The sequence below is a fragment of the Xyrauchen texanus genome, chromosome 34, assembly GCF_025860055.1.
Source record: "Xyrauchen texanus isolate HMW12.3.18 chromosome 34, RBS_HiC_50CHRs, whole genome shotgun sequence".
In the NCBI taxonomy this organism is placed as follows: Eukaryota; Metazoa; Chordata; class Actinopteri; order Cypriniformes; family Catostomidae; genus Xyrauchen; species Xyrauchen texanus.
This window is the reverse complement of record NC_068309.1, coordinates 39,682,944-39,755,032: the sequence shown is the minus strand read 5'-3', so window position 1 is coordinate 39,755,032 and position 72,089 is coordinate 39,682,944. Positions and strand designations below refer to the sequence as shown.

The 72,089-nt window shown below is 44.5% G+C and overlaps 1 protein-coding gene across 1 annotated transcript; it reads right to left on the bottom strand.

The window, feature by feature from the left end:
• Positions 1-17,541: 17,541 nt before the first annotated feature.
• LOC127627592 (uncharacterized) lies at positions 17,542-48,952 on the bottom strand. The gene is made up of 5 exons (XM_052104028.1): positions 48,835-48,952; positions 46,362-46,625; positions 26,258-26,353; positions 26,068-26,166; positions 17,542-18,491 (listed from the first exon to the last, which is right to left on the bottom strand). Exons 1-5 carry the CDS (start codon positions 48,950-48,952, stop codon positions 18,403-18,405), a joined length of 666 nt encoding a protein of 221 aa, XP_051959988.1. The 3' UTR covers positions 17,542-18,402.
• Positions 48,953-72,089: the final 23,137 nt, after the last annotated feature.

Sequence of the window (72,089 nt, the reverse complement as noted above, 5' to 3'; positions counted from 1 at the left end):
CTGCTAAATATGACCCAAACCATGCTAATGCAACTCCACAAATGCCAAGATAATTCTAAGAGAGGTTCTAGCCTATTCAAGAGAATGTCGTGATCTATCGTGTCGAATGCAGCACTAAGATCTAAAAGCACTAGAAGAGAAATGCAGCCACGATCAGATGATATGAGCAAGTGCAGTCTCTGTACTGTGATGAAGCCTAAATCCTAACTGAAATTCTTTGTATATACTATTTCTTTGTGACATTGAAATAGGTCTATAATTAGCCAGTTCTCCAGGATCAAGTTGTGGCTTCTTAATAAGCAGTTTGATAATAGTTAATAATATTAAGAGAGGTTCTGAAATTACAGGAGATACCTCTTTTAAGAGCTTCGTTGGTATAGGATCTAACAAACATGTTTTGTTAGCTCTTCATGACCTATGATAGCGAAGGATTGGAGTTGCACATGAGGAAAATTATTAGACAAATTAGTTTTCTGAGGTGCTATGACAGATGATTGCATAATTCCAATATTATTTCTGATTATTTAAATTGTATCTGTAAAGAAATTCATGAAGTCATTACTCTTGTACTGCGACGTAGTATCTGCTTCTGTTGAGGCTTTATTCCTAACCAATTTAGCCACAGTACTGAATAAACACCTAGGATTGTTGTGGTTATTTTCTATGAGTTTACTAAAATATGCTGACCTGGCAGCTTTTAGTGTTGCTACAGACACTATCCTTCCATGCACCACGAAATACTTTTAATTTTGTATTTTTCCAAATGCACTCCATTTTCCAAGCTGCTTTCTTGAGAGCATGAATGTGATCATTGTACCATGGTGCAGGGGTTATGTCTTTAATTTTCTTTAATCGAATTGGGGCGACAATGTCAAGAGTGCTAGAGAAGACTGCATTTATATTTTTGTTATTTCATCAAGTTCTTCTGGGCTTTGGGGTTTATTGAGTGTATGAGATAGATCTGGAAGATTATTAGTGAAGCTATCTTTAGTGATCAAAAGAATAGTTCTACCTGACCAATAGTGTGGTGTAGATTGAGTAACATTTGCTCATTGTAGCATACAAGGTAATGATCCGAGATGTCATCGCTTAATAATGGCTACTAAACATTCAATCTCTTTCTACCAAAGCACTAATTGTTATAAAATTGGATACACTCTGTTTAACTGAAACCTGGCTTAAACCGGATGAATTTTTTATTCATCCGGATGAACCGGAGAGTGTCTGTAGCTGCCAGGTCAGCATATTTTAGTAAACTCATAGAAAATAACCACAACAATCCTAGATGTTTATTCAATACTGTGGCTAAATTGGTTAGGAATAAAGCCTCAACAGAACCAGATATTCCATCGCAGCACAAGAGTAATGACTTCATGAATTTCTTTACAGATAAAATTGAAATAATCAGAAATAAAATTGGAATTATGCAATCATCTGTCATAGCAACTCAGAAAACAATGTCTAATAATTTTCCTCATGTGCAACTTCAGTCCTTCTCTGTCATAGGTTATGAAGCGCTATCAAAACTTATCGAAACATCAAAAGCCACAACGTTTGTTAGATCCTATACCAACTAAGCTCTAAAAAGAGGTATCCCCTGTAATCTCAGAACCTTTTCTTAAAATGATTAACTCCTCGCTCGCCTTAGGACATGTCCCAAGAAACTTTAAAATGGCAGTTATCAAACTGCTTATTAAAAAGCCACAACTTGATCCTGGGGAATTGGCTAATTATAGACCGATTTCAAATCTCCCGTTTATGTAAAAAATACTAGAAAAAGTAGTAACCTCCCAAATATGTTCATTTCTACAGAGAAATAGTATATACAAAGAATTTCAATCAGGATTTAGGCCTCATCACAGTACAGAGACTGAACTTATCAGAGTTACAAATTACTTGCCTTATCAACTAATCGCGGCTGCATTTCTCTTCTAGTGCTTTTAGATCTTAGTGCTGCATTCGACACGATAGATCACGACATTCTCTTGAATAGGCTAGAGAATTATGTTGGCATTTGTGGACCCAGATAGCAATGAGTCGGCGGGCCGCTGGCGGTGCTCCGGAGGCAGTAGAAGCGACAGAATGGCGTTATCGCAAACACGTTTGACAGCAGCCGCCTTCCTGCCGCCTTCGTTCGGCGGCCGGCCCGCTGGCCATCTGCCATTATATCGAAGGTGACCTTCTGCGGGGCGTCGGAGGCAAATGCTATTTTCGAGCGATCTGCCGCCGCTTATTGTATATATATTTTTTTTTATTTATAGCATGTAGTTTATCAAGAATAATGATTGATTAAACCAGACAAATTTCCTTTTGGCGTTTTAATGCCACATTTCAAAGTACAGTAACTGTCATTGAAACAAGATGTCAGAACACACACACACACACACACACACACACACACACACACACACACACACACACACACACACACACACACACACTAATTGTTAATAATATAAAGAGGTCAGCTCTGGGATTAAAAGAATTACCAGTAAACATAAGCAATGAGGATATTTGGTACCAAATAACGTGCAGGATACCAAATAAATTGAGGTATAACATCAAATTTACAAGTAATTTCTAACAATAGGATAAGTGGTAATAATTTAGAGTAAAGCTCTGGAGTAGAATGTACCATTATAACTGCAATGCTGACCTGTGGCACAAGGATTTACAAGCTATATTTAACAATAGAATAACAGTTAAGCACTGTGACGGAATGAAAGTAGAATTTTTGGTACTAGTTAATGTGCAATATCAAGTATCAGAGGTATGAAATAGGATTTACAAGCTATATTTAAAAATAGAATAGTTAAGCTCTATAACAATGAAATAAGCAACAAATTGTATATGAAATAATTGAGATCTTTGGTATCAAAGAATGTGCAGGATAACAGGTATAATATACATTTTGACATTCAACTTACACATGACAACAAGTGGGAACAAATACAATTAACAGCAGAAAATCTGGCTGTAGAGAACAGCCAATTAGAATGTCTGGAGTGGTTGGGGTCTGCGTGGCATAGTGGGCTAAGTATCACTGGTTTTCCCCAACCTCCAGAATGAGGCAGTGCAAATCATCAGTGATTCCGTGTGTGCCTGTATAAAAGGACAAACCATCCCATATTCATCCGAGGAGCTGCCCTCAAAGCAGGGTCACGAAAGAAAAAAAACAAAAAAAAAAAAGAGCAATTTCCACAGTGAACAGTGTGGATTGGGTGAGTGTAGTCTGACACTTTTAGCAGGATTTTTTATGGGTCTTGATGTTACTGACTGCAGGATAAAAAAAGGGTTCCAGTTGTCAGTAATGCTGGGGTGTCAGTAGTCAGCCTAGGTTTAAGGGGTCGGCTGTGGGTCCCTCTAAGCTGTGCGGCGCCTTTTTCCACCTTCACGTTCAGATGCTCCTTTCAGGTAACGCGTAACGTTAACCTGGATCGCCTCATCAGTGGCATCCTGGGTTGCCTGGTTCTTCCAGATGGCTCCTGTAGAAAATAAAGATCTGTCATTCCATTTGAATGGCATAAGGTCATACACATCTATTTAAATATAAAAACAATATCCAACTTACTTTGAACAATGGTCTTCAGGAACATGTATCTAAAACATGCTTTATCCCCTACACCAGTCCAGGCTGTATTGATGGAAAGGGGATTAGAGAAGATACTCTGAAGCATTCGCCACATGGTTGTCTTTAGGTCCCTCCCACATTTGATTGCCAAAAACCGAAGCTGAAAATACAAAAAAAAAAACGTGTTACAAATTACATTTCTCTGAAGCTTCACATAAATTTAAAATGTGAAAGGCTGTGGATTCAGACTGTAGAATATGCAGTGTACAATCTTAATTTTACTTTTAGATTACCCTATGGCATTATAAACGAAATCGGCACACTTATAAATCGTTGCTGGAGCTCTTTATCCTGCCTCAAACTGTTGTCAAGCAACGCCAAATCTTCCTGGGTGTCTAGGGGGGAGTAACTGATCCCCTGGCAGGGATAACTCTCCAACAGACACATTTGCACTGAAACGTTGCAGCATAGCGTCCATTTTGTTTTCCATACTACGCACAACATCGCCAAACTCTCCAAGACGTCGAGGCATTAGGGTTTGATCTGCACCTACAGGGGTTCCCAGAATAAAAGAATAAAGTAGTCAGTCCTGGTCCTTCAACTACTAAACTATGACATTTATATCTAGGTCTACTACATGTACAAGTGGCCCCAGTGGGAATTAAACCAACAACCACAGGTGTTGTTTGCAAGTTGTACCTGATTGCCCAGTGCGAGCAAACGTCTTCAACATTGTCCCAACTTGCTTCACCTGCTCTATAAGTGAGCCGCTGTCACCTGGGAAGTAACAATATATTGATTAGCAATACACTAAATATAATAGTAATATAATATAACCACAATTATCATACCAGTAACTTTCCCTGTAATTTCTATCCACAGTATGTTATGCATGGCATACAAGTTCATAATGAAGAACCCTTATGATAACATCAATTTCATTTTTTTTTCTTTGAAGCAGTATATTTGTTTGTAAAAGGGGAGGGAAAAGAAAATAATGAAATATTGGTATACAGATTTGGGTTTATATATCATACTGTACAGTGAAATTTGCTATTGTTATATCCCTACTCACCTGAAGGACGGATAGATCATGCAAATCTCCAGTCAGGCCAGAGAGTGTGCTCCTTTGAATAACATAAAACTTTCATGAGTGGGAAGTTGCATATCCACAGGTATTTTAATTCAAACATGCAACATATTGTAATAAATCTACAATATTCAGCCTTTACCTTACACCCTCGGTTGTTGCTCTACACTTTTATTATGTTAAATACTTTTTTATATAGCTTGCTCACTGTATAATCATGATAGCCTAATACTTATAACACAAGATTGCATCTTAAACGAATGACTGAGTTGAAAACTTGAATAAGAACGCATTTTACCCGGAGGGGACCAGCTAGGGAAACTTACCTGCCTACAATAACTGTTTTCATTTGATTTACATTAAACATGAATAACCTTAGCCGAGTCCCCAGGAACATCGGGCTATTAAAGTAACAAGCCTATAACTGCGGTCTTATCAATTCTAGCTTCACTATACACTCAAACTGTGAGGTTTCTCTGTTTTCCTCATGGACCTGTAGCACAATGCCCTGACAGTGACTTCACCTGTGCCCTGATCTTTATTAGAAACTGAGAGGAGAGCAAGTTAATATAATTGTTATTACAATTATCACAAAAATTAACAAACAGTCTGCTTTAAAACTAAGAAAAAACAAGCTTCTATACTAACGTTACATTAAAAATGAACACGCGGCGAACTAGCTAAGCCGCTATCTGCCGGCACACCACATTAGATTAAAATACTTACCCTTGTAGTTGTGCAGATAACTCGATATGTAGAGTTTAAAGCCCTTGTCTTTCTTGCTTGTCGGAGCAGGGTGTTACGATGAGTAGGTGAAGGCAGACGAGGGTGAGGAACTAAATGCAGTTGGTTTTTATTAAACGTGAAAACAGACAAAACAGGAACAAACGAAACATCCACGATGGGCAAATAAAAATAAAAGCACGAAAACATCAAGGGACCACGAATGGTGAGAACAGGTTGAACAGGGCGAAGAACAAACATCCATACACATCAACAATCGACAGGGGAATGTAGAAACAGCAGGGTTTAAATACACAGGAGACATGATGATGACAAACGACGATCAGGTGAGCACAACGACACAGGGCTGGCAGAGATAAGGGCCGGGAATCATGGGAAGTGTAGTTTTTACAAAGGGAATAGGAGTTTGAGACAAAGACTAGTGAAAGACAGGGCAGACAACAAGGTAATCGTGACACTGGGGACCAGGCATCAACAATGCGCTGAACATCGCTGACGCTAATTTTCAGAAGATCCTGGAGAGTAAAAACAGACATTTTGGGCGACGCGCAAGTAAACCGTAAAAAGATATGCTGACTTCTGGCGACAGCGGAAGTTCATCACTACGCTTGTGCACGTAGGCTATTCAGTACTTCACAGTTCACAGTCTTTGTAATGTGTTTTAGCAATACATTTTTAACATTTATAATGTGTTTAGATTTTTTTTTATTGCCTTTACAGGGACTTTAACACTTTCTTAAACATTTGTACAGGTCATATGAATCCCTTACCTACAAAAGGTAAAATAACAAAAAAAAAGTTGGAAAAAATGTGAAGACATAAACGAAATTTCTGCGCAACTGTGAAACCAGAGGATAATTTAGCTTTTTCATTGAGTTTATCCTTCACGTCAAAACGGGATTTTCATGTTTATGATAGATATCACCATGGTTGCAAATTAATAAAAAAAATATAAAGTATACCCAAGATTTTATCCATGTTGCAGATGTCTTTCACTGTTCACTGATAGTCAGGCATTGGTGAAAAGTCTAACTTCATCAATTTATTCTGCTAAATTGTTCATGCCATGAATTAAATATCTATTTTAAAACCTAATCAGAATCAGAAAGATATTTATTGCCAAGTAAGTTTTACAAAAGGAATTATTTTTGGTTTATTGGTGCATGTCTCAAATTTGCATCAATCAAAGAAATGTAAACAATTTTCACCTAAGTGCATAAAATAATTCAATATATTTTACATATAATACTGTATAATCACTTCAGAGTTTCAAAGTAATTTAAATGTAATTTCCTAAACCTTACCTTATCATGGAATCAAGAGTCAAGTCTATGTTATAAACCCTAATGGCTTTGGAGCAAAAAATAATAATAGCCAACATGGCTGGTCGATTTTGAGAGTCTAAGCTGTCCTTGTATTTCAAAGCGGCTTGCCGCCAGCCGGCCGCGGCCCATTAGCCGGAGGCAACCGCCAGAGAAAATGAAGCAGTCGTCCCGCCGTCTGATCGCCGGCGGCATCTCGCAAGAAATGGGAGTGATGAATTCGGCGGCAAACTTTCATCCCCGCCAGTGGGACGCACCTATAGCCGACAGCTTAGGGTCGGTGGCAAAAAGAAGCCGTGCGGACATTTTTTGCTATCTGGGGAGTTGCATTAGCATGGTTTGGGTCATATTTAGCAGACCACTACCACTTTGTCTATGTAAATGAGGAATTGTCAAACCAAACAAAATAAAATATGGAGTGCCACAGGGATCAGATTTAGGGCCTCTGCTTTTCTCCATGTATATGCTTCCCCTGGGAGATATTATCAGGAATCGTGGAATAAGTGTCCACTCCTATGCCAACGATACACAACTTTATATTTGTCCAAAACCTGTTGAGATTTCACAATTCTCGAAATTAGCAGCGTGTATCAATGAAATAAAATATTGGATGGCCAGAAATTTCCTTCTACTCAATTCTGACAAAACAGAGGTACTAGTTATTGGACCAAAAAACAAAAAACTAAACTAAAACTAAAAATATGCCACTACAATATAATTTGACTCTCGATGGAAGAACTTAGGTGTTATATTTGAAACCAATCTGTCTTTGAAAATCAAATTACCAATGTTTGTAGTACAGCATTCTTCCACCTAAGAAATATTGCTAAATTACGGTACATGCTCTCTGTTGCTGATGCCGAAAAACGAATTAATGCGTTCATGACCTCAAGACTAGATTATTGTAATGCATTACTGGGTGGACGTCCAGCAAAATCAATAAATAAACTTCAATTGGTTCAAAATGCAGCAATATGATCATATTAACCTCATTTTATCATCGTTACATTGGCTACCTGTTAAATGCCGTATTAATTTAAAAATTCTGTTAACTACATACAAAGCTTTGAATGGTCTAGCTCCACAGTACTTAAGTGACCTTCTACCACGCTATATTCCATCACGTTCATTACGATCACAAAATTCTGACCTGTTAATAGTTCCTAGAATATCAAATTCCACAAAAGGAGGAAGATCCTTTTCATATTTGGCTCCTAAACTATGGAATAGTCTCCCTAACACTGTTTGGGACTCAGACACAGTCACTCAGTTTAAGTCTAGACTAAAGACTCATCTATTTAGCCAGGCATACACCTAATTTATCCTCCAACCCACAATTAGACTGCTTTAGTTTAGTCTGCCGGAACCAGAAACATTGATCATGACTTATATCTCTGCAAATTCTGTGTCTGAATGGCATCTATGCTTATATTATTTAATTTGTTTCCCTGTCTCAACCTCGGGACTCCTATCCTGAGGTCTCCAGAACCAGCTGGATCCAGCACCATTCCTGCTTCGTGTTGGACTCCACTGCTACGTGTCGCTGAATGATGATCACTAAATGCAGCCGGTGCCAGCCAAACATCACTTCAGTCTATTATGATGGGCTTCGGAGGATTAACTGTGCCAACTCTAACCATAAGACATGGGATACTTCATATGCCATTGTCTGAACCTTGGATTTAGGATGGACCACACCTAACCTCACTGAAATTACCGGCCAGGTTGAACTGCGTTTCACATCCCTGATCTCTGCCTGCATCACCTCGGTCTATTGATGGACTACGATCTTGAAATGGAATGCATAGACTAACAATGGCCAACAAAAGCCTTCATCAGCCAATTAACAAGGACAATTGCACCTATGTGAACTTCTGCAGTTAATCCAGGATGGACTTCAAAGACATTGGTCATTAATCTTACAGTTCAAACAAAATTGATGTTTAAACACTGACCCTTAACACTTACTTAGTTTAATAATTTTAAACCATGACTTTAACTATACATAAGTAATATTTACATTATATTCATGATGTTAGCCAGAGGGGAACTGGCCCCCACAGTGAGTCTGGTTTCTCCCAAGGTTATTTTTCTCCATTAATCTACATCTTATGGAGTTTTGTGTTCCTTGCCACAGTCGCTTTCAGCTTGCTCACTGGGGTTATTAATACAATTATTATTTAATTATTTTTAAACATGATTAAGAATCTTATTTTATCTAATTACACAATGATGATTCATCGACATTATAGACATTAGTTTTATCCTCTGTTAATGCTTGATCTTCTGTAAAGCTGCTTTGAAACGATGTGTGTTGTGAAAGGCGCTACACAAATATAATTGACTTGACTTGACTTGACCAGTGGTTCATTACGATTCACCTAAACTAAATGAAAACAAGATGCAGTGACAGTGAATGGTGACTGAGACTAATCATTTTGCTTAACATCTCCTTTTTGTTCCCTGGCAGAGAAACATTCATACAGACTCAAGGGTAAGTAGTAATGACAGAAGTGTAATTTTTGAACGAACTGCCATTTAAATACCTGTTAAAGTATTTGTTAAATTTATATCTGCCATGAAAAAATATATAAATGTTATTCAACACATGTTATTCATGCACATGTCCTTATTCACTGCAGTGCCATATTTTGTTTTTGATGAGAATGACAATGTGAGGGATAGAATTACAGTCTCTTCAATGGGCTGTACTGCAGTTTAAAATGTTTTTGGATAGTTCTGCAGACAAAACATTGGAAACATATCTTTTCAAAGACACTCAGTAGACAAAAAACTCCAGACAACATGAGTTGTGGAAAATCAGATGGGTGTCACAGAACGCTCTACAACACCTCCTTCTGGCGTCATCCGATCCCTTTCCCCTGAGTATTAACACTTCATCTCCCATCTCTCCCCTCTGCACTCATCACCATCCAGCCCTGCTGAATTCCCTTGTTATCTTCAGCATTATCACCTGTTGCTCCCTATCCTCTCTTTATATGGACTGCTTGCTCTTTTGTTCTCTGTGAAGTATTGATTTACCTATCCGTCTGTATCACACGTAACTCTGTATCCCTGGACCTTCGATCTCTGACCTGGACTGTTTAATGAACTCTCGCACCTTCGCTGCCTGCCCTGACCTTGGCCTGTGTTTCACTCTGAATATTGGACTCTACTAATTCCAGCCTGAGTATTCTACTTATGCCTGCCTGAGTTCTCTTCGATTGCCAGCTTGAGCTTATGTCAAGCTTTCCTTGTTCTGTTACCTGTGTTAAATAAACCTCTGCAAATGGATCTAACTGCCTCAGCCTCTCTGTCACAGAATATTTCACCAACACAAGATCCAGCAGACTTTCACCGCCTCGCCAACGAGGTTTCCTCTCAAGCATCTGAGCTGGCCACACATCGTCAGCAGTTGGTCAAACTAACCTCTCTCACCGAGGAGCTTGTGAGGTCCGTTCAGGCATTATCCCCGCAGATCGTGGCCTCTAATCAGGCTCCGGCTTCCGCTGCACCTGCGCCTTCTCAGCCAGTCGTGAGTACCGCGTCCAACAATCCCAGATTTTCACTTCCCGAAAAGTACATTGGATCACCCACCATTTGTAAAGGGTTTCTCATGCAATGTGAAATTTATTTCAACCAGTCCCGGGAGCACGTCACTGATGAGAGCCGTATCTCCTTTATATGCTCGCTTCTCTCTGGAAAGGCGTTGGAATGGGCAACGGCAATGTGGTCAGGAGGCCAGCTGTTGACTTTTACTTATGATGTTTTTGTTACCCACTTCAGAGACGTATTTGAACACCCCGCTGGAGGAAAGGAGCCTGGAGACCTACTGCTCGCTCTACGTCAGGGAAGTTCCACCGCAGCAGATCACACTCTCTCCTTCCGAACGCTTGCGGCTCAGACTAACTGGGGGAGGAACCACTGAAGCTTCTGTATCACAAGGGATTAAATGTGGACCTTCAGGGAGAGTTGGCGTGTCGTGACGAGGAAAGACCCTCAATCAAATCATGGATCTCGCCATTCGTCTCGACAATCTGATCCGTGCTCGACGCACACCATTCAGAGCCAGTTCAAACACCGAGTCCTATACCAGTTCGGAGCCCGAGCCTATGCAGATCGGTTACACTCACATCTCCACCGCTGAGTGTGAGAGAAGACGACGAAACCATCTGTGTATGTACTGCGGACAAACCGGTCATCTGAGGGCTTCCTGTCCCGTAAGACCCGCACCTCGAGATTCCGCTGCGGTGAGTTTTTGTTTACCCTCTCTTAATTAATTCATCGTAGAGATTTCATTAAATGTCAATGAGAGAGTTATTAAATTGAGGGCTTTAATCGACTCGGTGCTGCTGGAAATTTCATTGACTTAGCCTTTGCCAATACTCATCATCTCTCTCTTCTTCCTTGTGGACCCCGTGTGACAGTGGCAGCGTTAGATGGGCGCCCCCTGGGGACTGGAGAGGTTCAGTTCACCACGCAATCTCTCACTCTCTGCATTGGTTCGCAGCACACAGAATCAATTCAGTTTTTTACTATCAACTCGCCTCTTCATCCTGTGATCTTGGGATTTCCCTGGCTGGAGAAACATAACCCACACATTTCCTGGGTAGAGAGGTGGATTATTCAGTGGTCACCCTTTTGTCAGAGAAGTTGCATGTCCGCTGTCCAGGGTTCTGAAACTAACTGCAGGTCCGCTGTTAAGAGTCCGGAGACGGGCTCTCTCTCCCCCAAGGATTTATGTCTCCAGGAGTTACCCGCAGCTTACCATGATTTAGCCCTGACATTCAGCGAGAGGGAGGCTTCTCATTTACCACCACATCGGGCGGGTGACTGTGCCATCGAACTCCTGCCAGGGTCCGTACCACCGCGCGGGTGAAACTGAGGCCATGAATTCGTACATCGAGGAGCAACTTGCTAAGGGTTTCATCACCACCTCTACGTCTCCAGCATCTGCCAGTTTCTTTTTTGTCAAAAAGAGGGATGGGGGTCTCCGGCCATGCATTGACTTTCGGGGTCTCAATGGATTAACGGTCAAATACCGCTATACGCTGCCACTCGTTCCAGCTGCCCTGGAGATGCTCCGCACTGCCCGCTATTTCACCAAACTAGACCTACGAAATGCATATAATTTAATTCGTATTCGGAGGGGTGACAAGTGGAAGACGGCCTTTTCCACAACATCCGGCCATTATGAATATCGGGTGATGCCGTTCTGACTTTCTAACAGTCCTTCCGTTTTTCAAGCCTTTGTCAATGAGATTTTCTGGGACCTGCTCAATCGGAGTGTTATTGTATACACTGATGACATCCTGATTTTCTCCGAAACCCTCGACGCACACATCAGGGATGTACGTATCGTCCTTCAGCGTTTAATTGAGAATCAGTTATATGCCAAAATTCAGAAATGCGAATTTCATTGGACACAAATCGCTTTTCTGGGGTACGTCATCAGTGCTGAGGGAGTGCTTATGGATGACAGCAAAGTCCAAGCGGTTGTTAACTGGCCTCAACCCAAATCAGAGAAGGAGCTGCAACGCTTTCTGGGCTTTGCCAATTTTTACCGCACATTCATTCGGAATTTCAGTATGATTGTGGCTCCGCTCACATCCCTTCTTCAGGGGGGAGGAAGAGGTTTCCGTTGGTCCGCGGAGTGCAGTTCGGCGTTTGAATGGTTGAAAGCAAAATTCACCACAGCCCCCATCCTCCATCATCCAGATCCCGAGAAGGAGTTCATTGTAGAGGTGGATGCCTCTAACACCAGTGTGGGTGCGATCCTGTCTCAACGCCACGGTAGTCCCGCTAAAATGTATCCTTGTGCTTTCCACTCACGTAAGCTCAATGCAGCTGAACGCAACTATGATGTGGGCGATCGGGAACACTTGGCTATGAAGGCAGCCTTTGAGGAATGGAGACACTAGTAATAGGGTGCGCTTCAGCCCTTCACAGTTCTCACTGACCACAGAAATCTGGAATACATCAGATCTGCCAAACGTCTGAATGCTCGCCAGGCTCGTTGGTCCCTCTTCTTTTCCAGATTTGATTTTAAAATCACCTACCGGCCGGGCTCGAAGAACGGAAAAGCAGACGCCCTATCTCGTCAATTCAACAGCCTCTGTGAGCCTTCTAAACCATAATCCATCCTGCCCTCCACTCTCATTGTTGCACCCGTACAGTGGGACATAATCTCTGAAATCACTGCGTCTCAGCAAGGACATCCAATTCCACTTGAATGCCCCATGGATCGTCTGTATGTCCCCCTCGAACTCCGTAACCGAGTACTCCAATGGGTTCATTGCACCCCTTGCGCTGGACATCCGGGTATTGCAGCCACTACTCAGTTGGTCTCTAATTGCTTTTGGTGGTCTTCACTTCGATCTGATGTTGTAAAGTTTGTTCATCAATGTACCACGTCTAACACTGTCAAGTCCTCTCACCTGAAACCTGCCGGCCTCTTACAGCCTCTGCCAGTACCACAACGTCCCTGGTCCCACATCGCCATAGATTTTGTCACGGATCTGCCGCGGTCTCAGGGGTTTACTACTATCCTCTCGGTAGTCGATCGCTTCTCGAAGTCCTGCCGTTTCATCCCCTTGGCTGGCCTCCCCACAGCTCTTCAGACCGCAGAGGCACTCCTCAATCAAGTATTCCATCTCTTTGGTCTTCCCGAGGACATCATCACTGATCGGGGTCCGCAGTTTATGTCTCGTGTGTGGTGGGAACTTTGCTCCAAGCTCAATATTAACGTCAGCCTCACCTCTGGATACCATCCTCAGGACAACGGGCAGGTTGAACGGCTTAACCAAGACCTCACTTGCTTCCTGCGGACTTATTGCCACCAAAATCAGCAGGACTGGAGCCGCTTTCTGGTCTGGGCAGAGTATGCCCAGAACTCCCTGCTTAAACCAGCCACAGGATTGACTCCCTTTCAATGTGTCTTAGGGTTTCAGCCTCCCTTATTCCCGTGGACAGGAGACCCATCTGACCTCCCAGCAGTGGACGCTTGGCTCCGTCGTAGTGAGGCTACCTGGGATGCTGCTCATGTCCACTTGCAGCGTGCCATCCGCCACTATCAGCATTATGCGGATCGGAGAAGGCGTGGCGGCCCTCAGTATCGTCCCGGCCAGTGGGTGTGGCTCTCCACCAGAGACTTGCGTCTGAAACTTCAAAGCAAGAAGCTATCCCCTCGGTTCATTGGACCATTTAAAATTCTGCGCCAAATCTCTCCCGTCTCTTTTCGATTGGCTCTCCCTGCTCATTACAGAATCTCACCCACTTTTCATATGTCTCTTTTCAGACCCACGGCTACCCCCAGGAGAGAGGAGGTCCAGGAGGAGAGCACACCTGTGCAGGCTCCCCCCATTGAGGTCGGCGGCGCAGAGGCTTACCGGGTGCGAGAGGTCCTGGACTCCAGACGCCGCGGTGGGTCTCTGCAATATCTTATCGACTGGGAGGGCTACGGACCTGAGGAGCGCTCTTGGGTCAGGGCCCAGGATATCCTGGATCCTGCACTGCTCACCAACTTCCACCGTAACCATCCTGATCGACCTGCTCCCAGACCCCGAGGAAGACCTCGTCGACATCCAGGACCTCGCTTCCGGAGCCGCTCGCAGGGTGGGGGCTCTGTCACAGAACGCTCTACAACACCTCCTTCTGGCGTCATCCAATCCCTTTCCCCTGAGTATTAACACTTCATCTCCCATCTCTCCCCTCTGCACTCATCACCATCCAGCCCTGCTGAATTCCCTTGTTATCTTCAGCATTATCACCTGTTGCTCCCTATCCTCTCTTTATATGGACTGCTTGCTCTTTTGTTCTCTGTGAAGTATTGATTTGCCTATCCGTCTGTATCACACGTAACTCTGTATCCCTGGACCTTCGATCTCTGACCTGAACTGTTTAATGAACTCTCACACCTTCGCTGCCTGCCCTGACCTTGGCCTGTGTTTCACTCTGAATATTGGATCACCCCTCTACTAATTCCAGCCTGAGTATTCTACTTATGCCTGCCTGAGTTCTCTTCGATTGCCAGCTTGAGCTTATGTCAAGCTTTCCTTGTTCTGTTACCTGTGATAAATAAACCTCTGCAAATGGATCTAACTGCCTCAGCCTCTGTCACAATGGGATTTAGGAGCTTTTTACTGCTTTACACCATGCACGCCATTGAAGAGATGTTAAGTCCATCCCTCACAGCTTAATTTTCATTCCCATTAAAAATCAAATATGGAGCTACTGTGAACAAGTTTTATAGACCAATCCTTTTGTTTACAAAAATGTCAGCGCATGTGCAGTAAGTGGTGGCAGAAAGCCCACTGACTGTTGTGTTAGATTTGACAGATTAGATGATTAAATGAATGTATGACAAAAAAACATCATAAATACAAACATATTCTTAGCGATACAATTACTATAATGAAACAAGTTAATAACAAACATGGAATCATGTTCGCTATAAATGTTTGATACAAAGTTGTGAGTTGAAATGATCTCGGTCCAGTCAGCTCTGTTGATGATCTTGAAGCCACAGCAGTCAACAAGAGCCCTCAGAATAATTTTTAAACAATGTAATCTGATAAAATGGAACTTTTAATGCATGGTTTTTGCCACCACTTCCGTGTTTGACATAAGAGGTGACATTGCCAAAGCATTGGTCATTTGTGTCAAGTCTTTATTGTGTTAAGGGTAGGGAAGACACAAGAAACAAGGCGGCTCCCTAAGAGAGGGTAGTGGAGACAAATTTGGCTAGCACAGGGATACATTTTTGAGTTAGAGTTGCTTACAAACATGTTAACACATTTAGGCTAGTGTTAAAATCGCTGTTCTTCATTTACTTTAAGTACACCATTCTGTGTACACTATTCAGATGACTCTTCCACAAACAATTTTTTATGAATGTGTAAAACTTTTAAACAAATGAAACAGAAAAACAAAACATATATGCATAGAATCAACTTTCAACCCCTGTTATTCTCCTTCCCCCTCCCAATCCCCTACCCCATCCTGACACCAACAAACATCCCTGTGGTCAAAGCCAAATCACACACACCCCAGTGGTTTTGTATTTACCAGCTAATTAATTATTTAATGTGTTTTTTTTTATTATTATTATTGTGAAAGTGGTCTTAAATTTTTCTTTTATTTGGACTTAAAAAGTCTTCAATTTCATTCCTTCGAATCTGCAGAAACTCTGTTTATGCCTCAAAACTAATAAATCCTCATATAATATTTCTTGGCCTTATACTCTTACAAAGTTGTCCAAACAAACTATACAAAATAATTTAAATCTAAAGAGCAATGCCCTACAGTCATTCATTCAAGGCATTCTGTTTTATTTATGATAAAGAATAAAAAATTACTATTTAAGAATTTGCTATGTTAAAATCTTATACAGTATCAAAACATTACAGCACAGTAAAGATTAATGAATGAACAATGAAGAGGAATTCAAGAGATAGATTAAAATTATTTCAGATCAGTCAGCAAAATTATTTCAGATCAATCTGCAGAGACACAACAACATGCACTGTGTGAGTAAAATGACACTGAAGAGTATCTCTTGCTACAGTCTTGACAAATCTACTAACAAGTATATACAAAAATATGAAAATTACAATTGTTGGTTCGGTCAATCATGATATGCATTAACCCTCTGGGGTCTTAGGGTGTTTTGGGCCCTGGAGAAGTTTTGACGTGCCTTGACATTTATGCTTTTTTTAGTTGATTGAAAACATACAGTATTAATGGCTAAAGTCTGATAACACTGTATTCAGCACAAACTGGGCTACAATAATATGTGAGCAACATGTGTTTACATATTTGTATTTTTGAGAAAATAACGTTTATGCATGTTTTTTGAAAAAACAACTTTTTTTTTTATAAAAGTCATTAAAATAAGGCCATATATCACTTACTAAACATTTGTTCACAAGACTTTTGAGAACTGGATCTTGTAGCCTAGAGTTTTTGCTACAAAATGATGTGAAAACCATCCTGATCACTCATTCATACAAAACAATAGAGTAATTTAACATATGTAAGACACTTTTAGTGTTAGGTCATATGCAAGGAGGCGTGAACTATCATGAATATTGGTGTGTTTCACACCTGAGGAGACAAGTTTTAAGTTAAAAGAAGTAATCTGACTATACATTTTCTTTACATAAAGACTTTAATTAATTTTAGACCTACACTACCATTTAAAAGAAGTCTCTTCCGCTCACCAAGACTGCATTTATTTGATCCAAAATACAGTAAAAACATTGATATTGTGAACTCTTTTTACAATTTAAAAGAACAGTTTTCTATTTGAATATATTGTAAACTGCTATTTGTGATCAAAGCTGAATGTTCAGCATCATTACAGCAGTCTTCAGTGTCACACGATCTTTCAGAAATCATTATAATATGCTGATTTTCTAATATGGGCATATTTAAAGTGCATTTTACTCATTTAACATGAACACATATTTACAAGCACAAGCTTTGTTGATGATAATGAGGCAGCATAAACATTAGATAAAATATAATCAAAACATTCATGTTATTTTTATATCATATAACATATCATATTTATATCAAACAGCATACAATTTAAATGTCTGCTTTAGCCAAAACAGCATGTAAATGTAACTAAAACTTGCATATTAGGACATTTTTCAAATTTCAATCCTCTGAATCCTGGCTGGCAAGTCTGGAAACAGTCCCACTAGTAAAATATGTACATCTTTATATAAAATAGCATGTCAACTAATGAAAACTAAATGACTTACTCATCTGAAATTGTATCATCGGCTGGATCAAGTCTCTCTTCAAAATACAAATGTTCATCGGAGTCTCGCTCTTTCTCTGAGGATATTTTAACTCTTTGTCAATATACAGGAGTTTCTTCGCCTGTGTATCTTGCGATCTTTCAAACGTGCAGATAAGTGAATGAACTAGATATTCAAGGCACAGTCGGGGGCATTTACCATTTGCATTGATTGTCTCATGATTCTCTCACATTACCGTATGAATAGTGCCCTCTGCCCGTGGGTGTGATCACATTAGGTATAATTAGCTGAGCCAGGAGAAACTGTACATCGCTTTGTTTCATACAGATTACATTGCAGGAGAAATTGTTTTTATATTTTATATTTATATTTTAATTGTTTTATTTAAAATACATTTTAAGCTTTCTTTAGACATAAGTTTCATGTTTGTGTGATAAGTATTCGCAGAGTTTCAGTTCATTTTTGTGACGTGTTTCAGAAATATGCTTGTGAACATAGAGACTGCTGTTAGCTCACCCTTTTTATTTTATTTATTTTACAAAATCACAAGGTTTTGTTGTTATTGTGAGTGTACACAAATAAAAAAAAGACCCTTTATAGTCTCTAATGATGTCTTACACTTATCTGTATGCCCCAAAATGATGGAGTATTTGATGTTGTTTCTGCTGTAATGATGAAAAAAATCCAGCAGGACGCGGTGTGTTAACCCCTCAGAGGGTTAAACAATCAGAAAATACAATTAATTCTAATTTATATCTAATGTTTCAGAAACAAGTACTAACAAGTATATACATAAATAGGAAAATTACAATTGTTGGTTCAGTCAATCATGATATGCATTAAACAACCAAAAAATACAATTAATTCTAATATACTTCTAATGTTTAATAAAACAAGTACCTAATTTCACACATAGACATTCACTTGTTCATCTTCTTCTGGAGTTGAAACTGCAGTTGTCTGGCTGGAGCTGTGATGAATCGGTCTGCAGAAAACTGGTGAGTGACAAAGAGAGAAATTTTCCTTAACTCTATTAAGGTCAATGCTTGAAGTGTAGGTACCCTGGTGGCCAAAAGTTTGGAATAATGTACAGATTTTGCTGTTTCGTAGTAAAATTGGTACTTTAATTCACCAAAGTGACATTCAACTGATCACAAAGTGTAGTCAGAACATTATTGATGTAAAAAAACAGCACCATCACTACTTGAAAAAAGTAATTTGTGATGAAATCTAGACAGGTCCCATTTCCAGCAGCTATCACTCCAACACCTTATCCTTGAGTAATCATGGTAAATTGCTAATTTAGTACTAGAAAATTACTTGCCATTATATCAAACAAACAATATTAATGCTATTCGTTAAATGAAGCTTATCATCGTTTTTGTGTTCGTTTTTGAGTTGCCACAGTATGCAATAGATAGGCATGTGTTAAGGTCAATATTAGGTAAAAAATGGCAAAAATAAACAGCTTTCTCTAGAAACTCCTCAGGCAATAATTGTTTTGCGGAATGAAGGCTATACATTGCTTGAAATTGCCCCAAAAAATTATTTCATACAAAGGTGTACACTATAGTCTTCAAAGACAAAGGACAACTGAATAAGAATAAGTACATCAAAGTCTCTAGAGTCTCTGTCCTCATCTGACAGCTTCATTAAATTCTACCTGCTCAACCCCAGTTTAATGTACAACACTGAAGAGAAGACTCAGGGGTGCAGTCCTTATGGGAAGAATTGCAAAGAAAAAGTCATGTTTGAAACAGAAAAACAAAAAGTAAAGGTTAGAGTTGGCAAAGAAACACAGACATCGGACAATAGATCATTGGAAAAGAGTGTTATGGATCTTAACACTTATTGAGCATTTGTGGATCAGCTAGACTGTAAGGTGCTTGAGAAGTGCCTGACAATACAGCCACATCTATGGCAAATGCTACTGGAAGCATCGGGTGAAATGTCACCTGAGTATCTGGACAAACTGACAGCTAGAATGCCAAGGATTTTTTGATGAGAACTCTTTGAAGTAGTTTAATATTTTTTTCAAATTGTAATAGTAATTTTTCATGTTATTAATGTCCTGACCATAAATTGTGATCAGTTGAATGCCACTTTGGCGAATAAAAGTACCAATTTCTTTCCATAAGAGCAAAATCTGTACATTATTCCAAACTTTTGGCCTCCAGTTAGGTACACACCTGTGTATGCAGTACCGACGATTCTTTACTACACATTTCACAGTTCTAGGAATTATTCTTGCATACTGGCAGCTCTCATAAACTGCAGAGGCTCTCTTGTGTCTCTGCTCAACAAGACAATCTGACTTGTTGCTCTTATTAGACAAAGACTGTTTAGTCTTGTACTCCAAAGTTCTGTTTTTTGGCAACAAGTGTGCAACATGAAAGCTTAAAAAGCCAAATAAGGTCATTTGAGCACTGTGCTGAACAGCTGATATGAACATGAACCTCTGAAAATTGAGGTTAATATGGAATAAGGAAGGAAGCACAGCACAGAGCAGAGCAGAGCAGTAAGCAAAAGTGTCCAAACAGTAGTGAAGAAGAATGTTATATCAAATCTAGAAGAGGAAATGAGTATGTATTTATTTTATATGCAGCCTTGTAACCATGCTTTGAAACAAACCATCAGTGCTTTATTTAATATGCATTCATTTGTAAAAGGGTTGCAAAATTATATTTTACACACCTGCCTGGCTAAGGTCTGGAGGTTGTACTTGCATTCTGCTGGGCAGGGAATTATTGGAAATGTAGTCTGGGAGGAACAGATTACAGGGGAGAAACACAAGGAAAACAACAGGTAATCATGACAGAACTGACCCTCAAATGGGTGGCTCCTGAAGGCCAAGGAAGGCTGGTCAGGGAGGCAGGGCCAAGATGGAGCCAGAGACCAAAGAGACCAGAGTGAATCAGGAGGAGGGCTGGAAGACCAGGGAGACCAGAGCAGATCGGGCGGACAGACAGCCGAGGGACCAAGGAGACCAGAGTATATCAGGCAGTCAACCATGAGACCAAGGAAACCAAAGTAGATCTGACGGACGGCCAGGAGACCCAGAAGACCAGAGCAGATCAGGCGGACAACCATGAGACCAAGGAGACCAGAGCAGATCAGGCAGATAGCCAGGAGACTCAGAAGACCAGAGCAGATCAGGGGGATGGCGAGAAGACCCAAGAGACCAGAGTATATGAGGCGGACAGCAAGGGGACCCAGAAGACCAGAGCAGATCAGGCGGACAGCCATGAGATTCAGAAGACCAGAGCAGATCAGGCGGATGACCATGAGACCAAGGATACCAGAGCAAATCAGGTGGATGGCAGGGAGATCCAGAGGACCACCTAAGGGTAGGAACTGGATCAGGGGATCTGGTTTATGGCCACAGGGCTGAAACAGGGTCAGGAGGCCTGGATGGCGACCACAGGGTCAAGATAGGGTCAGGAGGCCTGGGAGGTGGCCACAGACTAGAGACTGGAGCTGTGGAAGACTCGGAGGGCAGAGCCGTGGAAGGTGGAGCCATTGGAGGCTTGAGGGGCAAAGTTGTAGAAGGCAGACCCATGGCAGGCTCGAAGAGTGAAGCCATGGAAGGAAGAGCTGTGGGAGGCTCGAGGGGCGGAGCCATAGATGGCAGAGCCGTGGCAGGCTTGAAGCTAAGAGTCCAGGATGACTGGAAAATTACCGCAGTGGTCATGAACATGATCAGAGTCTCGGGAGCGACCTCTGTGGTCGTTGGCATGGACAGAGATTCAGGAACAACCTCTGTGGTCGTGGGCATGGACAGAGACTCGGGAATGACCTCTGTGGTAATGGGCATGGACTAAGAATTGGGAATGACCTCTGTGGTCGTGGGCATAGACTGAAACTCGGGAATGACCTCTGTGGTTGTGAACATGGACAGAGACATGGAAACAACCTTTGTGGTCATGTACAAGGGCAGAGAATCGGAGACGACCTCTGTGGTTGTGTACATAGTCAGAGACTCGGGAACGACATCCGTAGTCGTGTACATGGGCAGAGACTTGGAAACAACCTCCGTGGGCTTGTACCTGGGTAGAGACTTGGAAACGACCTCCATAGTCGTGTACATGGGCAGAGACTTGGAAACGACCTCTGTGGTCATGTACATGGGCAGGGACTTGGAGATGACCTCTGTGGTCGTGAACATGGACTGAGACTCGGGAATGACCTCTGTGGTCGTGGGCATAGGCAGAGACTCGGTGACGACCTCTGTGGTCGTGAAAATGGACAGAGACTTTGAAACAAGCTCCGTGGTCATTTACAAGGGCGGAGAATTGGAGACGACCTATGGGGTCGTGTACATGGACAGAGACTTTGAAACAACTTCTGTGGCCGTGTACAAGGGCAGAGAATTGGAGAAAACCTCTATGGTCGTGAACATGGACTGAAACTCGGGAATGACCTCTGTGGTCGTGGGCATAGGCAGAGACACGGTGATGATCTCTGTGGTCGTGAAAATGGACAGAGACTTTGAAACAAGCTCTGTGGTCATTTACAAGGGCAGAGAATTGGAGACGACCTATGGGGTCGTGTACATGGACAGAGACTTTGAAACAACTTCTGTGGCCGTGTACAAGGGCAGAGAATTGGAGAAAACCTCTGTGGTCGTGTACATGGTCAGAGACTTGGAAATGACCTCAGTAGTCGTGTACATGGTCAGAGACTCGGAGATGACCTCTGTGGTCATGAACATGGGCAGAGACTTGGAAACGGAAGCCAATCTCCTACTCCTCCGGGAGGCCAACGTAGGCAACATGGGCTCTGGGACAGACGAGGCTGGCAATGCTGGCTCTGGGATGGACGAGGCTGGCAACGCTGGCTCCGAGAAGAATGAAGCTGGCAATGCAGGCTCTGGGATGGATGAGACTGGCAATGCTGGCTCTGGGACAGACGAGATTGACAATGCTGGCTCTGGAAGGGATGAAGCTTCCAGCCTGTGGCCGTGGCAGGCGTGTGTGTTAGCTGTTAGCTGTTAGGCGTCGGCTCGTTGGCCGTGGCAGGCGTGGGCATCGACTCGTTGGCCATGGCAGGTGTGGGCAGCGGCTCGTTGGCCATGGCAGGAATGGGCATCAGCTCGTTGGCCGTGGCAGACGTGGACATTGGCACATTGGCTGTGGCAGGTAAGGGCTCTGAAAATTTGTGGGGAAGGGTCTTCGTGGCCCTACGCACCGATATCAGTGGTGGATAATTCAAATTGGAGATAAGGGCAGTGAAAGAATTAAAACTCTAGTTGCCACTCATGTCCCCGGCGACCTCAATGTGATAGCGGCTGTCACGACAACACTGGCCCGGTGGAGAGTGGAGGCTTCACCCCCAGTCGATCCAGCTGATTTGGGAATGATTCGGCGAGACCAAGGTAGACCTGTTTGCCTCCCAGAGACCTCCCACTGTCCGCTCTGGTATGCCCGAACAGAGGCTCCCCTCGGGGCTGCGCAAGTACGCATTTCCCCCAGGGAGCCTTCTTGCACAGGTGCTGTGCAAGGTCAGGGAAGACGAGGAACAAGTCACCCTGGTGGCTCCTTACTGGCCTACCCGGGCCTGGTTCTCGGACCTCGTACTCCTTTCTATAGTATCATATGCTCCATATGACAGAATTAAATGTAGCGTATGATTATGGTGATGAGTTGGTCCTGTCACAATTGCACAATCACAATATGCTTAAAATTATGTGGCATACTGAGCGAATATGCCGATTAGATGTCACCCTGCTGCAGGGGCTCTAGAGCTGGAACCAAAGTGTGGGTGTTGCTTGCTGTACTCCCCGCATCCAAAACAGTATCTACCGATTTCTCTTTCTCTCTGAGAAAATCAAGTTTTAAGTTAAAAGAAGTAATCTGACTATACATTTTCTTTACATAAAGACTTTACTTAATTTTATACTTACACTACCGTTTAAAAGAAGTCTCTTCTGCTCACCAAGACTGTGATAAAAACTGTGATATTGTGAACTCTTTTTACAATTTAAAAGAACGGTTTTCTATTTTAATATATTGTAAAATACAATTTGTGATCAAAGCTGAATTTTGCAGTCTTCAGTCTCACATGATCCTTCAGAAATGATTTTCTAATATGGGTATATTTACATTTACACCCGAACAGATATTTGCAAGCACAAGCTTCGTTGATGATAATGAGGCAGCGTAAACACTAGTTAAAATATAATCTAAACATTAATATTATTTTTATATCACATTACATATCATATTTATATGATACAGCATACAATTTAAATATCTGCTTTAGCCAAAACAGCATTTAAACTTAGCTAAAACTTGCCTATTAGGACATATTTCAAATTTCAGTACTCTATATCCTGGCTGGCAAGTCTGGAAACAGTCCCACAAGTAAAATATGTACGTTTTTATATAAAATAGCATGTCAACTAATGTGAGAAAAACTAAATGACTTACTCATCCGAAATTGTATCCTCGGCTGGATCAAGTCTCTCTTCAAAATACAAACGTTCATCGGAGTCCCGCTCTTCTGAGGAACACTTCGTCACTACCCAGGAGTTTCCTCAGCTGTGTATTGTGCCATCTTCCAAACGCGCAGAAAAGTGAATGAACTAGATGCTTTTTAAGGCACAGTCGGGGGTGTTTACCATTTGCCTCAGCACATTACTGTATGAATTGCGCCCTCTGCCCGTGGGTGTGATCATATTAGGGATAATTAGCTGAGCCAGGAAAAATTGTACATCACTTTGTTTCAAACAGATTACATTGCAGGAGAATATTTGTTTTAAATTTGAATTGTTTTATTTAAACGTAGACATTTAAAACTTTCTTTAGACATACAGTCAGGTCCATAAATATTGGGACATCAACACAATTCTAATTTTTTTGGCTCTATACACCACCACAATGGATTTGAAATGAAACAAACAAGATGTGCTTTAACTGCAGACGTTCAGCTTTAATTTGAGGGTATTTACATTCAAATCAGGTGAACAGTGTAGGAATTACAACAGTTTGTATATGTGCCTCCCAATTTTTAGGGACCAAAAGTAATGGGACAATTGGCTGCTCAGCTGTTCCATGGCCAGGTGTGTGTTATTCCCTCATTATAACATTTACAAGGAGCAGATAAAAGGTCCAGAGTTCATTTCAAGTGTGCTATTTGCATTTGGAATCTGTTGCTGTCAACTCTCAATATGAGATCCAAAGAGCTGTCACTATCAGTGAAGCAAGCCATCATTAGGCTGAAAAATCAAAACAAACCCATCAGAGAGATAGCAAAAACATTAGGTGTGGCCAAATCAACTGTTTGGAACATTCTTAAAAAGAAAGAACGCACCGGTGAGCTCAGCAACACCAAAAGACCCGGAAGACCATGGAAAACAACTGTGGTGGATGACCGAAGAATTCTTTCCCTGGTGAAGAAAACACCCTTCACAACAGTTGGCCAGATCAAGAACACTTTCCAGGAGGTAGGTGTATGTGTGTCAAAGTCAACAATCAAGAGAAGACTTCACCAGAGTGAATACAGAGGGTTCACCACAAGATGTAAACCATTGGTGAGCCTCAAAAACAGGAAGGCCAGATTAGAGTTTGCCAAACAACATCTAAAAAAGCCTTCACAGTTCTGGAACAACATCCTATGGACAGATGAGACAAAGATCAACTTGTACCAGAGTGATGGGAAGAGAAGAGTATGCAGAAGGAAAGGAACTGCTCATGATCCAAAGCATACCACCTCATCAATGAAGCATGGTGGTGGTATTGTCATGGCATGGGCATGTATGGCTGCCAATGGAACTGGTTCTCTTGTATTTATTGATGATGTGACTGCTGACAAAAGCAGCAGGATGAATTCTGAAGTGTTTTGGGCAATATTATCTGCTCATATTCAGCCAAATGCTTCAGAAATCATTGGACGGCGCTTCACAGTACAGATGGACAATGACCCGAAGCATACTGCGAAAGCAACCAAAGAGTTTTTTAAGGGAAAGAATTGGAATGTTATGCAATGGCCAAGTCAATCACCTGAGCTGAATCCGATTGAGCATGCATTTCACTTGCTGAAGACAAAACTGAAGGGAAAATGCCCCAAGAACAAGCAGGAACTGAAGACAGTTGCAGTAGAGGCCTGGCAGAGCATCACCAGGGATGAAACCAAGCATCTGGTGATGTCTATGCATTCCAGACTTCAGGCTGTAATTGACTGCAAAGGATTTGCAACCCAGTATTAAAAAGTGAAAGTTTGATTTATGATTGTTAATCTGTCCCATTACTTTTGGTCCCTTAAAAAGTGGGAGGCACATATACAAACTGTTGTTATTCCTACACTGTTCACCTGATATGGATGTAAATATCCTCAAATTAAAGCTGAAATTCTGCAGTTAAAGCACATCTTGTTTGCTTCATTTCAAATCCATTGTGGTGGTGTATAGAGCCAAAAAGATTAGAATTGTGTCGATGTCCCAATATTTGTGGACCTGACTGTATGTTTCATGTTTGTGTGATAAGTATTCGTGTAGTTTCAGTTCATTTTTGTGACATGTTTCAGAAATATGCTTGCGGACACAGAGACTGCTGTAAAAGTATTTGCTTTTACCATAAACAGAGTTGTCCATAGGTGCGATTCCACTTTCCTGAGGCAGAGGTCTTCTGTGCCACACACCATGCATCTCAAGGTATGCATTTTCATCAGCAACTGGAAAAGCAACATTGCTCAAGTTTAGCATGTTTATGGAAATACATTTAATTTGTGAGATTCTGTGATTTATAAATCATGATCCTCTTACCAGCTTTTTTTGTGTGTTTCACATCTTTCCACAAGACCAGCAAGCCCAAAATAATTGTTATGAATATGACAAAAGCAGCACATGTTGAAATATGACCTGTTTTATAGATAATATATTTTGAATTAGACATCCGCCTTAAAAGGAGTTCCAAACCTGTATGACTTTCTTACTGCAATTGAACACAAAAGGAGACATAAGCAGAATGACCAGTCACCATTCATGTTAATTTTATGGAAAAAAATATGCAATGATAGTAAAAGTTGACAGAGACTAACATACTGTATTAACTAACTTTTTGTATTCCAAGAAAGAAATTCATACAGGTTTAAATCAAGGTGAAAATTGTGACATTATTTTCATTTTTTGGGGTGAACTACTGTATCCCTTAAGAAGCTATTCTATTTTACCAATTAATTCCTTTCTTAAAAATATAGTGACACAAGAAAAAACTTTATAAACTGAACAATTTGTATATACAGTAACCATGAATACATGTTAAACTGGAACACATATCTCCTCATCAGTAACAATCAATGATGATAACAAAAATCTATGTTAATCCAGTATCATCTTCCAAAATATGGATTTGAAAATATGGCAAGTCATCAAAACAATAGCACTTTTTCGAATTTGATCTTTTGTTCATTTTAGTGAAATGTGCAAAAATATAGCTGCATGCAGCAATACCGGGGTCAAGCCAATTATTGCCACCATGAACAGAAAAAGAAGCTTTGTGACCCATTTTTAGTTAGAGTTCGATGAACAGTGCATGAGGAAATAGAAAATGTAAACTTTCATTTATAAAAAAACATATATTCTAAAAATACCAAAAAATAGCTAGTAATAGAATATGTGTCCAGTATGTGGCGCTGTTCTGAAACTGCTCAGGTAGTATCAGGACATTATGTTTATCATGCAGGAAAGCTTTCAAGAGCTACAAGAGAAAATAGCAATTTTTCTATCTCCTAACCAGTATGGGGCAGTGCACCAAAACACTGCAGGTAACCTCAGGGCCTAATGGTGATGACATGTGCCAAGTTTCGTCTGTCATTCAAACCATTGCAGAGATACAGCCTCTAGTTAAATTTTGAGTGTTCTTTGTCATATTTGTTGAAGCACCCTTCGAAAACGGTATGGTTTATAAAAATTCTGTGTATATCTTTTTGATGTGATTGCCTCTAGATTATGCAGGCCAATTTTCATGCAAATCTGACGAACAGTCTAGGGCGAGTTCCAAAAATGTTCATTATGGAAAATGATGTCATAGGGTCCAATCTAATCATCTTGGAATAAGAGGATAAATTATTTCATTTCTAGGACACACGGCTCAAAAGTTATTAACATAGACATGAGTGCAAATTTGGGCAGTTGGTGGTGCTAGAGGGTTTGAGGTAGAGATTGTAAATTTTCTGTGGTAACAGATCAGACTGTCCTCTATCTGTGTGCCAAATTTCATAACTTTCCCGCAAGCAGTTCTATGGGCGGCCATAGACTCAAGAGTGGAAGAAGCGGAAGAATAATAATAAGAAGAAAACTAACAAAAACAATAGGGGTCTTTCGCCCCTTTGGGGCTTGACCCTTCATAATAAGAACACTAACAGAAAAAATGGGGGTCTTTTGCCCCTTCGTGGCTTGACCCCTAATAAAAGTTTGTTCTTCAACATGTCCAAGCATTAAGTTAGATTTACAGTATATATAACTTTTTAACATTGTGATATTCACAATACATACACTACATGGCTAAACGTTTGTGGACACCTGAACACCAACTATCACATGTGCTTGTTGAATATTTAATTTAAAATCTATAAGGATTAATCCCACTCTTTGCTGCTATAACATATTCTACTCTTCTAAAAAGATTTTCCACTTGATGTTGGAATATTGCTTCATGTATTTGCTCCCATTCAGACACAAGAGAACCCTGGCTCACTGTCTGCATCCAGTCCCCCCAAAGATGTTCAGGTCTGGACTTTGACCAGGCCAGTCAAATTATTCGATACCAGACTCACTCAGTACAGTATTTATTTATGTACCTTGTAGCTAAACATGTTAATTTATAGGGGGTTTTCACAAACTTTTGGCCATGTAGCGTAGTTCAGAAGTATCATACTTACCTGAGTGTTACAGCAGGAACTTGGATTGTACTGATTAAGAAATGTATAGCTAAATAATATTGGTGAATATATGCCTGCTTTGCTTTAATGGACCACAAGTGTTGGGTGAGGATTTGCCCATTCTATTTCTTTGCCATTTTTACTGAAAGACTCTTACCTGCACAGTACAAACTAAAGACCAACTGAAGGACTATGATATTCAGTGTGGGAGCTGTTATAATTTCTTGTGCCTTTTGAAAGTACGTCACATGTTTTATGTTGTATGTGGTTCTGTTTTTTTATAGAGTTTGTCACAATATATACTTTGAAACAAGAGTTGGAAGTTGGAGTGGTTCTCTACCCTCAGTGGTGTGATTCTCACCGAGTAATTCCACTAATGCAGCATTAGTGCAGTTGCCTCAAACATGCTGGTTCAAGACCTGCGTGAAGTTGGCCCCCCACCAAACGCAAAACTTTGGCAAAATGGTCTCAATCGTTTGTGCTTTGTTTGTGCTGTTTTGTGCTGTTAAAATGTTCGTTTGTGCTGCTTCGGTTTTTTAGATATTAAAATAATATTTATAGGTCATTCTGAGGTTACTCAGTCCCCCCCACATGCTCCAAATTCACCCCAAATAGTCTCGTTTGTTTCTGCTTTGTTTGTGCTGGTTTGTGCCGGTAAAAGTTTCGTTTGTGCTGCTTCGGTTTTTAAAATATTAGACATTGAATTATTGGCGATGACATCACGCAGCCCCCTCACATGCTCTAAATTCACCCAAAATAGTCTAGTTTGTTTGTGCTTCGTTTGTGCTGGTTTGTGCCAGTAAAAGTTTTGTTCCCTTTACAAAAAGCTACACTTCTGATGCTGTGCTGGAAGCGCTTTGGGAACACCTACATGTGTGTGACCAGCTGTGAATATGTGTGTAACACGTCATTGAACATTGACCGGAATTTATAGCCTCTGCCGGTGTAATCATTGGATGCAACTGGGCTATAGCTGGGCTATAAATAGATTAGTCACCGGAGCATCGTCAGATTCTTTGTCTTCAGAGCTCACTCTGTGTGTGTGTGTGTTTATATGAGCCTGTCAAACTTTCTTTCCTCTGTTAGGAGTTAGAATTGGTTAGGCAGTGCACAGTGAACCTTTTCTCCTTTCACTTCTTTCTTAAAAAAAAGAAAAAAGAGAGAGAATGACTGAAAGTCAGAGCAAACGATGCGTGTTCCGTTGTTTACGCTCTATGGCCGAGAGGGACACGCATCAGTTTTGCTTTGTTTGTTTGGGGGAAGAGCATGTTGCTCTCGCATTGGAGCGGGGCAGGTGCGAGCATTGCGATCTGTTTTCGGGCAAAATGCTTCGCGCTCGCCTCGCTTACATCCGGGAGTCAGCGCCCACACTTCATTCGTGGGGCTCTCTCACATTGCACAATTGAAACGCAATTCATGCTGAATCTCTGTACATTCCACGCACAATAATAAAGCGGCTAACAACAGGACCCCCCAATGCTCCAAACACTCCAAACAAGAAGACAAATTTCTGTCTGGTGGCCAAAATGAATAAATAAAAGAGGGAATGGAACGCTTCCTTTTTCTCCATGACCTCCATAACAAATATTCTCATTCATGGAGGAATCCTTATACTTCCCGTGTCTTCGTGGCCTCGATGTTGACATATTCGACTATCGTGGGTGCTGAAGCTCGGGGGGATTCTGTGATGCCCCCGGTAGGAGAGACACTTGCGGGTTATCTCTTGCAGGTTTCGGCATCGTCACTTAAAAAAAAAAAAAAAAAAAAACTCTCTCCCCACAAAGCCGTGCAGAATTACCTCCATCTTAGTGGGGAGGGCTAATCAAGCAACGGGTCAGGCTGGTGCTGCTCTGCACACGATGGCAGTGTTACAGGCATTAAGAAAGCCACGAGGAAGCCTTTGGGCAGTTTCTTCCTCGCCGCACTCAGGGGGCGGGCCCGTTGGCCACTCAGACCCGCCACAGTCCTTCTAGAAGGGAGGCTCAGAAGCAAAGCGTGGCGAGACATGTTCCTCCTCTCGAAGATTGGGGACAGTCTCGTCGCCCTCAGCAGCCCCCAAAGCAAGACCTCAGGACACTAATTTCTAAGATAAAGAAACCCTGACGGTCTTGCACTTAATCTTGTAGGGGTAGCTCCCCTCGGAATGGGGCGTGCGCTCTACGCCCCTCCCGGTACCCCCACGAAACCTCTCCATTCCCGCCACCTCTGGTGATTCGGGAGGTAGAGTCTTCCATCAAAAAGTTGGATGTTTAGCTGCTTCCTGCATTTATCCAGGACGCAGAACACTCAACATCCCCTCAACAGGAAGTCTTAAATGAATACCCATCTCAGAGTACCTGGCAGTGTGGAAACTTCTGCCAGATATTTTGATGTGAGTCCTAAGAACAGTAGAAAAGGGCTACAGAATTAAATTTGCTCGCCTCACTCCGTGTTTCAACGGCGTGGTCCCCACTACCGTAAACCGGAGCAGGCATTTCTACTGTTGAAAGAACTGCGAAATCTCTCGGTCTAAGGGGCCATAGAACATGTTCCACTTCCAGAGAAAGAGTCAGGTTATTACAGCGAATACTTCCTGGTTCCCAAGAAGGGTGGGGGGTTGCGTCCGACCTTAGATCTTCACGGCTTGAACTTCCCAGTCAGTCCAAGTCCAAGATGCTAACAATCAACACGATCATGTCACAAGCCCAACATCACGTTTGGCTGGTCACCATCGATCTCATGGACGCATATCTTCATATAGAAATTACGCCACAGCACAGGAAGTTTCTGAGGTTCACTTTCGGGGGCGAAGCCTTCCAGTATCGGATTCTTCCATTCGGCCTAGCCCTATTAACCCGCACATTTGTGAAATGCATGGATGCAGCACTGGCTCCTTTACGACTCCGTGGCATCCGCATTCTGAATTAAATAGATGACTGGCTGATCCTAGCGCAGTTCCAAGAACTGGAAGTTCAGCACAGGGATATTGTCTTAGCTCATCTGGTTTCTCCGGGTCTGAGATTCAACGTCAAAAGAGCATTCTCTCTCCCACCCAGGGACTCACTTATCTGGGGGTTATATGGAATTCGATCACGATGCAGGCACAATTGTCTCCTGCATGAATCATTTCCATTCACAACACCCTGAGCAAGGTCAGTCTAGGTCAAGGTTGCACTGCTCGTCATTATCAACGAATACTAGGTCTCATGGCGTCTGCGTCCACGGTGATCCCTTCGGGCCTTCTGCACATGAGACCGTCCAGCTGTGGCTAAAAGCCAGGGGGTTTCATCCAAGGGCTGGTCCCCTAAGGCAAATAAGGGTTAGGCGCCGCGGGCTTCATTCCCTTTCAATGTGGTTCAGACCCCGGTTTCTTACCTTGGGTCCCACTCTAGGTGCGTCCCGTCGTAGCAAGCTGCTAACGACAGACGCCTCCCTGACAGGCTGGGTAGCGGTCTTAAGTGGTTGTCCAGCTCAATGGGAATGGGAGGGTCATCAGCTCGGTTGTCACAGTAACTGTCTCGAGTTGATGGCTGTATTTCTGGCCCTGACATACTTCCTCCAGAGGCTGCCATGTCTTGGTGCGGGTGGGCAATACAGCGGTAGTCTCTTACATAAACCATCAAGGAGGTCCACGTTCACGTCAGCTGAATTTCAGACTTCTGACTCTCAAGATGGTTTTTCTTATGCCGATTACCTCTCTAAAGAGAATTGGGGACCTGTTTTGCCAGCCTGTTTAGAGTTTGCCCCAGGAATGACCATTGCAATTTTGCACCCTCATCCTGACTACCTGCCTAAGGTGCCATTCGCGACCCTACATCCGGTCACTCTCTAAGCCTTCTGCTCCCCGCCGTTTGCAACGCCGGAGCAGCAAAGACTTCACAGACTGTGTCCAGTCTGTGCCCTTTAGACTTATGTCCACCGCACTAGCCAGTGGCGTAAGTCAGGGCAACTATTCATTTGCCATGGGAGCCGCAACCGGGGGCGGCCACCTCCAAGCAGACTATGTCGCATTAGGTGAGGGACGCTACTGCCTTGGCCTACAAGGCGCGGGGTCAAGCTTCACCAGTAAGTATCAGGGCTCACTCTACCAGAGAGGCTCTCCTCCTCTAAAGCCTTGGCTAGAGGTCTCCCTCTGCAGCAAGTTTGTGATGCGGCAGGTTGGTTCTTTCCGCACAATTCATTAGATTCTATAGTTTAGATATTCATGCCACTCTTATGCCCTCGAGTCGACATCTCAAGCTCGTGTCTGAGACCTCTCACGTTCTTGTGAGCACACAACACAACCGTAGGGGGTCCGGACAGCCTCAGTGCAGTGTGGGTATTCTCGTTCCCAAAGCACTTCCAGCGCAGCATCAGAAATGTAACTTTTTGTAAAGGGAATGTCCCTGCCGCACTGGGATGTCCCGGGACTGCTCTTCAGACAAAATACCTGACGATGCTCCGGTGATGCATCTATTTATAGCCCAGCCCCAGGTGCATCCAATGATTACACCGGCAGAGGCTATAAATTCCGGTCAATGTTCATTGACGTGTTACACACATATTCACAGCTGGTCACACACAGAAACACACAGGTACCAAAGCGCTTCCAGCACAGCATCTCATTCCGCTTTTATCAGGGAACAAGGGTTACATTTAAGTAACCCGAGACGTTTTTGCGAATGTCTTTTTTTAACAATACAGTTGAAGTAAGAATGTAAGATCCAAACGGGACACCATGTAATTAATTTGATTAAAAAATGTTAACGATTGACAGCCCTAGTAATAATATATATAAGGATAATGTGTCTTATATTAGGACCAAGTGTGCCCTCAAAAGTGAAGCCAAAACGTCTCGATCGCCCCCCGGTGACTGGTCCTAGTATAGGTCATGAACCCCTTCTTTTTTCCAAAGATAGTTTCTGTCATTTACTGTAGTTTCTATCACGTTGATGTAATTTCAAGTGTTTGTTTTCAAAATAATTTTGTTTTTAGTTGATGCTGTAAAAACGGTGCTGTGACATCATGATTGACAGCTGTGACTGACAGGTTCTCTGAGCGAAGTAGTCACTGAAGCACCAACAAACTTTTTTTCGGGATCTTCGGAGGACTGAGGAGATTGGAGCTTTACATTTAATATCTACATGTCTATAATTAATTATTTCACACCGTCATAAGTCAAAAGTCAAAAGTGCAGGGGCGTGTGCTTGAGATTGATTCAGCGAGAGTGAGGGCGGGGCCTTGATTTCGCGGCTTTACTTCCTGCTCACTACTGTGCAGGTCTGGTCCCGAAATCGCAACTGTGCAGACTCAAGTCCCAAGATGTCAGCGCCATATCGGGACACTGGCGGCTTCAGTTCTCACCAATGGAAAAGAGCGAAAGGGCGTCATCCATCTTTTTGTACAGTCTATGATTAGGACCAATATGGTAATGTTGACACCTAGATGCACAATGTATTCAAAAAACTATCATGGGTCACATGTAAAACTGTATTTAGTATGTATGTTCTGACTCCTATCAGTGTCCTATCAGAATGCAGTGCATTCCCCTATACTCTTAAAACATGCTCTGGTATAGTGGAGACTGCAGGGCGGAAGGCAAGTAACATTATAGTGGAGTCAGTCAATGGTGAAACCAAGGTGAAACTTCCTACTCTGCTAGAATGTAGCAACCTACCTGACGACAGATCAGAGATCCCAACGCCTGAGTGCACTAAATATTTTCCTCATCTCACTCCTGTGGCCAATAAGATCCCTCCTCTTGACACCAGTGCTCCTATTCTCCTCCTCCTAGGTAGGGACATTTTGAGCGTGCATAAGGTGCGTGAACAGCGCAACGGGCCTCACAACTCACCGTATACCCAGCGCCTTGACCTTGGCTGGGTCATAGTTGGAGAGTTATGCTTGAGTGGTGCTCACAAGAACAAAGAAGTTAATGCCTACAAGACACATGTCCTTCAAAATGGACGCTCCTCTTTCCTTGAGCCATGTACCAACAAGATGCACATAATGGAGAGAGTACAGGGTCCAGTGCAGCCTAGTCTTCAAACATCATCTTACACCCAGGAGATCTTTCAGGAGACCTGTCGAGGTGGTTTGGGGGAAAGTGTGTTTCAAAAAACGCCCGAAGATGAGAAACTAGCCATGTCAGTAGATGATAATAACTTTCTCAGAATAACAGAAAGCGAAGTGTACATGGATGACCAAAATCACTGGGTGGCACCCCTACCTTTTCATTCGCCTCGCAAGCCCCTTCCAAATAACAGAGGACAGGCCATCCAGAGACTCTCCACTCTCCAACACTCATTCAGAAGGAGACCTGACATGAAACGGCACTTCTTTGACTTCATGCAGAAAGTACTCGACAACCAGCAGGCAGAGCCGGCTCCTCCATTGCAACCAGGGCAAGAATGTTGGTATTTACCTACCTTCGGTGTTTATCACCCGCAGAAGCCTGGGAAAATCAGGGTGGTTTTTGATTCCAGCGCAGTGTTTAAGGGAACGTCATTGAATGACATGCTACTCAGCAGACCTAACCTCAACAACACTCTAGTTGGAGTCCTATTAATGTTCAGGAGGGAACAAATAGCCATCACAGCCGATATTGAACAAATGTTCTATGGGTTCAAAGTCAGAGAGGACCATCGCAATTTCTTGCGATTTCTGTGGCACCGAGATAATGATCCTGATAAGGAGATCATTGACTTCTGGATGACTGTACACGTGTTCGGGAACAGCCCGTCACCCGCTGTAGCAATGTATGGGCTGAGGAAAGCTGCAGAACAAGGAGAAAATAAACACGGCATGGACGTGAAGGATTTAGTCTACAGAAACTTTTACGTTGATGATGGTCTCATCTCAGTGTCAGAGGAGGTTGACGCCATTGATCTCCTGCAACGCACCAGGGCCCTACTAGCTGAGTCCAACTTACGACTTCACAAAATAGCCTCAAATAGTACAAAGGTCATGGAGGCTTTTCCTCCAGAAGAACGAGCAAGTGACTTTAAGGATCTAGATTTAGGAGCAGACCCCTTGCCCTCCCAACGCAGTCTGGGAGTAAGCTGGAAACTCCAGACTGACAGTTTTACTTTCATACTTTCTAGAGATGTGAAACCATTCACTCGGAGAGGCATTCAGTCAACTGTAAATAGTCTTTATGAGCCTCTTGGATTTGCTTCCCCCATTACAGTGAAAGGCAAGGCACTTGTAAGAGACCTTTCCTCCGAGCAGTATGAATGGGACACACTTCTCCCAAAGCAGAAAGAGGCACAGTGGGAAGCATGGACTGACTCCTTAACTGAGCTGGAACAGATTCACATCCAGCGAACATACATTCCAGTCTCCATGTCATGTTGCAAAACTATAGAATTATGTGTTTTCTCAGACGCTTCTACTATGGCAATAGCAGCTGTAGGCTATCTGCGTGTCTTGGACTCTGATGGAAAATGGCATGTAGGGTTTGTAATGGGAAAAACAAAGCTGGGTCCTTACCCCATGCACACTGTGCCACGCCTGGAGTTGTGCGCCGCAGTCTTGGCAGTTGAACTAGCAGAACTGATCCAATCTGAAATAGATGTAGAGTTGAAAGCAGTCAGGTTCTATACAGACAGTCGTGTCGTGCTGGGCTACATTCACAATAGATCAAGAAGGTTCTATACCTATGTAGCTAACAGAGTAACTCGCATTCGGAGCTCCACCAAACCATCACAGTGGCAGTACGTGCAAACCGATGAGAAACCTGCAGACCATGGAACCAGGCCGATTCCAGCGGCTTACCTGGCCTCATCCAGTTGGTTACTTGGCCCTCAATTTCTCTGCCAGTCAAACACACGTCAAGAGGATGAGGCAGAAGGATGGAGCTACCAGACTTACCCATGAAGTTCTAACAACCTTGATGGCTAAGGTTATGGCCATTATGAATTCCAGACCACTGGTCCCAATCTCGTATGATGCAGAGATACCTTAAATACTCTCGCCTGCCATGTTACTAACCCAAAGGGCAAGTGTTACTCCCGCTCCCCCAGGGGATTTCAAATTGGACCACCTATGCAAGGGACAGTGGCGCCAGGTCCAGAGCTTGGCAGACTCCTTCTGGAAAAGGTGGAGGCTGGAGTACTTAGCAACTCTTCAGCCGTGGAGAAAGTGGACAAAGGAGAAGCATAATCTCCAGGACGGTGACGTTGTACTGATAAAGGACGCTCAAGCAAGACGCAATCAGTGGCCTCTCGGATTGATAGTTGAGGCCATTCCCAGCTCTGACAGCAGAATTCGCAAGGTTATGGTGAAGACCTGTAGCCAAGGGACAATTAAGGAGTATCTTAGGCCAATTAGTGATGTTGTGTTACTGATACCAAAGGAAAAAGAGTAGATGGTGGTATAACATGATTATACCAAGCGGGGAGTGTTCTGACTCCTATCAGTTTCAGCGCTTTGTTAGTAATGTTAGGTAGCGACATCTGGTGGTATTTGGAGTCATTGCACTTGTAAGGAGATCATCAACAGGGGTACATGCAGACTGAATGCTCCTCTAGCAGCGTTATTTGTCTATCCTTGGAATAGATCCATCAGTGAGTATGGTCGCTCAGTTGTTTAAATAGTTAAAACATGTGTAGACATTCTTCTACTGTTGTTTAAAAACATTTATTTTCAGTGAAAATCGGGTTAATTTTAATCGCGATGCTAACCGCTAGCATGGATTTAGCTGGGCTATATATACAGAGTTAGCAGGCTGTTAAGACTCATTTATGATTATTTACTTGCCTGTGTTTTATTTAGCCATTTACTTATGTTCTTTGAGTGAATCATATTGTAATATGTGCTGTGGTTATTATATTTATGTTGATGTTGCACATATTTGACTGTAACATAGTGTTTATTTTGTACTGTATTGCAGTTTTACAAAAAAGAAAACAACCAAGATTTCAGTAAAGAAAACACTCAACCTGGAGTCAAGCCTACTGAGTCTTATTGTTGATGTTCGCTATCTGTCTAACAATACAGTGAAGTATCTGCCAGGACAGAATAATGTATTTGTATTAGCAATGTGTATTCTGTTCAAGAAACATTGACAATCTTAGCTCTCTTGAATGTGTACAATTATTCTTGAAGTTAACAGATAATATTGTAACTGGCAGTGTTAAAACATTGTACTTACATTGTACAGAAATTTTATTTAGTAACGACTTTTTCTCTACTAACTCTACACTAATTTCCACAAGAGCATCTTGAACAGAAGTGTCACTTGAGCCTAGTGGTGGCAGTGCAGTGTAGCAGATGATACTCCATGTAAATAAATAAAAAGTTCAATCAGGAAACACCAGTGAATGAAGTAAATATAATTGTTTATTGAACAAATGATGTGATGATTAGTCTTGACAGAAATTCTTTGACAATTCGACTCTGAAATTGTGTTCACATCGAGGAGATTTGCGCTTTTGTTCTCGTGCCCAGAGCTGAGCAAAAGTGAGTGACAGAAAAAGAGTCCAACAGATACCAGATGAATATTGAGTTGCTGCTGTCTGAACACCAATACCTTTTTAATAAACACCATAGCGACTACAAAAACATTGATAAGGAGTTGTTGTTGTATTAAAACTTCTACATCCAACATTTTGGCAAGAGATTTACAGTAAATGACAAGCCCAAAATAAAATGCTCACTGCTCATAAATCATATGGCCTACACACAAAACAAGATAGACCTATTTTAGAAATATATAATATTGTAGTCTAATATATAGTAATCAGAATGACCGAGACTGCTACTAACCTATATTTGATTTTTGTGACCATTAAGCGATCAATTTTATTCTGTCAGTATTGTATTAAATAAATATCAGCATTTATAATTCGCCTGTTATTCAATGTCTAATATTTTAAATACCAAAGCAGCACAAACGAAACCTTTACCGGCACAAACCAGACTATTTTAGGTGAATTTGGAGCATGTGGGGGGGCTGGTGACGTCATCGCCTATAATTCAATGTCTAATATGTCTAATACTTTAAAAACCGATGCAGCACAAACGAAACACAAACAAACAAGACTATTTGGGGTGAATTTAGAGCATGTGGGGGGCTCAGTGAACTCAGAATGACCTATAAATATTATTTTAATATCTAAAAAATCGAAGCAGCACAAACTATTTTTTTTACAGCACAAACAATTGAGACTATTTTGGGTGAATTTAGATCATGTGGGGTCTGCGTGACGTCATCGCCAATGATTCAATGTCTAATATTTAAAAATCCGAAGCAGCACAAAATAAACTTTTACCGGCACAAACCAGCACAAACAATTGAGCTTATTTTGGGTGAATTTAGAGCATGTGGGGGGCTGGTGACGTCATCGCCAATAATACAATGTCTAATATTTAAAAATCCGAAGCAGCACAAACAAAACTTTTACAGGCACAAACCAGCACAAACGAAGCACAACCAAACAAGACTATTTAGGGTGAATTTGGAACATATTGGGGTGTTGAGTGACCTCAGAATGACCTATAAATATTGTTTTAATATCTAAAAAACCGAAGCAGCACAAACAAAAATTTTAACAGCACAAACCATCACAAACGAAGCACAAACGATTGAGACTATTTTGCCAACATTTTGCGCTGGGTGGGGGGCCAACTTCACGCAGGTCTGGTCAAAATATTCTTGGAACAGAGATTTCACAGCTTCCTTCAGGGTGTATAGTGTGTATTGGTAAAATCTGTTGACTTTAAGGAGACTGTGCACAGCATAAGTTCTCACAAGCATAACATGCAAGTAGTTTTTAGCAACCAAAAGTTTTTTCAAGTGCAGAGTTATATTGTAATGATTTGCTAGTCCATTTGAGGCACTACTGAGACAAAAAGTTGTTTGAGTTTGGATTGCAGTCTTTGACCACTTTGCAATGATGACACAAGATAATAATTTGCCAAACTCATTCGGCATATGATCAAGTTAGGGGAGGAAAAGTTGTATTTTATATTGCTCTGCGCGGTTGAAGGCACTTGCTCCACATGAGGATTCTCCAATAAAACCCTCCTTGATTTTTTCGGCTGCTTACCTTTTGGTTACGATACAGTGATCTATGTTATTCTTCTTGCAAATATCTGTAGCTTTTGAATACAGCTGCTCTGCCACATCCGTCAGCTGATTATCTTTCAGGGTGATGAGCTCATCCTACATGAATTCAACAGCTTTTGCCAATTCACGCTATTCACCCTGAAGGAAGCAGTGAAATCCCTCTGTTGTTCCAAGAACATTTTAAAACACAAATAAGAGGTACACAGTAGAAAATTTGGTAGGTGACTCTCTGATCACTGTCTGGTTCAACTTCTTACAACCTACAGGCAGAAACTTATATCAGCTAAGCCTGTAGTAAATAATGTAAAAAGTTGGATCAATGAAGCAGAGCTGGAACTGTACTACTACACTGATTGGAGTTTTTTTTTGAAGCTGCAGACACCAATCTGGATGAGCTCACAGATACTGTGACATCATATATCAGTTTCTGTTAGGATATGTGCATTCTTACTAGGACTTATTTTACGTTCATCAATGGCAAACCATGGTTTACAGCAAAACTCAGACAGCTTTGTCAGATCAAAGAGGATGCTTACCGAAGTGGGGATTAAATCTTGTGCAATCAGGCCAAAAACACACTGACATAGGAGATTGGAGTGGCAAAGAGAAGCTACCATGAGAAGCTGAAAAACAAGTTTTTAGCTAACTACCCTGCATCAAAGTGGAGAGGCCTGAAAGACATTTCCAACTACACCACCCCCCAACTCTGTAGGGAATCAACAACTTGCTGCTGACCTGAATGTATTTTACTGTAGATTTGAAAAGCCTCACACCCCATACCCAATCAGACCTTCTCTTCACCCAAACATAAACATCTTCTGCAACCCCCACCCCCTCCTACTACTCAACCTGCACTTAGGATCTGTGAAGAGGATGTGTGCCGAGTCTTCCGGAAACAGAAGACAAAGACAGCATCAGGCCCCAATGGCATTTCACACATCTGTTTAAAAGCCTGTGCTGACCAGCTGACCCACATCTTCACACAGATCTTCAGCAGATCAAGCAGCAGGGAACATCACACTGAACCCTTTCTGGACCCCCTTCAATTTGCTTATCAAACAGGTCTGTGGATGATGCAGTCAAAATGGGATTGCATCATGTCCTGCAATATCTGGACAGACCAGGGACATATGCAAGGATCCTTTTTGTGGAACTCAGTTTGGCTTTTAACACCATTATCCCAGCTATTCTACAGACTAAATAAACCCAACACTGTGTTCCCACCTCTATCTGTCAGTGTATCACCAGTTCTGATGGATAGGCAGCAGCTAGTGAGACTGGGGAAATTTACTTCCAGCACCGTATGATCAGAACTGGCACCACCCAGTGAGCTCTCCCCACTACTCTTCTCCCTATACACCAATGACTGCATCACCATGGACCCTTCTGTCAAGCTCCTTAAGTTTGCAGATGACACTACTGTCATAGGCCTCATTAAAGATGTTCCAAAATGTTTATAGTAACAGTAATATAACCAAGGAAAACGTTTGGTTACGTATGTAACCTCCGTTCCCCGAGGGAGGGAACGACACGTTGTGTCGGAGAAGCGACACTAGGGGTCTCTCTTGAGCGCCGATATTCACCTCTGACCTATTGAAAAGGGCCAATGGGAGTTGGCAGTCAGTATTTGCATACCCCGCCCCCGGACATACGGGTATTTAAGCTGGGCAAATAACGGAAGTTTAGTCAGGATTTTTCTGAGGAGCCGGAATGGTCCGGCCACAACAGTGGCTCGGTTCAGTGACATGGCGGAGGAAAGACACAACGTGTCGTTCCCTCCCTCGGGGAACGGAGGTTACATACGTAACCAAACGTTCCCCTTCTGTCGCTCTCTCCACGTTGTGTCGGAGAAGCGACACTAGGGGACCCATTCCAATCTTGCCATGTGCTGAACCATGTACGTGAACCGCCGATACAGAGGCGGGCAGAGATTTCATCCAGTGCCGCACATCGTCTGTACCTGGCTGCACGTACCCTTCCCCAATGCCCCATAAGAACATAGGAGTCCTTCTAGTTACCCTGGGAGGGGAACAAGGCCATGTTTGCCAACATGGGAACGGGCCAGCCTGGCTGGGCCTCTTTTCTCTCTATGTTTCTCGCATAGAGCAATCACGGCCGGGGCCCTTACACGCATATAGGGAAGGGGTCTTACCCAGACCCTCGCGGAGACCACACCTGCCCTTTTTCTTGGGGAGGAAAAGTGGTAGACACGTCACACGGCCGTCTTAGGGCTCGTGTGGAAAGTATGGTGTGGTGGTAGATCCAGCCTCGAAGGGGGAGTTGCTACAGCACGGCGACCGAGGCAGCTGTAACTGCCTAAGGGAGACACGGGGTCCGCCGTAAGGGGACAGAACCGTGGAATTACACACAGGGGAGTCTGAGCAGGAGGCCTTACCTGTGGAGCACCTATACCAGTACAGGGTAGCCATCAGGGTACCCGCAGTGGCTTGGGTCGGCGAGTTCCTCCGCTGAACCGCTGGACCCGGAGGGCTGGGGAGGAATCGACCAGGGTCCCGACTTCGGAGTGGGGCGCCCTGGGAAGAAGGCGCACTACTTTACCTTGACGTCAGGAAAGGGCGCTGGGCACAAGTGATCCACCCGGCCGGTCGGTCTACGTGTTACCGAGTTCTACGGGCTCGGACCTGACAAAACACGAGACGCAACCGACTCAATGCGGAGGTTGTAAAACCTCGCGAAGGTGTTGGGTGTTGCCCAACCCGCGGCTCTACAGATGTCTGCTAGGGAGGTGCCCTTGGCCAGTGCCCACGAGGACGCAACACCCCTTGTAGAGTGAGCTCGGACCCGCAATGGTAGGGGCACGGCCTGGGTGTGATAAGCCAGTGTGATGGCGTCGACAACCCAGTGGGCGAGCCTCTGTTTGGAGATGGCATTCCCTTTCTGCCGTCCCCCAAAGCAGATAAAGAGCTGCTCAGAGCGTCTGGTGCTCTGTGTGCGGTCCAGGTAAATGCGCAGGGTGCGCACTCGACACAGCAACGAAAGGGCTGGGTCTGCCTCCTTCCGGGGCAGCGATTGCAGGTTCACTACCTGATCTCAGAATGGTGTGGTAGGAACCTTGGGCACATAGCCCGGTCGCGGTCTTAGGATCACAGACATATCTGCCGGACTGAACTCCAGGCAAGTGTCGCTGACAGAGAACGCTTGCAGGTCCCCAACCCTCTTGATGGAGGTGAGTGCGATCAGCAGGGCCGTCTTAAGAGAGAGGGCCCTGAGTCCAACTGATTCGAGCGGCTCGAAGGGAGGTCTCTGGAGTCCTGCCAAGACTACCGAGAGATCCCAGGAGGGAACTAGGCCTGGCCAGGAGGGATTCAACCTCCGGGCGCCTCTCAGGAACCTGAGGATCAGGTCGTGCTTACCCAAAGACTTGCCGTCTACAGGATCGTGGTGGGCAGCGATAGCGGCAACATACACCTTGAGGGTGGACAGGGACAGCCTCCTGTCCAGCCTCTCCTGTAGGAACAGAAGCACTGACCTAATCGCGCATCTCTGCGGGTCTTCGGCTCGGGAAGAACACCAATCTGCGAACAAGTGCCACTTTAGGGCGTAAAGGTGCCTGGTAGAGGGAGCTCTGGCTTGGTTGATTGTATTCACAACGGTCGCCGGTAAGCCGGCTAGCTCCTCCGCGTCCCGTCCAGGGACCAGAGGTGGAGGTTCCAGAGGTCTGGGCGCAGGTGCCAGAGCGTGCCCCGTCCCTGAGAGAGGAGGTCCTTTCTCAGGGGAATCCGCCAGGGAGGAGCTGTCGCGAGGAGCCTGAGTTCCGTGAACCAAGTCGGAGTGGGCCAGTAGGGGGCCACCAACGTGACTTGCTCCTCGTCCTCCCTGACCTTGCACAGCACCGGTGCAAGAAGGCTCACTGGGGGAAATACATACTTGCACAGCCCCGAAGGCCAGCTGTGTGCCAGTGCGTCTGTCCCGAGGGGAGCCTCTGTTAGGGTGTACCAGAGCGGGCAGTGGGAGGTTTCCTGGGCGGCGAACAGGTCTACCTGGGCCTTGCCAAACCGTTCAGAAATCAGCGACTTGAGTCACTGCTGGCTCCATAGGAGGAGACGGCGGGTGAGTTGTGACATGTGGCGGGAGCGTACGCCGCCTTGGCGATTTATGTACACCACCACTGTGGTGCTGTCCGATCTCACGAGGACATGTGTGTCCCGAACTAACGGGAGGAACTTCCTGAGAGCAAGAAGGACGGTCAACAACTCCAGGCAATTGATGTGCCAACGCAGCGGGGCCCCTTTCCAACGGCCTGCTGCTGCGTGCCCGCTGCACACGGCACCCCACCCGGACCGGGAGGCGTCGGTTGTGACCAGAACGTGTCGGGACACCTGCTGCAGGGGCACTCCTGCCCGTAGAAAGCACAGGTCTGTCCAGGGTCGGAGTGTTTTGAGGCAGGCGGGGGTGATCCTTACCCGATGCGTGCCGTGGTGCCATGCTTGTCTCGGGACTCGAGTCTGGAGCCAGTGCTGGAGTGGTCTCATATGCATCAACCCAACGGCGCGACCGCCGCGGAGGACGCCATATGCCCCAGGAGCCTCTGGAAAAGTTTTAAAGGGACCACTGTGCCTGGCTTGAAGGAAGCGAGGCAGTCCAGCACCGACTGAGCACGCTCGCTTGTGAGGCATGCTGTCATTGAGACTGAGTCTAACTCCAGCCCGAGAAACGAGATGATCTGAACCGGAGTGAGCTTGCTCTTTTCCCAGTTGACCTGAAGCCCCAAGTGGCTGAGGTGCTGGAGCACCTGGTCTCTGTGTGTGCATAGTAACTCTCGATAGTGTGCTAGGATGAGCCAGTCGTCGAGGTAGTTGAGAATGCGGATGCCGGCTACTCGTAGCGGGGCAAGGGCTGTCTCTGCGACTTTCGTGAAGACGCGAGGGTACAGAGACAGGCTGAAGGGGAGGACTTTGTACTGAAACGCCTGGCCGCCGAACGCGAACCGTAAGAAGGGTCGGTGTCATGGCAGAATTGAGACGTGGAAGTACGCGTCCTTCAGGTCTACCGCTGCGAACCAATCTAGATGCTGAACGCCAGCCAGAATATTTCTCTGCGTGAGCATTTTGAACGGGAGTTTTAACAAGGCCCGATTGAAAACTCGCAAGTCCAGGATTGTGGAAAAGCGGACGCCCCTGAAGGGGGGCGGGAGCCGGGCAAACTGAATTGCGTAACCGAGTCGAATGGTCCGGTGCAGCCAGCGTGATGCGTTGGGAAGCGAAAGCCACGCTTCCCAGCTCTGCGCTAGGGGCACCAAAGGGACGAGTATTTTGGACGTACCCGGCGGGGCCTCGCAGCGGGGCGGAACAGGTAATGCAGCGTCGGGCGGCTTCGTTGCAGCCTGAGGCTGAGGTGCTGAGAATAGACTCAAAACACTTATCTTGCTCCACGCGCCCGGCAAGGGGCAGGTTCTTGACTGAGGAGGAGGTCTGATGTTGGCGTCCTCTGGACTCATCTGAACCGGCCGGCCGGGGGACAGTCGTGGGCAGGTGGAAGGCGGGATCGCCACGTCCAGTGTACCGGGACTGTTGTGATCTGAAAGCACATTGCCGTGAAAACGGCATTTGCGGGCCAGGTGACCCAGAGTCAAAGGAAATAGCTCTTTTATTGAGAATGTGGGTACCACAGCCCCCGTCAGGGGGTGTGGCAAATGAAAAAACAAAGGATTCTCCTCCCGGCCCTCCACCGGGGACGGAGCGGTCTTACCACCTCCGAGCTAACGTCTTCGGCTCTGGGTCGGCTGTCTCAGGAATGCTTGGGAGCCTTCCGGGTCCTGGAGGGGGTTCGTGGAGACAGGGGCGTCGCCGCCTACGAGTGCTCGACGCTGGGGCTGAGAGCTGGGCCCGGGTTGAGGCAGAGCAGGAGCTGGTTTCCTCGCAGGGGACGCCCTCAGCGGGCAGACGGGCAGGGCCCGTGAGCGGCAGGTCTCGGCGGCGGGCATGATGTGCTGAAATGGCCTCCGTCTGCTTCTTCACCGCGGAGAACTGTTGGGTGAAGTCCTCGACGGTGTCACCGAAAAGGCCAATCTGGGAGACAGGTGCGTCCAGGAAGCGGTTCTTGTCAGCCTCATGCATCTCGACAAGGTTGAGCCAAAGATGGCGTTCCTGGACCACTAGGGTGGCCATCATCTGTCCGAGTGCCTGCGCTGTGGCCTTCGTCGCTCTCAGGGCGAGGTCAGTCGCTGAGCGCAGATCCTGCAGCACATCAGGATCAGGTCCACCCCTGTGCATGTTTCTGAGAGCTTTGGCCTGGTGGACTTGCAGGAGGGCCATCGCATGCAGGACGGAGGCAGCGCGTCCAGCCATAGTGTAGGCCTTCGCGTTGAGCGAGGATGTTGTCCTACAGGGCTTGGATGGGAGTACGGGGCGACCCCGCCAGGAGGTAGGACTACCGGGGCATAGATGGTGCGCAACTGCCCTATCGACCTGGGGAATCGTGGTCGTACCGTGGGCTCTCCGCCGTCGAGGGTGGAGAGAGTGGAGCGGTGGCACCTAGACGAGCGGAGAGCGGGGCTCTCCACGTAGACGTCAGCTCATCATGCACCTCCGGGAAGAAAGGGACCGGGGGGGTGCGAGGCCGCGAACGGCGCGCTGCCCCCAGGAACCAATCATCCAACCGAGAAGGCTGTGGGGAGGATGGAGGGTTCCAATCCAACCCCACGCTCAAGGCGGCCCGGGCAAGCATGTCGGACATCTGGTTAGGATTCATTATTATTATTTTTGGATCCGTGACCACAATATTTTTGGCGGGATTTTGATCCCATATATTTGCTTTGAAATATAACAGCATTGCATTGTTTATATGATGTAATCATAATAATTAATATATAATTGTAAGAAGAATGAACTGTTAAGGTGGGTTTCACAGGGAGACATAACATACTTATTTGTTCTAAAAATGTTTGTTCATAACATTCTAATGATTGTAGTGGTTGTTTTAAATGGGAAATAGTTACCTCTGCATATCGGGCTTCCATGTACTTTTCTCTCAAGTTTGCTGAAGTTATTGAATGCAGTGCAGGTCAGATTGTCAGGAATGGGGTCATTAAATGAGATGGTTTGCTCCTTTGATGCCACCTTAGGTACCTTCCAGCTCTGAATGCTTCCATTAACTCGCCATGTCCAAAGAAAATGAACATCATCTCCAACTCCAACAGTACACGTGATGCTGATATTTCCATCATTTACACACAAGCTCACACTCAGCTTAGACACCAGTTCTGTTACAAATGATTGACAAATTATTAGTGTTATTTAGTTTTTATGTACGGTCAAATCTTAAGCAAGAGCCCATTCATATTTTGTCATCAAGTCATTACAAATTTAGGTCCAGATTACTAGTGTTATAATCATACATTTTGTGTTATTTAAAATGTAGGAGTTCATTAAAAAAAATCCATACATGAATGCAAACCGAGTTACGGTAATGTTAAAGGAATAGTTCACACAAACATTAAAATGATCTAATGTTATCCTCATGCCATCCCAGATGTGTATGATTTTCTTTCTTCTGCAGAACACAAAGTACGTTTTTGTAGAAGAATTCTTAGCTCTTTAGGTGTGCGGATCTACAGGCAGTGCACGGTGGTGGCTTTAGCAGATAGCCTATTGATCAATGCATTTTAGATTTTCTGTAAATAAGAAAATAATACCATTTTGAATAGGGGCAGGCTAGCCCAGTCATGCCTTTTCCCTTTGTTTTTTTGTTTTTACCCAAAAAGAGTGGAAACTTTTCAACCGACTGGGACCACCAGTGTCCACGTGGGGGGGAGGTGTCACTCCCAAGGGGAAGACACCGCGGAGACCACACCCCGCTCAGAGGGGGGGAGGGGGTATTTTGATTGGAGATATGTCACATGGTTCTAGCCGACTTCTTTGTTGGAAGAGGGTCATGTGGAGAAGTCCCATGGTAGGTCCTACACAAAGGACCTACCATGCCCCAGTCAGCATTTTACAAAGATGCTGACTGGGGCAGAGGCCCTCTGCGCAAGGAAGATGCAGTTTACCAACAGTGAAATGATTTAGCAGAAGATATTCGTTGCATGGGCACATAGCCCGGTCAGGGTTTTAGGATCATGTGGGAGTATCCCGGACCAAAATCCAGGCATGTTTCGCTAACAGAGAACGCTTGCAGGTCACCTACCCTCTTGATGGAGGTAAGTGCAGTCAGGAGGGCAGTCTTTAAAGAGAGTGTCTTAAGCTCAGCTGACTCGAGGGGCTTAAAGGGGACTCCCCGTAGACCCCGAAGGATACAGAGAGGTCCCATGAGGGAAAGAGGCGAGGTCTGGAGGGATTCAACCTCCTGGTGCCTCTCAGGAACCTGATGATCAGGTCATGCTTCCCTAAAGACTTACCATCACCATGTTGTGGTGTGCTGCTATAACGCCTACATACACCATAAAGGTGGTGGGGGACAGCCTTCCCTCAAATCTCTCCTGCAGGAAGGAAAGCACTGATCTGACTGCGCATCTCCGGGGGTCTTTGTGTTGGGAAGAACACCACTTAGCGAACAGAAACCACTTCAAGGCATAGAGGCACCTCGTAGAGGGAGCCCTAGCCTGAGAGATTGTGTCTACCACGGTGGGTGGTAGGCCACTTAGGTCTTCCACGTCCCATCCAGGGGCCAGACATGGAGATTCCAGGTACCCCGTTCCTGAGAAAGAAGGTCCTTCCTCAGGGGAATTCACCAGGGAGGGGCTGACATGAGGAGCGTGCGGTCCGAGAACCAAGTCTGGGTGGGCCAGTAGGGTGATATTAGGATGACCTGCTCCTCGTCCTCCCTGACCTTGTGTAGGCTCTCTTGGGGAAATGCATATTTGCGGGAATATGCATGGTGGCGAACAGGTCTACCTGTGCCTGCCCGAATCGACTCCAAATCAGCTGGACCACTTGAGGGAGTGTTGAGGTCGCCCGGGATGTGAGTGGCTCGCAGCAACTTAAGGTGCTGCTGACTCCAGAGGAGGAGACGGCGGGCGAGTTGTGACATAAAACGGGAGTTTAAACCGCCTTAACGGTTGATGTAGGCCACTGTCGTTGTGTTGTCTGTCCGAGCCAACACATGCTTGCCCTGTATCAAGTGCCGGAACCTCCGCAGGGTGAGCAGTATTACCAACAATTTCAGGCAGTTGATGTGCCAACATAGCCATGGGCCAGTCCAGGAGCCGGCGGCTGCGTGCCCGTTGTATACAGTGCCACAGCCCGTCTTGGAGGCATCGGTCATAACCATAAGCCTGGAGACATGTTCTAGGGGAACACCTGCCCATAGAAAAGTGAGGTCGGTCCAAGGACTGAAGAGGCGGCGACAGATCAGCTTGATAGCCACACAATATGTCCCATTGCAGCATGACCATCTTGGGACTCGAGTCCGGAACCAGTGCTGAAGAGGTCTCATATGCATCAACCTGAGCTGTTTGGCCACCACGAACCAACCTTGATGCCGGACACTTGCTAGAATATGTTTTTGCCTCAGCATCTTGAACGTGAGTCTGTGTAGAGCCCGGTTCAGTACTCGCAGGTCCGAGATTGTCCGCAACCCACCACCTTTCATCGGTACAATGAAGTAGGGGCTGTAAAACCCCTTCTTCATCTCGGCTGGAGGGACCGGGTCTATCGTGCCCTACTGTAGGAGGGTGGCAATTTCCGTGAGCAAGGTGGCAGTGTTCTCACCTTTCACCGAAGTGAGGTGGACACTGTTGAACCTGGGCAGGCGCCTGGCAAACTGAATCGCATAGCCGAGTCGGACGGTCCTGGCCAGCCATCGCGACGGGTTGGAAAGCGCAAGCTACGTGTCCAAGTTCCGGGCGAGGGGTACCAAAGGGAAAATCGCATCGGACGTAGGGTGGGTGGGGCCCTGTGGCTGTGCTGAGTCGGGGGACATCAAAGCACTTACCTGGCTCCTGATACCCACCTACGGATCAGTTGGGGAGGGGCGAGGAGATACATCGTCCTCAAAGTCCATCAGAACTGTCCAGGTGTGGGCGTGTTTGTGCCACAGCTGGGTGCACAGGGGCGGGGTGACCGCTGCTGGAGCGCCGAACCTGCCAGAATGAAACAGTGGGCGGTGGTCGTAATGATGGCCGTACACATCCGGTATGTGACCCAGGGAATGAGAAAAGTTTGTGGGTACCGCAGTAACTTGGGCATGCAGCGAAATTAAAAGATGGAACAAAATATTCTCCTCCCGGCCCTCCACCGGGGGACGGAGTGGTCTGTCTACAAGCGGCGAAAAAGTAGGTCTCCTCGTCCCTAGGTCACCCGTCTCATGGGCCCTTTGAGGTCTTTTTAGTGGCCAGCCGTGCGATGGGTGGCGTCTGCTTCCTGCGGGGGCTCGACGCCAGGGCAGGGCCACGGCGGAGCCAGTGCAGCCGCTGCAGGAGGACACCCTTGACAACGAGCAGACGGGGTGCGGGATCTTGAGCCACGCCGGGACAGGATGTGTTGAATGACCTCTGTCTGCTGCTTCACTGCCGAGAACTGCTGGGCAAAGTCCTCGATGGTGTCACCGAATAGGCCAGCCTGGGAGATGGGGGCGTTAAGGAACCATGCCTTGTTGGCCTCGTGCATCTCGACCAGGTTGAGCCAAAGGTGGAACAATAAAGTGGACATTGCCCTGCCCGAGAGACCGCGCCATGACCTTCGTCACCCGGAGGGCGAGGCCAGTCAACGAGCACATCTCCTGCTTCAATCCTGGGGCAGAACTACCTGGAACAATAAAGTGGACATTGCCCACCCGAGAGACCGCGCCATGACCTTCGTCGCCGGGAGGGCGAGGCCAGTCGACGAGCACAGCTCCTGCTTCAATCCCGGGGCGGAACTACCCTCATGCAGCTCTTTCAGTGCCTTGGCTTGGTGGACTTGCAGGAGAGCCATGGAGTGCAGGGCGAAGGTTGCTTGTCCAGCGACACCTTAGGCCTTGGCAGTCAGGGACGATGTAAACGTACAGGCCCTGGATGGGAGCTTCTGGTGCCTGCACCAGGTGGCAGCGCTCTGCGGGTATAGGTGCACCGCGAGCGCCTTATCCACTGGGGGCATCGCCGAGTAGCCCCTGGCCGTCCCACCATCGAGGGTAGTGAGGGCAGGGGAGCTGAAAGATCGCGACCAGCAGTAAAAGGTGCCTCCCATGATGCGCTGTCAGTTCCAGGAGAGATGAATGGGAAGCTGTTGGAATTCAGCTCAGTGAACATTGACCGCTCGGCTCCGAAGAGAAAATCAGAATGAATGGTTCGCACTCCAGCTCCTTTCCGTATGTGCGAGGGAGTGGCATGCAAATACCACTTGCTAATTCACATTGGCCTTTTTATCAAAGATCAGTAATGTCTCGGGCTCCCAAGTGTGACGCCTAGTGTCACTTCATTGACACAACGTCGAGTGAGTGACAGATAGGGAACGCTGTTTACACCTGGTAATGTGTCTCAGTGACCACCTGTGTTCATATTTGGGGGGAGGGTCTCTGTTTCATGATGACATACATCAATCCCAATGTCAGTGTGTAACTGCATGATATTAAAATGCAGGAAAATGAGTAGGAAAAGAAAGTGTGAAAAAAAAACTATTCTCCCATATGCAGCTGAAATTGCATCTCAAAAAGGCATTTGTGCATCGATTTAAAGACAGAACAGTGACAGCGAAGATTTAAGAACAGGTTAAAGTGAGTATGGTAGAAATATCTACAGTAAAGGAATGAAAGAATTTCTGACTGACCAATTATGTTTGGTAGAATGTAGAAAGTTGAATGCTGAAAACTGTCAAATTCTAAATGTAAAGCCTTTATATGTAGAAAACATAGAGGCTTATTTGTTACACATGTATCTTAAATGCCCACTGTAGACTTCACATTTGCAATTAAAAACTTGATATCTGAAGTTAACAGCAATTCACTTTATTTTGGCAGTTTATGACAAAATATAACAAGCATTTAGTTGAGAGATTCAGCTTTGATTAAATACCCAATTAATTGGAATGCTACTCAGATATGTATAAGAAGACATGTAAAATTTAGATTTGTGTGGGATTCCATTATTTATTGATTATTTTTCATACTTACCATGAAAAATGATTTCAGTTGTTTGGTTGGTAATTTTCTTCCCTAAATTGTTGTATATTATTAAGTTGTACAGTCCTGAGTCTGCTTTGCTTCCATCACAGATCTTGAGTGTGCCGTTTTTAAATATATCATATTTGCGTATCTTCGGGTTAGAAATGTTTCCTTTGTTCCACCTTATACGTGAAATATCTCCAAAAACCCAGTGCACGTCATCGGTGTCTGAAACGTATATGTTCTCTCTCACTCCGAGAAAAACAGTCGTCCCAATTGAATAAATTGTCTGAAAACTTTCTTCTCCTGAAACTGAAATGACACACAGAAAGTGAACAATTATGTACGTCCACAATATTTATTTTTGATGCCATCTTTGATAAATCAATGTAAATTATTTAAAATATATATATAATTTATACCATACCATGTCTTGAGTATAGAAAGAACAGCATCCATAACAATAATAAATAAGTGTAATACTTTGATGTAATAAACCTAAAAAGCATTGTCTGTCTGCTTGATATCAGAATTTCAGTGCAGAAATACCCTCAATGTTTAATTGTCTTAAACCACCAATAAGCAACTGCACTTCCTACCTCAACACAGAAATGATACTACTAGCTCTTAAACATTCAGGGGGTTAGTGATTAAAAAAAGGAACCAGTCTCTGACCACAAGAGTTTTGTGCAGTTAAATATCAGGTTTCTAATTATTGTTCAAGGCACAAGCTTTCTCTGTTCCTTAACAGTTTTGGTTATAATAAATTAATAAAAATTTCAACACAGTAAAAACAAGCAAATTAAGTTTTTCTTTGGAACTTACTCTAACACTTATCATGACAGCAAAACTTAAGTTTAAATGATTGTGACTGAGTTCTGACTATTGTCACAGTATGGTCATATGTTCTGACCAGAGTAAATACATATTACTCAGAGTATTACTATATTTGACAGACATGAACAGGCCCAGTTGGATTTAAACAAGGTAAGTGGGTCTGAGAGTACTACACTCTTTAAAAAAAAGTGCATGAACAGTGCTACTGTCTGACTTCATCAGCTGATGCACACCGAGCTTTCACATTGACCACATCTCTACCGTGTGAAAGAGCTGCAGCTCTTTACAGAAACATTTTCACAGATTTTCCTGTGATAATGTCCATAAATTAGTGATACTGATTTAACGCGCTAAGTCGGTGTGATTAATTCTATACAAAATTATACATTTTAATGCACTCAGAATGTAATAAGTATTTTATTTACCATTGGAACAATTTTAAAGCCGCCTTCATGTTTTTACAAGTCAGCCAGCAGGAGACATTAATGCAACTCCATCTAAACAGGCAATATGCCACACTAACAGCAGACACAAGCTTTTTGTTGAAACACTGGCCCCTAACACTTACTTAGTTTTCTCATTTTAAAACTTGACGTGTACTACACATAAATAAATAACTTATATTGGCATTATATTCATGCTGTTTTGCCAGAGGGGAACTGGCCCCCACAGTGAGCCTGGTTTCCCTCAAGGTTAGTTTTCTCCAATAACCAACATCTTATGGAGTTTTGTGTTCCTTGTCACAGTTGCCTTTATCTTGCTCACTGCAGGTCTAATTACAAATATTATTTACTTATTTATCTTGAGGCACAATTTACAATCATGTTTTTTATTAAACCACACTATTATGACTCTAATACATCACAGATATTACAACTTGTTTTTTTTTGTTATTTGTTAGCAGAATTTGATAAGCTCTATACAAATAAAACATATATGACTCAGACAACACAAGGCAAACAAATAGAATAATATTAGCGTATATATTCCATAACATTTATTGCAGAGTTATACTGTATATTATGAGAAATGTTTCTGGTTCTGGCAGACCTAACTAAAGCAGCCTAATTGTGAGTTGATGGATAAATTAGCGGGAGAAACATCCGCAGGGCAAGAGATACAGCCAGCAACTCTAGGCAGTTGATGTGCCAACACAGCCGGGGTCCTGTCCAGGAGCCAGCGGCAGCATGCCCGTTGCACACACCGCCCCAACTCTGTTGAGAGGCACCTGTGGTGACCACGACATGTCTGGACACCTGCTGCAAGGCGACTACGGTCTGCAGGAAGCAGAGGTCAGTCCAAGGGTTGAAAGTCTGATGGCAGGAGAGAGTGATTATCACACGGTATGTGCTGCAGCGCCATGCCAATCTCGGGACACGAGTCTTTAGCCAGTTCTGAAGCAGTCTCATATGCAACAAACCGAGCGGAACGACCGCGGTCGAGGATGCCATATGCCCCAGGAGCCTCTGGAATTGTTTAAGAAGAACCGCTGTGCCGGGTTTGAAGAGAGCTGTGAGATGCGAGTCTGACTCCATGCAGAGAAAAGAGATGCTCTGAACCAGAGCAAGCTTGCTCTTTTCCCAGTTGACCTGAAGCCCTAGACGGCTGAGGTGAACCTGTGAGTACATAGTAACTCTCGGGAGTGAGCCAGGATGAACCAGTCATCAAGGTAATTGAGTTTGCGGATGCCCACTTCCCTTAGCAGGGCAAGGGCTGCCTTTGCGACCTTTGTTAAGACATGAGGGAACAGGGACAGGCTGAAGAGGAAGACCTTGTACTGATACGCCTGGCCGTCGAACATGAACCATAGGAAGGGTCAGTGTCAAGGCAAGATGGAGACGTGGAAATACACGTCCTTCAGGTCTACCGCCGCGAACCAATCTAGCTGTCGAACGCAGGTAAGAATCTGTTTCTGCGTGAGCATTTTGAACAGGAGTTTTTGCAAGGCCCTGTTGAGAACTCGCAGGTCCAAGATTGGTCGCAGCCCACCAGCTGATTTGTGTACAATGAAGTAAGGGCTGTTGAAACCCTTCTTCAACTCGGCTGGAGGGACGGGCTGTATCGCGTCCTTGAGGAGCAGAGTCGTGATCTCTGCCCGTAAATCGCTGGTGGAGCGAATACCGCCGAAATGAGGCAGGAGCCAGGCGAACTGAATCGTGTAGCCGAGTCAGATGGTCCTGGACACCCAGCGCGACGAGTTGGGCAGCGAAAGCCACGCATCCAAACTCTGCATGAGGGGCACTAACGGGATGATCACTTTTGACGTACCGGGCGGGGCTTTGCGGCAGGGGGAGCAGGTAATAAATAGGGCATCGGGAGGCAGAAGAGTGTACCGAGGCTTGGGTGCCGAGAAAAGACTCAAAGCACTTCTTCCCTCCGCACTCCTGGCAGGGGGCGGGTTAGAGACTGAGGAAGAGGTCCTGGAAAGGCGTCTTTGGAACTTGTCAGCGCTGGCCTGCGGGAGCTGAGCAATCCCGGGTCCGGAGGTGAAGGAGCTGCGTCCAGGGAGCCGCGACTGTAGAGTTTTGGGGCCGGGGTGCCGTGAGAACTGCGCACACTGGCTGGATGACCCAGGTAGTGAGGAAAACGCAGCCCGAGGGCTGTGCAGCAAATGAAACAGGGATTCTCCTCCCGGCCCTCCACCGAGGGACGGAGTGGTCTTAGTACCAGCTCTTGAGCGAACGTCTGACTGCCTGGGTTGCCCATCTCTTCGGAGCTTTCCTGGTCCTAGAAGGGTTCCTGGAGACGGGGGGCGTACGCCACCTGCGAGGTGATCGACGCTGGGGCTGAGTGCTGGGCACGGGTTGAGGCGAAGCAACCTGTTGTTTAGCAGTAGGGGGACGCCCTTGGTGAGCAGGCTGGACACGCTGGTTTGGCGACAGCGTGGCATGATGTAGGATATTGCTGTGGGATAAGCAATTGAGCATGCCGGGGGGTGGGTGGTTCGTGAGAATTTACCCAGTGTCATCCCCAAATCGCTTCATTGCCAGCTGAGTCGTCCTCAATCCCGTGGGAAGAAGGAATGACACGGGGGTGGCTGAAGTGGCTTTCTCTCGTGAGGACGGAAAGCCGCGACTGCAACGTTGCCATGGCTATGTTCTCGCACAGAGAACATGAACCATTCATAAAACGCTGCTCGCATGCGATCGCAGCACAGGCACGCCAGGCAGCTTTTATGACCGTCAGAAGTGGAGAGAAATCGACCGCATCCAGGAACTACACAGAGGCAGAAAGACATCTTTAAAAAGACGCGTCCTGAAAAGGACGTTCAACGCCTGCTGTGTATTGCACTTTTATGAGTGAAAACTCAAACTCTTTTAGAGAAACAAACTCTTTTAGGAGAGGAAAACAGTCTTTCTGGCAGTGAAAGTCCTGTCAAAGCGCCCAGAGATGTGGACTACACAGCGTACAGAGAGAGAGAGAACACCAGCTGGAAATGCGCCGTAAGATCCAACAGCAGTGCTTCTTGTCAATAGAGGTGAGTGGAACAGTGGTGAACTCAGCTTGCTGTTGCACAACCGCTCGGCTCCGAAGAAAAAATATGACTGACAGATGCACGCCCGCTTCCCTTTATACCCGTATGTTCAGGGGCGGAACATGCAAATTCTGTCTGCCAATTTCACATTGGTCTTTTCTCAAGTTCAGAGGTACGCGAGGCTCCCAAGGAAGACCCATTGTGTCACTTCATTCGACACAACGTCGAGTGAGTGACAGAAGGGGAAGTGTCATTCTCTGTGCGGTCAGAGCCACTTCAACCAGTCGTGGAAGTGACCCAATCGGAGCGTGAGTCGAGACCAGTAGAGATTTAAAATTCCACCGGCTAATGCACACTCTAACACGGAGACGCTCGTCTCTCAACCCGCTGTCTGCAGCTCGTAACGTGTTGCATCGTTGATGAGATCATCATGATAAGATCAATCTTATGTGAAAAATAACACAAAAATTATAACAACAATAAGAAATAAACACACACACACACACACACACACACACACACACATACATATATATATAATTACCTCGTCTCTTGTTTACTGCAATCAGCTAAAAGACATATCTGGAGCTCTGGGCTCTGGAGACATTAACCCTTTCCCTGCCAGCCTTTTTAAAAAAAAGTTGCCAGCCACCGCCAGGGTTTTTGACGATTTTCGCTAAACTTTAATGGCCCGCAGAATATTTTCTTCCATGAATATATGAAGATGCTATATATCACAATAAAGATCTGAGCCTCTGCTTTTAGGCAAAAAAAAAGATTTTATTTTATCTTCATTTGTTCTTTTTTTATTGCCACTTGAACAGAGGTAGGTTTTGTCAAAAAACAACATTTCAGACAAAAAGCTGAGAAAAAGGCATGTTTATGTTTATGTCATGTTTATGTTGAGACAATCGCAGTCTGTTTCTTTGATCAAAGAGTTGCGTACTCTTTCAAAACATGCGCAGGGGTCTTCCTTACCGTATAACACCTAAAACATGGAAACCCGGAAAATTCCGTGTTTGGCGGGGAAGCGTTTTTTCATAAAACATGGAAAATTCCGTGTTTGGCGGGGAAAGAGTTAAAAGACACCTACGTGCTCAAGCTGAAACCCCTGAGCAACAGGCCAAAAGCCCAGGGCTCAATTTGGCCAGTGAGGTGAAAAGAGATTAATTGTCAACTGTTGAACATGTTGGCAATGCTGACGAATGTCGATACTGACTTGGAGAATCTTACTGTAATATGTACACGATCACTGCCATGGAGACACAATTGGTGGGATTAAAATTACCATGGAGATGGTAACAATAATGGTGGATTTGGAGAAATAGATCGATTATCTGGAGTCGATTATTCCCGGAGAGGGAATTAGCTGCTAAACTGCTAGCGACCAAGACTTGGAACTCGAAACAACATCCGAATTGTTGGAATTTCCTGAGAACCAAAAATAATAATTTATAATAATAATGTATCTATTGTCAGACATTATACATACATTTTTTGCATATATACAGTGAAATATTTTTTTTCACATATTCCAGCTAAGCTGGGGTCAGAGTGCAGTGTCAGCCATGATACGGCACCCCTGGAGCAGATAGGGTCAAGGGCCTTGCTTAAGGGCCCAACACTGTTGTCTTGGTGGTGTTGGGGCTTGGTTGTTGTTACATGAGGCGAGGATTAAAAGAAGGCTTTCTTGGAAGAACCACAACATTCTTTTGTTGCCAGAATTTGTGAATTCGAAAAGGGAGAAACATGATTGATTCAAGGAATGCAAGAAACTCTTACATCAATGGAAGGTGGCTTTTGCACTGATTTTCACAGACAAATTGAGAAGAGATGCTAAGAATGACCTTTACATGCCCACAACAAGCTTTGTCCTTCATAAAGTCAATGGAATAAGTTATGTCTTGATACAGCTGAGTGAACCTGATTCACTGAACCTTCATTTTACCGTCCGAGGAAGCTGAGTGCCTTCTTTGTTTCTTTTTGTGTTGGTTCCGCATAGTGGCTGAGATTTTGTTTTGTGAAATAAAACTCTTTCGGGAAAGTTTGTGGAGGTATCTGCATGTTCATTGTACTTATGCCTGCTATTGGATGGAGTTTGATTTGTGGAATATTTCATACAAATCATTAGAGTGATTAGGGCACCTGTTCCGAATTCGGCCAGCTCACTAAACATTCGTTTGACTGTCTGAGGAAACTGAACAGCCCTTTTTTATATATTTTTTTATATAAAATATAAGCTCAGCAAAAAAAGAAATGTCCTTTCACTTTCAACTTCTTTTATTTTCAGGAAACTTAACATGTTTAAATATTTGTATGAACATAAAAGATTCAACAACTAATACATAAACTGAACAAGTGTAAGGAATTTTTTAATTGGCCCTAAGTTTTAAGTCAGGTCTGCAGTCACTGTCTCAATCCGGATGCTCGCGAGGGGAGAAAGAAGATGACACACCAGAGCATATCAGATCATTCTCCAAAGTTTATTGTCCAGCACTTCATTATATGGTCAAGCAAAACAACATTCCATTATACCCTCCAATGAAATAGATCTTTACCGTATATGAGGGTGACATACATGTTTGAGCTACGTGTGAAATGTGAGAGTACAGAAACAGGAAATACTTTCCTATAGACACATCCTCCTGCAACTGTGATTTGTGATGACACAGCAAGCTACATCAACAAGAGAAGTTGTTGAGAGGCCTTTATTATTCCACATTGCCCACTTTGATCCTGAAAGGATCACATAGCAGCCTTAACCAACTTCAAGCAATACTATCAGTATTAGGTATACGTTCATAATGGAGCATGGCAATAGTATGCCTGTTTATCATCACATTCAACTTCTACATTTCCTTTAATACCTTCATGCACTTTCTAAGTACCTTGGTTTCCGGGTGTTTACCCGTATCTTCCTAACAAAAACATCTTCCTGTAACATTACCATAAAACATAAGCAGAATACATTATTGGAATTACACTTGTGGTTCCTTGCAGTTGTGTTGACATTGAACGAGCGTAGGCAAGCACGACCACCTGCCATATAGGAATGTTTTCATGTTGACTGTTCCGGATCCCTCCTCAGGTCCTCCTAATTCGCAGATTCCCAGTTTCACCATTCACCTTGAATCAGTAAGGCCCTCCTCTGGAGCAAGCTTCACACAGATTGCATGGATCCACTGTGGTTGAAGGTCAGTCAGCACCCCCGTTCTGGTCACCGACAGTACAACTTTGTTGGTTTCAGACATTTCGCCAGAATCTGCTGTTTTGGAACAAATGGATGAGTAGGGCTTTCTGCAGGCAGAGGGAGAGAGAGAGAGATATCACCATTTATGCCATTTAATATTTTAACGAGGGAATCCACATATTCTACTATCACCACTTCCGTGTCACCTGTGGAGAGAGAGCCAGCACGGCCTTTGACCCAAAGGGTCGGGAAAGGCCTACCAATTCGTATTTCAAATGGAGAGAGTTTAATAACAGAGGATGGTGACATTCTGAGTTCAGTCAACACAGCTGGTAGAACATCAACCCATGTTCTCCCAGTTTCGGTGCAGGCTTTGTTTAAGTGTTCTTATAATATTCGATTTGCCCGCCTTCCAACTGTGGGTGATACGGTATGTTGAAATGCCAATTTATGTTCAATTCCTTCTTGAGCAGTTGCATAACTTTGGACGCTAATGGAGTGCCATTGTCACTTTCAATAACGGTTGGAATGCCGAATCGCCGAATCACTGTTTTAACATTTTACCTCACACACGGGAAAGCTTCTGTCCATTTAGAAAAATGGTCCATGATCACAAGCAATAATATGTTATTCCTGCACGGCGGCATATATGTAAAATCTATTTGCAGGTGTTGGAACGGCAGTTCCGGGTGTGGTAATGAGTTGTGCTTCGTAGACTTGTGTCTGTTATTCTGTGCGCACATTAGACATGAGTCCAGGATTAGTTTTACTGCATTTCATACCTCATTTATGCAATAAGTTTGATTTATTGACTGAATTTTCTTTTGAAACGTGCAAAATACCGTGATAATGTCGACAGAGTATTACTATTGCATTCTTGGACAGAGCCAGATGCCCTTGTTTATCCCTTAACAAAGTAGTCTGGTTTTACTTCATTTGAGGCCCAATGTTGAATGTCAGATTCAGATGGATTTGCCTGTAACAATTTGATGTCAGCGTCTTTTACCATGTTGATTGTATCATGGAAAAAGTCTCTTTAGCTTGATTCAGGTCTGGAATTGCACAACTTCCTTTGCAGCTAATTTTGCTACTTCATCAGCATACTCCGAGACTGTGTATATATTGATTAATTTAACTTAAGCCAATTGGCATGCCCTGATCAACGCAAACAACTCAGCAGCTTGTGCAGATTGATATGGGAGCGAATAAGCCTCGATAATATACGGGAGTTCTGTTACAACATAACCAAACCAGTATACAGAATAATTTGGCTTGGAACAGGACCCGTCAAGTTAATGTACCAATGTTCCCCTTATCCAGGGCGGACGATGAAACATCCAGCCTGCATAAAGTATATGTTTTCAGGCGATCGATGCAATCATGTGAATCATTGTAAAATTCACCTTTAGTTAGTAATTTGTGTAATGATAAAGTCGGGCCGTGTACAACAGAGGTTGGTTTAATGGTCAGATTAGCAGTAGCCAATAAAATAACTTCATACACCGATCAACGTTGTGCTGTCATTTGTTGTGTGGTAATGTTGTTCCTACCTGGTGAGAGGTGTATGTGAGAGAACAATACATTCTGCATGTTGTACCATCAACGCCGCAGTAGTCACTGCTCACAACATGCAGGGAGGCCTTTGGCGACTGCATCAACATTTTTTTACAAGTAAGCCACTGGTCTATAAGTTCCGCCATGGGACTTAGCAAGGATCGCTGCTGCTATGTCTGCCGCTTCATGCACGTACAGATGAAAGGGTTCACCATAATTTGGTAGCAATGGCCATTTCAGCAGTCCACTTGATAGGTTTCTCAACCCTTGAGAGTATTGCTTCTCTCAGGGTTTTGTCTTATAAAGAGCAGTTTGGCACCCATGCTCGACAAAAGTTCACTAAGAAGGGTGTTGGAAGGTAGTAATCATCTTCACTACAGACAAACTGTTCCTCTCTGTAGCTCATGACCCAGATAGTTCATTTTCAGTTTCACCCATTGCAGCTTTTCTTTTGATGCCTTGAAGCCAGCCTTTGCTAATACATTGCACACAATTGTTGAAGCGGCTGTGCATGACTTGATATCCGGGCCGGAAAGCAGGATGTCGTCAGCATATTGCTATAGACAGGTTGGCAGCTTGGTGTTCTTCAAAGTAGCGTGCACTACAGCAGAGAACACAACAGGCGAGTCTCTAAATTCCTGGGGCATTCTGTTACTGTTGGCCTCCATATGTGAATGCGAACAGGGGCTGCGTAACAGGCACGACTGGCACACTGAAGAAGGCAGAACACAAATCAATAATAGTAAAATGAGTGTGGTCTGCTGGAATTTAGTTAATAGTAGTGCATACATCCGGCACCACTGATGACAATGGAACAATTAAATCATAAATTTTCCTCAAATCTTGCATTAATCGCCATGTATTATTAGCTTTCTTCTCAGGATTAATTGGTGTTTTATATGATGAGTGAATCGGTTTCAAAATACCTTGTTTCAGACACTTTTTTTTTTTTTGACCGAGGATACTGTTTGCAGTTTTACTGGCATGTTAGAGCGGAGTTTGGCAACATATGGACTTATGTCAATGAGGCCCGCCTCATCTTTTTTATGGGCTTATGTGGCCCATAGCGCTGGGTCAACATTGAGCATTTGTCAAGTGTTGACAGACGTTGAGCTGCAAATTTCAATGCAATGTCCTGTATACACAGACTGAAAATATACTGAGGGAAACAGCAATTGTAATGAGTTAGAATCAAAAGTTATTTTTGCCCCAATTTTATGCATTGGATCACAGACCAGTAGGCAGAACAGAGAGTCTGGCAACATCACATTATCTGGAGATGTTACTCTGGAGATGGTAATTTTGACCAGTGAAGACACTGAACAGGAACACCAATAATTCCCACAGAGTTTACAGTGCATCCTGTAATAGGGCCCTCATAGCAATGCGCTGTTAATGAACTTTTAGATGCACCAGCATCAATTATAAACTTATGCGGTTTATATATGGTAATTCTTTGCATATAGCCAGTGCCTCTGACAATGTTAGTGAAACGATTTTATATCCGTTTGGGCACTGGATAAAAGGAAATTAGCTGTTGTATTTTGCTCGTATCTTTCTTTGACTCTGAATCAGTTACGTCCATGGCTGCAGCAAATGAGTTGCCTTTAAATTGTGTTAAGTCAGGATATAATATGTTGTTGTGGTGTTAGGGGTTAAGGCTCTGTTCATGACAAAATTATATTTAGGCGGCTTGTTCTGACACAGAGACCGCTGCGTGCATTTGATTAGCCTCTTTTCGTTCAGGACCTTTGTTCCTGAATGGTTTCATTTTCTTCCAAACCACACCTCGTATGACTCTTTTATGTATTTATCAGCCCACTCTTTTTAACCATAGATTTGGATTCGCTCATGAATTGATCTAATTATGGTTTTTTTTTCCTTTTTTTTCTCCTTTCTCTGACCACCCAGCCAAATTGCTGATATACAGCTCAGTATTATAACCTTGATTATTGTAAAACATCCATTGATTTGGAGTTTCGTTCGATAGAGGACGGAGAACAGGACGGCAGACCAATATCTATAATTTTTTACCCACTAAAATTTCAACTATAGTCGTATTTGAGGTGTAAAACCTCCTTCCTTTTTATCTTTCAAAATAGGGCTACCCCGACTATAGTCACACTTGAGATTAAGATTATCCTATTTATCTTTCAAAATAGGCATAACCTTTAAACTGCTGCTTCCAACGAAGAAGCGACACTAGGGGTCCAATTTAAATCACGCCATGCCCTGAGCCATGTATGTGTACTGCTGACACAGGAGCAGGCAGGTATTTTACGTGCTAAAGTGACCAGCTGTGCCAAGCTGCACATACCCTTCCCCAACGCCCCATAAAATCGTCAAAGTCTTCTGGTTCTTTACCCCCGACATGGGGGAACAAGGCGACGTGCCAAGCATGGTAGCAGGCCGCGCCAGCCGCGCCTTTTCTCTCTCTATGTTTCTCGCATAGAGTTAAAGCGGCTGGGGCCATCTTAATGTCATCATACGCATCAGGGAAGGCGAGTTTTCACAGTTTTCGTATTCTTTCAGGAGGGAAAGACCCTGCGTAGACCATACCTGCCCAGACTGGGGGAGGTAAACCGTGGTGAAATGCATCACATGGGCTTTTAGGTCACATGTGGAGAATGGCGTGGTGGAAGATCCTAACTCATTGGGAGGGAGGAGTTGCTACAAACATGGCGACCGGGGGTCCGTGAGGACTGCCAAAGGGAGACGCGGGTCCGCTCGCATTGGGGACCATACCGCAGACCATACACACAGGGGAAAAAGTCCACGTTGGAGCCCGTCCTGTGGAGCACCTGTTCCAGTACAGGTTAAATTGAGTACCCGCATTGGTGTTGGTCGGCGAATTCCTCCGCTGAATTCACAGACCAGAGGGCTAGGGAGGAGTCATACAGGGAGCCGAGTTCATGGGATCTCCTGGGGTAAAAGCGCATGGTATTACCTCAGTGGAGGGAAAGGGTGCTATGTGCAAGCGGTCCACTCGGTCAGTTTGTCAGCATGTACCAAGTTCTACCGGCTTTGAGCTGAGAAAACACGGGACGAAACCGACTCAACCCTGAGATTGTAAAATCTTGCAAAAGTATTGGGTGTTGCCCAACCTGCTGCTCTGCATATGTCTGCTAGGGAGGTGGCCCTGGCCAGTGCCCATGAGGACGCAACACTTCTTGTTGAGTGTGCTCGGACCCGCAAGGGGGGGGCATGGCTTGGGTGCGATAGGCCAATGTAATGGCATCCACTACCCTGTGGGAAAGCCTCTGTTTGGAGACAGCTTTCCTTTACGCTGTCCACCAAAGCAGACAAAGAGCTGCTCAGAACGTCTAAAGCTCTGTCCAAGTAGATACGCAAAGCACATACTGGCAACAGCAACGAAGGGCCTGGGCCTGACTCCTCCCGGGGCAGCGCTTGCAGGTTCACTACCTGGTCCTTGAAGGGAGTGGTAGGAACCTTGGGCATGTAGCCCGGTCATGGTCTTAGGATCACGTGAGTGTCTGCCGGACCAAACTCCAGGCAGGTGTCGCTGACAGAAAACGCTTGCAGGTCCCCGACCCTTTTGATGGAGGCGAGCGCGATCAGGAGGGCTGTCTTCAAGGAGAAGACCCTGAGTCTGACTGATTCTAGTGGCTCGAAGGGGGGTCTCTGAAGGCCCGAGAGGACCACTGAGAGATCCCAGAAGGAGAACAGGCTCTGCCGGTAGGGATTAACATCCGGGCGCCTCTTAGGAACCTGATAATTAAGTCGTGCTTACCCAAAGACTTGCCGTCTACTGTGTCGTGGTGGGCTCGCAGCGACTTGAGTCGTCTCCTCCAAAGGAGGATACGATGGGCGAGTTGTGACATGTGACAGGAGCGTACACCGCCTTGGCGATTTATGTACGCTACTGTGGTGGGGCTGTCTGATCGGATCAAGACGTGTTTGCCATGAATTATCAGGAGAAACCTCCGCAGGGCAAAAAGTACAGCCAACAACTCTAGGCAGTTGATGTGCCAGCGCAGTGGGGCCCCTTTCCAATGGCCCGCGGCTGCGTGCCCATTGCACACAGCACCCCAACCCAGTTTGGAGGCATCTGTGGTGACCAACACACGTCGGGACACCTGCTGCAAGGGGACTCCTTTTCCTTGAAAGCAGAGGTCTGTCCAGGGTTTAAAAGTTTGGCGGCAGGCAGGGTTGATGAACACATGGTTTGTGCCGCGGCCATATGCCCCAGGAGCTTCTGGACATTTTTTAAGGGGACCGCTGTGCCCGGCCTGAACGTGGTGAGGCATTTCAGCAGTTATTGCACGCGCTCGATGGTGTTGTGGAAAATTTATATTTTACTTTCTTTAAGGCATCATGTGGATTTTCTTTCGATTCAATTTCTTTTTCACCTGGCAGGCACAGAGACACACACACACACAGTAAAACAGATGGTCAAGGGAAAAAGCCTTTTGAACTCCTCAATATGAGTACGGGAAAGACAGAGGAATTATTTAGCCATAAATAAAGCCTTTTGTTGAGTTTCACGGGTGTGAAACTCAGTGAAGCTCAACAAAGGACCACTGTCTTCAGGACAAGATAGCATTTATATGGCCTTTTGATGACCTCACAGATGGACAGTAAAACCCAGGGGGCCTTAGAAGAGCCACTGGTATTTCTAAAACCAGCTAAAACTGGTTTTATTGGGATGAGTGGAAAATTACGGAAGAAGGGACTTTGAGGACGGGGGTATAAATAGGCCATGTGTTTTCTGTGTGAGTTGGGTCTTGTTCCTATTGCGAGGTAGCTGTCGTGATAGTTTTGTGAACAAACCTCTTTTAAAAGAATAAACTATCTTTTAAAATATAATTTGGATCCCGGTGTCTCTTATCTTGATGCATATTTGTTTAATTATTGTTTTTGCCACAATAATGGTGATGCGCGTTAACACAGAGTTTAACACCATGCCGAGAAAAGAGATGCTCTGAACTGGGGTGAGCTTTCTCTTTTCCCAGTTGAGGTGCCTGAGCATCTGGTCCCTGTGGGTGCATAGTAACTCTCGGGAGTGGGCCAGAATGAGCCAGTTGTCGAGGTAATTAAGAATGCGGATGCCTGCTTCCCGAAGTGGGGCAAGGGCTGCCTCTGCGACCTTCGTGAAGACGCGAGGGGACAGGGACATGCCAAAGGGGAGGACCTTGTACTGATACGCCTGGCTGTCAAACGCGAATCGTAGAAAGGGTCGATGTCGAGGCAATATTGAAACGTGGAAGTACACGTCCTTCAGGTCTACCGCTGCGAATAAATCGAGTTAGAATGTGTCTTTGTGTGAGCATTTTGAATGGGAGTTTGTGCAACTCGGTCGTAAGTTGAGTAAGGGCTGTAGAAACCCTTCTTCATCTCGGTTGGAGGGACAGGCTCTATCGTGTTTTTGAGTAAGAGCGTCACGATTTCCGCGGTCAGGGATTTGGCATCTTCATAGTGTACTGCGGTAAAGCGGACGCCCCCGAAGGGGGGGAGTGGCCTGGCAAACTGAATTGCATAACCAAGTCGAATGGACCTGGCCAGCCAGCGTGATGGATTGGGAAGCGAGAGCCACGCATCAAAGTTCCGTGATAGGGGCACTAAGGGGACGATTATTTTTGACATACCTGGCGGGGCTTCGCAGCGGGGCGGAGTAGGTAATGCAGCATCGGGAGGCAAAAATGCGTCCCGAGGGTCTGGTTCTGAGAGAAGACTCGAAGCACTAACCTTGCTCCACACACCCGGCGGGGGGCAGGTTAGTGACTGAGGAGGAGGTCCCGCGGAGGCGTCCTCTAAACTCGTCAGAACCGGCTGGCCAGGGGACAACAGTCGTGGGGCTGGAGGCGAGAGGTCTGCATCCAATGTGCCCAAACTGTTGAGGTGTGGCGGTAGAGTGCCGTGAGAATGGAATTTGCGGGCAAGGTGACCCAGAGACAAAGGGAATTGCTCTTTTATGGAGAATGTGGGTACCGCAGCCCGAAGGGAGTGCAGGCAAAGTAAATAAACTTAACTGAAATTCTCCTCCCGGCCCTCCACCAGGGGATGGATTGGTCTGCTTACCAGCTCCAGAGCAAACATCTTGGTCTGTGGGTCTTCCATCTCAGGAACGCTAGGGAGCCTTCCAGGTCCTCGAAGGGGTTCATGAGATGGGGGTGTGCGCCTCCTGCGGGGTGCTTGACGCTGGGGCTGAGAGCTGGGCTCGGGTTGAGGCGGAGCTGTGTGATTCTTAGGTGCCGCAGGAGGATGCCCTCACGGGCAGACGGGGGATGGCCCGCGCTGGATGTTCGGCGGGGCATGATATGAGATATGGCCACCGGGGCATGATATGAGATATGGAAAATTCCTTTTCACCACTGAGAACTGCTGGGCGAAGTCCTCGACGATGTTGCTGAAAAGGCCAAACTTCGTGCTGGCCTGAAGGCGGCAGCCCAGTCGAGTCATCCGTGTCAGACGCTCCGATGTAGCAGCGAGCTCATCCTGCTCGGAGGGCTCAAGAGGATAGGCAGGCTGGCCGTGAGTCGAGCCCCTGTTGCCTCGAGCCCGGACGGAAGTCAATGAGCGTGTCAGGGGGCGGGTGGTTCGCGGGGACGTACCCGGCGAAACTGAGCCTGCTGCAATCCCCAAATTGCCTCCATCGCCAGCCGGGTCGAAGCGCCTAGGGGCAAAACTGCACTGCCATGCAGAGAAGGGAGAAAGCCGCTGATATGTAGATCCAACAGCAATCGCACTCAGAGATGGGAGGAACAGTGTGTGACTCGCAGCTCACTGCATACACAACCAGTCGGCTCCGAAGAAATAGATGCATTTCCCTCCCTTTATGCCCGTATGTCCGGGGGCGGGACATGCAAATTCTGTCTGTCAATTTCTCATTGGCCTTTTCTCATAGATAAGAGATGCAAAAGGCTCTCAAGAGTCTCATTTGTCTCATTTAGGGACTCTAAAGTCCCTCATTTTATCTGTTGTTGAATGTATATTGGAAAGATTTTAGTCTTAGATCATGCCCTGTTGAGTTTAGAGGTGTTGCCACATATAGAGAAAAAAAATCATATAGTTGACACTTTAATTATCCCTTTTGCAAAATCATGAATTCCAACAAATGCTAAAGGCTGAAATAAACATTTATATGGAGACCAACTGGTCCTCAGTATACTCTTACGGCGTGGCTCGGGAGGCATGTAAGGCAGTTCTTAGTGGTGGAATCATACAGTATGCCTCATTCATCAAAAAATACAAAGCACAGGAAATTGTGGAGTTGGAAGGGAAAATTAAATGTGCAGAGGCAGAGATGAAGCGCTGAATGTCTTCTGATGGCCTCAGAGAACTGACCTGATTGAAATACAGATATAATACTACTTTGTCGCGGAAGGTGGAGTTTTGGCTATTCAGGGCAAGACATTCAAATTTTGAGTCAGGGGACAAGGCAGGGAAGCTTTTGGCTAGATATATAAAGGAGAGAGAGTCTTCTTCCACCATTCCCTCAGTGAAAGCTGCTGGTGGTGAAATATTTAACTAGGCCATTGATATTTATAAGGCTAATTAAAGAATTATATAGTTCCAAATCTTCATCTACTGATGAAGATATTAAAAACTTTGTGGAACCATTAGAACTCCCTAAATTGATGACTGAGCAAAAAAAATCTTTTGATTCTGAGATAACCTTGAAGGAGCTTGGTGAGGTAATTAAGGCCTTGCCTACAGGCAAGGCACTAGGATCTTATTCTACAGAACTGGCTCCACTTTTGCTAGAAGTTTATATGGAATAATTAAAGAATGGAAAGCTTCCGCCAACCATGACACAAGCCTGGATTAGTCTGATTCTTAAAAAGAACAAAGATCCAAGCGAGTGTAAGAGTTACCATCCAAAAATATTGTCAAACATGTTGGCTAACCGATTAAGTTATGACATCTTTTATACATATAGATCAGGTGGGGTTTAGTCGGGCCGCAGATCTTCTAATAACATCAGGTGTCTTATCAGTGTAGGGCTCACAGTTTAGGAGCGGGTTTGGTTATTAGCAATAATTAATAACTATCATAGATAACTATCAATTATTAAAATCAATAGAACATTGATTAGAATCAATGTTAGCTTTTTAATCCTTTAAATCAACAATCATCAAATGTAATAGAATATGAATTATTATCCAAGATAATAATTAATTATTAAAATTAATTCAACATTGATTAGACTTAACACTAGCTTATTGATCCTTCAAATTCAACAATCATCAAAGATAATTGTCAATTATACAATCTATATCTTTCTCAGACCACCAACATATAAACAAACAATAACAAAATTTAGGCAACTCAAATATGAAGCCTCATAGTAGTCCACTGATCCATAACTTCCCAACAAAACGGTGTTGTTACATTGTCAAATGTCCAAACGATCAAATCAAGTAAAATGTTTAGTCCAAATCACATTATTACATCAATAAATACCCACAGACACTTGTTGCATCATTTCAAAGTACCAGGCAGCTGTGCCTAATCTTTCACATATTCTCTGTCATAACTTTTCTCTGTCATTTAACTTTTCACAAAATAAACATTTCCTATATCGGATGTAGGAAATGTTTACATCTGAACTGAAGTTATGTGTTCACACCCTCGGGACGCATTTTTATATTTGATACATTGTATCAAAATGGATGCTGCACTCTGACCTTTCGATTGACACCTCATTTGACCCAATAGGAGCTTCCATGTCCTGTCCATAGCCTTCAATAGGCAACCACAGTCTGTGTCGAATGTAAGTGCCTCCCCCCATTCATTTGTGTAAATATCAAGCCAGTTACAGCCAAGTGTGAGGATGACTGATCCATCATATAGCCAGTGAAATTCTGAAAACAATGATATGCGGCTTTAGTGGGAAGTTTCAAGAAGGTTTCTAAAAAGTGTGTGCGTAATGTTTACTTGCTAGCACGAGGTGATTTGTGCGTCTGTGCGTAAAAGCTGAATAGTGTAATTTTGGAACTGTTTACACTTTTGGAGATTGAAATATGACGAAACCAGGAAAACAAGATTTTCGCTCTAGGATGTGATAGAAGAATGCATTCGGTGTGAAAGCGATGAGTCTGGAGATGAAATTTCTGAACAAAATACGGATAATTTGCCAAATGTTGATTCCGAGGCAGAGGAATTGTTTATGGAGGTAGGAAACATTACTCTGGACAAGTAAGTGTTTTCTTGTATTTTATAACAAATATTCCGCATAAATAAGCTTTAGTTTGAATAATGAATACACATTTTGTAATTACCTTTTGTCATGTGTTACCCCAGTGAGTGTTTGAACTGTTTGCGGGAGTTGTTCATATTTGTTTGTGCATGTGTGAGGTTTAAGTTCTTTTCTTTCTGATCTAGCTCTATTGGCATGAATATATAATGTGTTTTACCAAAAGATGTTTTTGCAAAAGTATACAGTATTTGCAGTAAATATACATATACGAATACATATTTACGTACTCGAAAAGAGTTTTTATCCTGGGTATATGGCCATGGTTACCAAGGGTCCTTTTGGAGTATCCAAAAGGCACTTTTGTAAAACGTCTGGGTGTACCCTTAGAAAAACAAGTATAAAATATTCATTTTTATGGTATTATTATGAAATTCCCATTATGTTTTCAAGCTAATAGCTACAAGTTATAGTCATCTGCAGGAATCTGTATGCAAAAAAAATTCAGGCGGAAAAACAAACTTTACACTTAGTAGCACTTACAGTAATTCTGTCTGCTGGGGAAAACACTTCAGAGTGTCCCCTTTCAAAGGTGACCAAAACCATGCATGTACTACAAAATGTTCAAGAACAGCTTTAAATGTACTTTGAGTATGCCTTGATTAGGCGTTTTAGGCAAATTTTACAGGATTGGGAAGAAACTTCCAACCTACAACTACAAACTAAACAGTGCCGTGATTAGATATGGTAACCAAAATAAGCCTATAACACATGAGAGGACGGTGTGTGTGTGTGTGTGTGTGAGTGAGTACGTCACGTGAGATTTCCAGCCAGAGAGTATGGCCGCGAATGTGAGCGGAGAGAAGCCGGTTAATGGCGTCTGCCCGTTTACAGCGTGTCTCCACTTGCACGATAACCTGGGGACAACGCTGAGTTATCTACTAGCAAAAGGTTTGTGAGGGGTCGCGCACGTGAGTGTGTGTGTGTGGTTAGTACGACAGAGAGAGAGAGAATAAAGTGGCGGCGCTGAAGCCGGTTTCACGATCGAGAGAAGGCAACTGTTAGTTTATCTCTCAGAGACACGGTGAACGGCTCGTAACCCGTCCCGCGACCTCTGGTCCTTTAATGGATAAACACAGTGTGCCGGTCTCATCCGCGATGGCGTAAATACACAACAGTCCAACATGGTTGGATTACAACACAGCAAACTCTAATTTGTGATAACAGTATGTTACATTAATACCTTGAGTATTATTAGCAACAATGAGTGGACTCGGCAGTCCGTAAACTGTACAAACAATAAACTTGATCCACAAGATTAACACACCTAAATATCCTATCTCTGTCCAGACGTTAACCTCTTACTTGGATCACGTGGGGACGCATGTAGAATGTGTGTTCATCCGTCGTTCGGCTCCGACTCGGTTCCTCGAGGCTCGGGTGATGACGGGAGGCCGTTTCCTTGCTCTGTCGGCTGGCGGTACGGCTGCTGATTCTCGGCGGGCTGGCGGAGAAATCAGCGACGTCAACTTGATTGAAGAGGGAAGGGAATTCTTCTTTCTTCACTTCTGCAGGCAAATGGATGAAGATTGCTCGGCGGATTGCTTGGCGGTTTTCTTCGGATCCATTACAGGGTTAGGTGGAACACAATGTAATCTCAACTCGTCCAGCGAGATGGAGATTGTATGGCTGCAGTTTCAAGTTGCACGATACTTCCTTGTGCAACGAGGCAACACCTGAGAGCAGGGATTAACTGCGTCTATGCATGGTGAGCAAAGTCAATGGAAGCAAGGTACAGAACGATTTCCGAGGTATTTCTACTCCTGATGACATCATAGTTGAGGTGCGTTCTGTTGAGTGCCTCATCCAATAGGAGTTGAGAGTTCGATCCTTTGGAATTTCACACAGTTGTAAAGTGAGCAAGGCTTCTTGGGATTTGTAGTCAGTTTTTTACTCCCTTTGTTTGATTTTGGCACGGTTTTTATCAGTAAGATTTAGGACTTTGTTTTTGTGGGCCTCAGTCAGGCTTTACGACTGTGTTAGGCCTGCCTTTGTCTTGTATCTGAATACATGAGGCCCAACATCAATATCATGTGGTCAGTGGCTTATGATCAGACTTCGGTCGCTGCCATCTCACTTTTGCATTATGCAGATGATGTTTTATTATTCGTCTCCACTAGATCTATACCTTGCCTCCACAGAATTCTTATTAACTAAATTCTCAGGATACAGAGTCAATTGGTCTAAATTCAAAGCTTTGTCTCTGACAGCGTACTGCCCAGTAACAACTTTTCAGCCAGGTGACTTCCAGTGACCCAAACAGGGCATTAAATATTTGAGCATTTTATTCCCAGCAAATTTGTGTGATTTAGTTAGACCAAATTTTGATCCCTTAATAAAAAAGTTTTTTTGAGCGATGTGGGAAGGTGGGCTTCAT

Coding starts and splice junctions, on each gene's coding strand:
- LOC127627592 (XM_052104028.1), bottom strand. CDS start 48,952: ATGAAAGGTGGTGGGTTGCGGACAATCTCGGACCTGCGAGTACTGAAC. Junction 46,626..48,834: donor AGCAAGTGTCCGGCATCAAG/GTTGGTTCGTGG, acceptor CATTTGTAACAG/AACTGGTGTCTAAGCTGAGT. Junction 26,354..46,361: donor TGGAAGCCCGATATGCAGAG/GTAACTATTTCC, acceptor TCTATAAAACAG/GTCATATTTCAACATGTGCT.